Source organism: Lampetra fluviatilis, chromosome 4 (assembly GCF_964198595.1).
Source record: "Lampetra fluviatilis chromosome 4, kcLamFluv1.1, whole genome shotgun sequence".
NCBI classification, from domain to species: domain Eukaryota; kingdom Metazoa; phylum Chordata; class Hyperoartia; order Petromyzontiformes; family Petromyzontidae; genus Lampetra; species Lampetra fluviatilis.
This window is the reverse complement of record NC_136278.1, coordinates 6,280,217-6,352,305: the sequence shown is the minus strand read 5'-3', so window position 1 is coordinate 6,352,305 and position 72,089 is coordinate 6,280,217. Positions and strand designations below refer to the sequence as shown.

Here is a 72,089-nt window from a genome sequence, read left to right as displayed (position 1 = left end):
AAACCTTGAGAATAAGATTTTGAAATTGTGTCATCACAGGAAGCACTGTGTATAAGCATTTCATTGGGAAAATTAGACAATTATTTTAATTATATTTTTAAGCCTCAGTCATGGTGGGCTTTCATGCATTACGTATAACGACAGAAGGGCTCCCATCTCTTTCATCCAATTATGATTCATGTGAACACAGCAGATGGCTTTCATCTGCTGCCGGGTGTTTGATGTGTAAAATGAGGTAGGCTGACATATGTGAACTTTGAATAAACAATACTGTGCAGATATACCGGTAAACCAAAACTTGTTTTTTTTTAAATACAACTCAACCACATCGAGCTGACGGATGCAGCGATGAACAGACATCTCTCAGATGCGTCTGCGGCTTGTATCACGTGATGCTTTAGCAACCGTGGGAAGTGCATAAACATGAATTGTTGTCCATAATAGAGGTGTTTGTGTCGAAAATTCGCCACCACCCGACACAGCCAATTAGTAAGGTACGTAAGGTTTGTCGCGTGACGAACCTTAATAATTGGCTGTGTTGGGTGGTGGCAGGTTTAACGACACATTTATATTTACGCGATAAAACCCAACGAGCTCTATTATGGATCATATTTCTAGATTTGAAGCTTTCGTGACTGCAAGAATTCATATTCTTTGTTTTTTTCGGTAAAGTCACGTAGGTTAAAGATACAATCAAACAAACTGAATGAAAAAAACTAAATTTTCAATGAAAAAAATTTAATTTCCATTTATTTTGTTTTATCGTATCTTTTACCTACGTGGATTTGCCGAAAAAACCAGAGTATGGATAATATTTGTCGCGAAAGCCCTGCGTGTTACACTGATCCATTCTTGTGCACTCCTTATATGCTCCAAAGTCACTGCTCCCGCCTTCACCAACCCGCACTGACCATCGTCATGATGATAATGAGAAATGGTGCAACAGTTGACCACGATACAACAGCGAAAGCCTACGCATCACAAGTTATTTCGTGAATTGTCGCTGTGTTTAGTGTTGTCGGTTTTGCATCCTTGCAAATGCACAGTGCCCCCCCCCCCCGCTCTTCCGTAAACCGTGCCAGGCGTGGATGTCACGTGACCTTTCTTGGTCGGTGTCGCTCAGTAAAGTCGAGGAGCGTTGACGTTAGAGCATAGAAGTAGAGTGGAACAATGAATGTTTGCCGCACTGCCCCCTGCTCAGACTCATAGCTCCGCAGCAGCAAGGGATTGACAAGGGGGCTGTCCTGTATATTTATGGGGAGCCACGTTAGTGTGTAATGTTATTTCCCTCGCCTGATATGCAGGAGGTCGTGGGTTCGATCCCGACCCTGACGCCTGTATATTTGGAGTGTTCATGTCTCTCTCCCAGTGGTCGCGTGGAATTTTTTATCCGGGTCCTCCGGTTTTCCCCTCCACATTTAGAATCAACGTCACGCGTTTAGGGTATTTTGCCGCGAAAAATGTCCACGTGATAAGCCACTTCGTTGAGCTATCATTTGTGGCCAGGTCGCTTCTGAAAAATAGCTATACAGCTCAGTGGGCCTTACCTGGTAAAATAAAAAATAGTTTAGTGTAATGTACTACACAAACAATGTCGCCCCGGGTGCTAGATGTTCCATGCCTATATGGTGGTCGGCTAACACAAGTACTATTCAGTACTTAGACTTGCTTCGTTTCCGACATAGAGAACATTTTGTCTACGTGGCCATAGACAAAATGGTATAAGATTCAGCAATGCCTAACTGAGCGACAACTTGACACATATCATTGCAGGCTCATACCGTTTTCCATCCGCAATGTGCTGGCTTTTCAGTGCCGTGATCGCGTGTAATGTGTGACATCGATGCAACGTTTTGTGACATTTCATTAGTTTTATGGCAGTTGGAGGTGCGCATTATGTAAACAGTGGATCAACGTGATTTAAAAAAAAAACCTCACGGGGAGATCAGTGGCTGTTCAGGCTGTTGGAGGAAGCGCGTTGGCATTACACATGGAATATGACAGCATTGCTCAAGATATATGTGTGCACTGCCTCTGTGTGCCCAATGCATGGAATTGCAGTACAAAATAGCAGCACTATATATATATTTACTTATTAATTCTCCAGTTATAAACGTACATTTAATTACAGCGACATGACATGTGTGCTCTTACACAATTGGTACCTCATTTGCCAGTAAAAAATAGGATAATTGGTTTTTTACCCTTTTATCTGGCAACAAAACTGACACCATTTTTTTACGAGGAGTCATTTTTGCATAGACCACAATACCTGCAGTCATAATGCAAACAAAAAACATAACTCTGATAATGTATGCACTGTCCTTGAAGTTGATTGGTCCACACCCGAGACAGCTTTCCTTAGAGCCTAGTCTCACATGGCGTCATCTGGTCCAACCCATGTCACAGTGTGAAGATCAAGAGTGTGTTTTAGCACGTGCTTTGTCACATACATTGTAATATGTGTGTTCCTGTCAAATTTGCTGAGCTATTATAATTAACCGTGACATTGCACATGTTACATGCATGTATACTTTATAAGCATAAATGGAAGAAAAAAACCTCTCTAGACCAGCTCACATAGCTGGGAATGCCAGAACACATTCCCGCGGAAATAGCTGGTAGGAACGTTGGGTTGCTCGGTCAATGGCCAGGGTCAACGGCAGCGTGGTGTATTCCGCAAATATGCCCGACTGTGAGGGCGGGCACAAGCCGGCGTGAGTAGGTTAAACGTTGAGTTTTATAAGGGCACCACGGGGTGACCAGCCCCTCCCCACCGAGCCCCACCCCTCCCACCCAGCCCCTCCCCACCCTCCCCACCCAGCCCCTCCCCACCCTCCCCACCCAGCCCCTCCCCTCCCCACCCAGCCCCACCCTCCCCACCCAGCCCCTCCCCACCCTCCCCTCGCCACCCAGCCCCACCCTCCCCACCCCTCCCCACCCTCCCCTCCCCACCCAGCCCCTCCCTCAACACCCAGCCCCTTGTGCTTTGAGCATGACATATTAACAGTGCTCTGCTATTGATAGTGTGACTTCCACAAACTCTCCTGCGTGTGTTAGATCAGTGTCAACTGCATTTCACAATCTCTGATCATATAGAATGAATTGAATTGGATGCCTATTTCATATACAGTATTTTGTACTTCATAATATATTCTTTGTGCAGGCTTTATATTGTTGATTTGAGTTATTTACCCATGGTCAATTCACTGCTGGATAAAGGCCTCCCCAAATTCTTCGTATGTCCAAATTGAAAAAAAAAATGTGTTCAAGTATTTATAATGGTAGATATTTTTTTTTAAACAGCAGTATGTTAAAGGCATTACCTGCCAATACGGGATTGAAAACATGTGTGTACGCCGAAAAAAACTACAATTTTTGGCTACTTATGAGAAATCGCACAATTTCCGACAATCAATAACTCACTGCATAAATATTTCATCATTAATTCTGGATGTGTTATTTATGCCGCTGACTAATGTGCGATGCTCTTCATTATCATGAAATGCACAAAGCTGTCTAGTGTCCTTTTAATAAAACCTCAATACAATACTTGCTAGTCCGTTCCTTAATTAATTCATCCGACAGCTATGGGTTTATTCATGGTTTAGGGGACAGAACAGCTTTCATCATCATTTAGTAGCAATATCGCACTTACATCCATTGCATTCCATACTTTGTAGGAAAATAATTTTCACCTAACAAAACATGTCTTCATGCTAATAAACCACTAACAAGAATAATGACACTGAATACATGAAATCGCTAATCAATCCCCCATGTATGCATGTGAATGTTTGTAAGTATCGCACCAAAGACACATTGGGGAGCGGTAATAAAGCGGTTAACACACTGCGCTCCGAACCTGGCCACCCGAGTTCGATTCCCGCTCACGGCCAACACGAGTGACGATTATTTTGAACCGGTCCTGGGCTTCCTCTAGGTTGACTCAGCCTTAAATGAGTACCTGATGTGGTGCGTTAACATCGCCACTGGGGAGACAAAGGCGGTTGGGCGTGGCGCTGGCCACCCACCCCCTCGTGTACCGTTCTGGCTTTCAGAGAGGTGCTCGCTAAGAGCACTTGGCCCAACAGTCTGGTCCAGGCTATACGGGGGATTTTGTCTTTGTATCATACCTCATTATATCTCTGTCTCGTTGGGAGCTGTTAGCATGCTGCTGGCTGCCAGAGTTAGATTCCTCGCCACGTGGGGAGCGCTGGTATAATGGGCAGCACACTGCGCTGTGATTGATATCCAAACCGGTCCTGGGCCTGCCGTAGGTCGACTCAGTCTAAAATGAGTACCTGGTGCAGTGTGTAAACATCAGCATTGCGGAGACAAAGGTGATCAGGTGTAGTGCTGACCACTTGCTACATCAACTGCCTTTAATAAAGTGCTTGCTAACAGCACTTGCCCCTACAATCTGTAAAAGTCTATATGGGAGGATTTTTGTAAAGGTTTTTACGTATGTGCTTATAATAATGAGAGACATGGACTTTGTCCTGTCTCATAATAAGTGGCATTTTTTTGCAAAGCATGTTGGTCTTAACAATTTTCTAAGAATTGAATCACCTATTCCTAATCTAGCAAAATCAGACCTAAAGTAAAATCCTTTATTTTGCATAATAATATAATGGTAATTATGCGTGCATGTGTAATGACAGGGTGCCACCTGTCGGTCTGAAGGGGTAATATCGGTTATGGGTATATTACGTCATGCCTAATTATGAGGGGGGCGTATCTGGAGTAAGGTGAAAGGCGGAGTCAGTCGAAGTTCCGGTAACCTGCTTGAAGATTCTGGAAGGGGGCGTGGCCGGAGGCGGGGCTTGGCCGCGCCGGGGTGTATATAAGGGGGACCAAACCAGAGGTTCGTTGCTGTTGCGGGTCCTGGGTCCTGGCTGCGTCGCCGCTCGCCGTCATCTCTCTCCGTCGTCTGGCCACGTGGCCGATCTCCTGCAAGGCTCTCATCGTCGCCAATCGCTGCGCTAGTCGGGCAGCTACGTAGTTGGACGCCGATGATGGGGTTGTGTGTTAAGGTCGGCTATGTGTAGCTGCGTTATGTAAATGTATCGCCCAGTGTGCTCCTACACATGTGTAGTGGTGCAATTGAAGACACGCACTCTGGAGTTGGAGGAAACACGTTTATGAACAACTCTCCTCTAACGAGGTAACTCTAAACGTAACTGTTTCTATAGTTAGGCGTAACGACCTGCTCTATGTGAATAGCGAGTTTAACGAATCGAACGGGTCAGTCGGCGCACACGCTGCCTGCCCCACGACACCGAGCGAAGTTCTGGACCGGGGACTGAAGACGCAGGAACCCAGGCTGGATTCCACAGAAGAGCCCCCGATCGCTGTCCGGGCTGCCCCTCGATCAGAGGTCGCAAACGGGTTTTGATTCCTTACCCATACCTGGCCGCACCAGGGTCGCAAACGGGTACCCGTACCCGGCCGGGTACGGGTAGCCAGGTATCGGGTAGGGTACGGGTATCGAGTACCCGGTTGCGACCTCTGCCCTCGATCCCCCTGAGCGTGGCCTCGCTCCGCCCCTGCTGGCATCCAGCCAGCCCGCTCTCGCCTTCCCCTCGCGAGCTTTCGAGCCCCTTTCTCCCCTCTTCGCTGCCCCTGTCCCCGGGACTGCGCCCCCTAGGGGCTGCTCGCAGACCGTACACAACTCCAGGCGCGCACACAATAGTGACGTCATTACCGTCACTACACGTGACTGCCTCGTTGAGTTTCAGGAGTCTTTACACTATGAGACATCTCCTTTACCAGTGGCAAAATATAGTAATAGGTTTTTACCATTTCAACTGGTACAAAAACTGACACCTTCATACAAGGCATCATGTTTGCAATAACCACAACACAAGCAGTCAAAATGTAAACAAATCAGAGTTGTTTCTTTTTGTTTGCATTTTGACTGCTTGTGTTGTGGTTATTGCAAACATGATGCCTTGTATAAAGGTGTCAGTTTTTGTACCAGTTGAAAGGGTAAAAACATATTACTATATTTCAGGAGTCTGTTTTTTCGAAGGGTCCTGCGTTGGATGTCGTGCCATTTACACCAATGATCGTTTGGCTGCTTCTAAGAATAAACTGGACTACTTAAGAGTAAGCACATGCTGAGGTTCAACACTGCCATCTCCTGATCAATTTGCAACTGCATGCCTACAACACCTGGCAAGCCCTCGCGGTCACCTATCCTAGCACGAAACGGGCTCGGACCTGCTTAGCTTGTGAGATCCACAATGCACGGTCAATGCTCATTGCTGTTAAAACGCAAATGTGTGTTTGCCTGTGGAATTTCCAGAATCGTTGAATGGTTAGCAACTAACACGCAGCAAATCCCCACTTGCAAGCAGCCATACCCTCTAGTAAGCAACAATATGTCAACCTAGCACATGGTTAATAAACGCCAGTCTGATTGGTGAGGTTACGTATCTCATTACGCTCCATGCCGGGGCATTGTGTGCTGGTGAAAATGACCCAACTGAACGTTCCGTATGACCGGTCACGTTGGATAATGTGTTTCCGCCTATGAATATGCTTTAGAATCAGTGAACGATGTTCATTCACTGCGATGCTGGTCGACTTAACTTTGTGATTGCATTTCGTACAAAACAAAATAAATATGGAAAATGAAATGTATAGATGTGGGATGTGTAAAACATAAAGTACACTGGCAAAGTGTTAATGGTGCACTGCGGCGGCGGACTTAATCTGAGATGAGTGTTTTAATGATTGCAAATAAAATGACCGCATGAATGACTGAACCCATAAAAAAAAACACAGAAACAGGGCGTTGAGCAAGCAAAATGAATAAATTACAATCCATCACCAGCGAAATGCACTGGGCTTGGTTTCTCTGGCGTGGCACATTCTGGGTGAATTGAAGTTCAAAATCGCTCATTGAATAATTAATAAATTTGCATGAAATTGCTCCACCGTGAATTTACCAAACTGAAAAAATGTCGTCGGCAAACTTGGTGACTGAAATCGTGTTTCTGCCGAACATCGGTTACGCTTGGTGACAAGAAAAACGGGCTAAATGGGATGTTTTTTTAAAGAAGTTTTATTGATTGCCTATAAAGTATAAATAGTGGCACACATTTTAAATAATTCAAACAAAAAAGACAGAACCGTTTTTTCTCTATCACAAATGTGTGAAGTGCATATGCCAGGTCTGTGATGACTTCATTACAGATAAGTAAACACTTTAAAAATAAAACATGCATAAAAAAACATACAGCATGCATATAAAAATAGTCACAAATATAGCCCCATTGCATAACAACATGCACATTTCATATTCGTATCGTATCCGTGTACATTATGTGTAGTGGATCATGCACTTCTCTCTAAACCCAGTTCAATTGCTGGCCACGACAAACATCAGTGGTAAATGATGCCTGAGCTGATCCTGGGTCTACCAATTCTTCAACCTGCACTGACCACAGTGGTGAAGTATAGTGATACAACCTGGTGATTGACAAAGGGCAGCAAATAATTTATGTTTGTGTAATACCTGATTTGCATATACCGTACACATTGTATGGGTGTGTAGGGTATATGTGGGGTGTTCCTCAAGTCTCTGTAGATGCTTGGCAAGAAATGCCTTGAGATGTACTGTGATATGGATCTGCATTCCTGAATGTATAGGCTGTTTACAAGGACTATTCTTATGTGTTCATGTGATTGTCCCATAGTCCTCCACAATTATAATAACAGCGATGCTCAAACAATGGCCCTTCTTCCAGTGGGATTGTCTGGGATACCAATTAGACTCCCTGTAACACAAATCAATCAATATGAGACATCTCCTTTACCAGTGGCAAAATATAGTAATAGGTTTTTACCCTTTCAACTGGTACAAAAACTGACACCTTTATACAAGGCATCATGTTTGCCATAACCACAACACAAGCAGTCAAAATGCAAACAAAAAGAAACAACTCTGATGATGATAATGATATGCACTGTCCTTGAAGTTGATTGGTCCACACCCGAGACGGCTTTTCTTAGAGCCTAGTCTCCATTGGTGTTGGACCAGATGACGCCAAAAGGCGTACAACTCAAAAATGATGCCTTGTATAAAGGTGTCAGTTTTTGTACCAGTTGAAAGGGTAAAAACCTATTACAAGTCAATCAGTACCGTTTCTACTGCATTGGTTTTTCGAAGTTGTGCCGCATAGATCTCCGATGACTTTTCCAGCTGGTGTTATCTGGCGTATGCTGGGAGCTGTTTCTGAATCAGCTCCCGACGAAGCCCCCAGCGTGTGATTCATTTCCTGACGAAGCTCCCAGCACGTGGATTTAAACGTTGGACATCGTGCCTAACCACACTCGGTGGAACTTGAAAACACATCGGAGAGATAATGCCTTTGTTTAACAACCAGGTGAAAGCCGACAAATCTCTTTTGCAAGCGAGACACGGGTACCAACATTACTTTCGAAAACACGTTGCATATATATGCATGCACGTGTAAAACATATGTGCATAGATTTCTCATTGTCCATCATAAATTTTGTCTAATTTTTTTAAACTAAATTGATATATGCCAATTTACAATACTTTGTTGAATGCTAAAATTTCGGTCCTGTTACAGGCATAACATCTCTCCACATTAGACCTTTTCACATACACACCCCACTGATTTCCAATGACCCTTGCACGTTTCGCTCAACAGGCCATTGAACATTGTGATTGATTATTGCCAATGTGCATCATGAGTAAAGGCTTACATAAGAGTATTGAGATTGGTGGGAGGCTTGTAGCCGTATCGAATTAAAATGGGGGTTTTCTCTGTAATTTATCCTTATTATTTAAAGCGCGGTTATCTCTCAACGGATCACCGTGTATCTACTTTTCTTTCTGTTTTTTTACATTCAATTAGGCAACAATGAAATGAATGACTTTTACGGGAAGTTATTGTTTGCCATTTCAAATGGCTCCATCCATCACCGAATTAAGTGAATGATATCCCCAGTAGCAGCAGCAATCAGCCACCACGTGAATCCATGTCGGCCAGGTTACCTTCGGACAACATTCCTTGGGACACGTGTGCTCACTGGCCATGTAATTGCTGATTCATCACAGCGATACACATGCCGATTCATCACGGGCGATATCACAACGACACATTCCGCTGCTTCTGACGCGGTTGTCCGGATTGACCACCTTGAATGTGAAATTGCAGTTGATGCTCTGCATCTACATCTACATCATCAGCCACACGAAGGGAAGAAGATTGCCGAGTCGACGGGATATGTCTTCAAAACCGAAACCCACGAAAACATGTGGCAACAAAGGCGAGTGCTGGGAACAGACACATATTAGAACATCACAGAGATTATAACGTCAATAAACACCCCTCCCGCCTCCATCATGCTGTCTCATTTCCATTTTTTTTTTATATTTGTAGAAAGCATGCTTCTGACCAAATCCCTCGGAATGAGGCTGACTGAACTTGTCAGATATCGGACGCTGAGCCTGGTGGATTTTTCTGGGTGACCACCAAGCATAAAACAGGTGTTATAGGCTGCTGCATGGCTGCATTGGAAACACAGAGCAGTGCAGCAAAAATGTATTGTGCCACTGTGCTATACTTCAATGTATCTCTGCCTTCAATCTAAATCGTCGGTGAACTCAACTCCATTTGGCCTTGGCAGGCTATGTTTTCGATACATCAACGAAGCCAGTATACACCCAACTTAAATCAGTACGATACTTCTCACTCTCACCATAAGTCATATCCGGGACTGAAGCCAGAATTGAACTTGTCTGACCTAGACAATGCATCAACTTGGTCTCGACCTTAAATAATACCTCTTCTGCCACCGGCGCGGGTGAAATTCCTCCCGTTGCCCTTCAGTTGGTGGCCGACCAAAATCTTGAAACCTCTCGCCCACATTTGTTAACCCCGTCCGTCAGCGAAGCCATACTTCCTCTCTCGTGCTTCTCTCTACGTGCCCAGAGTGACTCGAACTTTGGTTCTAGGATCATTTCGTGTTGCTGCTCCCCTTTCGTGAAACGGGCTCGCTTCATGTTTTCGGGAAAATATTTCTCCCATCACCGGCCCTCGTTTAAATTCCTCACTTGATTTCAAATACCATTTTTACTTGCACATGTGATAAGCATGCTTTACATAACTCGTTTTTTTTTCACATATATAGATTATTGTTGTTGTTGTTCCTCCTGTCCCGTAAAGTGTTGCCCTTGATTGTATGTCTTTCGAATGTTGAAGCGACCTACCTCGTATATAAAAAAAAAAAAATTCATTCTTGTCATCCTGTCTTGTTATTTGCTGCTAACGACTGTAGCATCTCTCGTCAGGTACTCCGTGGGTCTGTCTTGAAAAGCAGCCCGCATCACCAAATAAAACCGAGCGAAACTCAGCCTGCGTTTGTTAGCAGTGTGACGCAAGGTCGAACAGCCCCCCACGAGATGCACGGTCACGTGGTGGGAGGCTCTCATCCAGCAGTGGATTGACAAAACGACTGCACACGGTACACAGGAAGCACTGCCATGTTACCAACCTTCTCTCGTGAACCATTGAATTTGGGGACATACTTGCCATTCATCAAATATAGCCCGTAAATAAATCACTACATCGAAGTAACGTGTGCGATTAGAACAATTGTTGCGAATAACTTGTGATTATGTATGCTTTCATATATAAATTCAAACAATTCCACGTGAATTACATGCTATGAGGGAAAAAAATCATGCGATTACAGTACGTATGTGTATTGTGATGGGAGAAAAAGATTTGGTGAAATGGAATTTACTTTTTTATAAACGGGATTAAAAGACGTGAGCACGTCATAAGGTCACACCAATAATTCTGCATTCCGCATACCTGTCAACCCATACGATTTACCCGTATTCTTGTTTCAACACGGGCAAATTTAGTTTTTGTCTATGTGTTTGTGTTTCTCCCTTGCAATGGGACTTTATAGGATGAACGTTGAGATTTATAACGGCACGGGGTGACCAATAAGGTCTCAATTGGTCTGTACGAAGGTAGGCACTGATAAGGGATTGACAGGTATGATTATGTGCAAGTGCAAGTTAATGTAAACATTCGTGTCGCTAAAAACCAATTAGTTACATGACCTACGAGAGAAAGAAAAAAACACATTTCCATGAAGTTCTGACTTTTCACGCAAACCGTGTCGCGTCACGCACTACGGAATACTCACTCGCAATGTGGGCGTGAGCGGTGTGAGGACCTACAGGGGCCATTTGTGCTTTCGTATACGTTCACTAAAATCATGACGCTTCACATTATTAATGCATTAAATAGGCCCGTAATGCATACATGTACACCCACCATGCAACGCCGTTGACAACTAAAAACGTCGGCTATGCCATAAAGAAGCATTCTCCTGTCAAAACCACCCAAGTTCCCTTGCTGAGTGACGCAATGTAAATGCAGCTCACTTTCTGAAAGCAACGTCTCTGATAATGAGCATTGCATAATATGGGGCAAAACCCAAATATATATTTACGGGATTTAAGGGCAACAAACAAAACCAGCATTACCCTGATACTTAATGAGTGTGTCAAACGCAGGCAATGACCAAATCACAAATAATTCATTATATCGCCTCTACGTTCATGCATTCACTTGGTAGTATTGAGTAGGAATATTCAAAGAAGGTAGGAAGGCATATCGGTTTTGTTGTTGTTGTTGTTGTTTTTGAAAGTCCGCTCAGGATGTAGGCAGCGGTGGCGGCGGCATCGACGGCGCCTATCTGGCACATTTCACGCAGTCTCTTAGTCTCTGGCGCGGGATGCTGATGCGGCCGTAGAGTGCAAAGATGCGGTCCTGCGTGAGCTTGAACCCCATGGAGATGATGGCCATGCCGATGATGATGTAAATGGACGTAAGCATGAAGAAGTTGGGATGCTTTGGCACGATGTCGCCTAGGCCGATGGTGGTCATTGTCACGAAGACGAAGTAGAACGCGTCCAGGTAGCTCCATTCCTCCCAGCAGGGCAGGAGGAAGGTCCCGAACATCAGGTAGACGAAGACGATCAGGAAAATGAGCGTGAAGGGAACGTCCAAGTCCTTGACTTCTCTGTCGGCTTCCGGGACATCAGCGCCCTCGGAGACGCTGACCGTGGACGGCAACTCCCTGCCGCCCTCCACGTCGCTGCCGGGGGATTTGAGGGGCATGTCCACCGCATCATCCTCGCCCTCATGCCGGTGGCTGTCGTCGATTTTGGTGCGCGACCGCTGGAGATCGTTGCCCTCCGGCCCATCGCCGGGTGGGCGCTGCCGGCCGCACCGCGCCCCCGGCACGAGGCGGTGGCGGAAGGACGTGTAGATGGTGGTGAGCGTGCGCGCCAGCAGGTCTCCCACGTCGGCCAGCACCAGCAGCATGATGGGGATGCCGAAGGTGGCGTACACCATGCACATAATCTTGCCGCCGTCCGTGGAAGGCGCGATGTGCCCGTAGCCTGCCGGCGTTCAAAGAGGGGGTCCGGTGTTAATTGGCCATGGTGGAACGAACGTCGGTTCTGAGTGAAAAGCATTCGCAGTGATTTTACATTTCACGAGCAGGGGCAGATCTGGGAGGGGGAGGTCAACGTGACGGCCGTTAAGTGCTCGCAACTGCAGAGGCCAGCGAAAAAATAAAGGAGGGTTTTTGGTTTACAATTATCATTTCAATATTACTGCTGCTGGGACGATGTCTATGAGTAAGAAGAGGGGGGTGGGGAGTGGGAGATACGGAGGATGCATGGGGGGGAGGTGGTCATTTATCCTCTGGTGGCCGGGCGGCAAATGTTCCTAAATCTGACCCCTGCGTTACGGCTGCGCACATCAATCCCACAGATTAATTGATGCTGATAATTAACGTTGAGGCTTGCTATTGTGATTTAATTTAGGGGAGTCGAGAGTAGGACCTGACTCCACATCTTGAGCACGCAATTCTCATTTGTGAACTGCATGGAAAAATCGAGTGGTTGCAACGAGTGGTGGGAACATTTCCAAAAAAGGACATTATGTAACAGTGCATCCAGAAATGAGACAGGTATGCATGTATATTTCTTAGGGCAATGTCCACTGTCATCAGTCCCATGTTCCACCAAAATCAATACAGTATTTTAAAGCGCCTGCACACATTCAGCAAGTAATTTGTGAAGTTGGGCAGTACAACCTGTACTCGAACACTTATTTCGTGTCTAATCCCATTTGACAGTGCTTTGTATTTTGGGCACAAAGTATTTACCAAGGTCTGTTACTTGATTAGATTTCAGCTGGATTTGGGCACACAAGGATTTATTGTTTAGTAACACAATTATGGCAGTAACTTCCACTTTAATTGCTTTTAAACATTGCTTAATTGGCTGTGATGCGAACAGCTTAGCTTTGCATTCTGAATTTGAGATTCTACTGAAATTAAGGAATAAGGGGCACTTCTCGAAAAGTATTTTTTTAGCAACTTAACAAAATTCTTCAATGTCACGACAAAGTATTAAGATGAAATGCAAAAACATATTCATATATTACGTAATAGCCCACAGAACAAGTAGACAGACAAATATATATGTATTTAGGCAATGCATACTATTGTCTGTCCCACATACCACCAGCATCAATATTCCAAAGTTGAAACATGCAATTAAATGCGCAAGCATATTCAGTTATTTGATTAGCAATGCCTGTTTTTGGTGTTAATCTATCTGTTCAGAACACTGAGTGTTATTCCTTCGTATGCATGCATTTTCTCCAACTGCTATAATTTTCTCCTGCATGAAGCCAAACAATTCATTAACGGAATTTGCCAAACATTCCGTTGCAGAGTCCTTCTGAATGAAAAAAACAACAACACCCTTTACACTTGCAATTGGTAGAATTGTACCTTCAGAAGCAAAACTACGATGCTGCAAGATAAATTAAATCTACTCTGTAGGTTTTTGCAGTCATGCTGTGCAGCTCGTGTTTGTTTGGAGCGAAACAACAGACTTCACAATGACCAACAGCTGATGGCAACCAACAAACAACAAAAAACAAACATTTGGAGAACTGTATTTTGTTACAATCTCACTCAAGAGTTGCCTCCTTGAGCCCGAGCCATGAGCACCCACTGGTCGTGCCGTACCTATGGTCGTGAAGATTGTGCAGCAGAAAAAGAGCGATCCCAGGAAATTCCACTTGATGGGCTTTTGCATGGTCAGATTGTAGAACTCTGCCAGGACGATGCTCAAGTAGTCGTGGTACTTGGTGCCATTCTCCATATCGCCTGCAAATGAATAATAATAATCAGAAACATTGACGCCATTTGAATTGCAGCATCTTACACAAGAAGCCACAAGCACCAGGCACCATTGCTTGATGATTGATTTTCATGATTTACCATCCTTTGTAAATCCAATGATGGATTAATTCCTCCCTACCCCATGTTGATAATTGGAGTTGTTTGACCAAACTTCACCACGATGGTCCACGCGGGTCGGTGAAGGTGGATTCAGATATCACCTGCGACTGATGTTAACAGTGTGCTAACCACTGTGCCACTTGTCAATCCTATGGCGAAAAATAAAGTTTCACGGAATAAAATAATTGCATCAAGTCTAAGTAATAGATGGTGTTTTAACATCTTAACACCTGTTTTGTTGCCAGAAAAAATGAGGGAAAACCCTATTATCCTAAGTAATATGTCTAATATCGCATCAAGTCACTTATTATTTTATATTTCATGCTAATAATGCTTGCAATCAACTGCACGTAAAAGAACTGTTTTTTTCATATGATATGTAACCGTTCAAGCCACTAGAGGCCGCTACATTGACAAGGTTAAAAACGAATCCTCGATTTGAATGACGACTACAATTCACACTCATTTACTGAATCACAAAGGGCCCTTTTTCATTTTCTGCACTTTCACTGTCAGTGGCAGCTTGTGATCCCAGTGTAAGGGGCTAGCAGTGGCTTAAAAGTCATCACTTTCTCTACCAGAGGGGTACATGTAATCCACGCGACTTGCCATTAGCACTGGTGCATCGTAACAATGCTGAGTGGCACCCTCTCCTGTGCAGTTGGTTTGGGCTGGCCTGACTATGCTGATTGAGACACGAGGTCGTTGAGACTGGTCAAGAGTTTGCTTGTATTGAACCGACGCTGCTGGGATTATGCCCAACCTTGTATTTTTTATGTGTGCATTGCACACTTTCAGTTGCGCTTCTGCGGCCGTCTGGAACTCTCTTTCTTCCTATATTAGGAACCCACTGGAGCTATTTCTTTATTTAGTTTCTCATGTGCACGGTGAGTTTTATTCTGGTTCTCCACTCGACTCCCACATGCCAAAACATCGCAGTGTGGGACCACGCTGAAGGAAAGTCGTGAGCCTCGTTCAGGCTTTCCTGGCTACATAGTGGGCATCATTGGTGGTCAATAATAACAACAGAGTGGTAGCCAAGCAATGGAATGCTTCCAATACAATATGCACCGAGCATATGGAGCGATACAATCAGCTCATGAACAGCTGCTGGATGGATTGTTGCATCGCAAGATCATGAGAGATGGTGGTGGCTTGGGAAAGCCGTCCTCCAGCAGTGGATTAATCGTGGCTGATGCTGATGTTGGTTCGTGACATTACAATGATTAGTCAAGCCACCTGCAGCTGTAACTTGAAACTGGGAAAGGTGAGGTGGTGTGTGTGTTTCTTCCTCCAACTGGGGTCATGAGACACCACCAGCCACTCATTATTGTGCATTTACATGAACATAATAATCAAGAAGCGTGACAATTGAAATAAAATAGCGAGTTGTGGCTATGATCACATTTTATGCATAAACTGTCTTCATGCACCAACTGGTGGAACATTCATTCTGTATATATCCTTGCATTACGAAAAAACAATTGTAACATCAAACCAGTAAAATAAAGCTCGTGCCATTCGAAAGATAAAGCTAAGCATGGACATAATTTGCCATCTATATTGAAATCATACATAATATATCATCACCAGCTGTTCTCCATCCACCGTTTCACGAAGGCTGCCCTGGGCCCTGTAATTCACGGGAATTGTTCGATCACGCTTCACCGTCCCGGTCGGTGTGGGCTGGTGAAGGTAGTATACGAGCACCCGTGAACAGGTCAGATATCACTCGACACTGACATTCATCCTCTCCCGGAAACTTGGGTTACTGGGTTCATAGCGTCTTGCGCGAAAGCCACCACTGCTCCCCCGATACTGCTGACACAGCAACACTGACGATTGTTGTTCTTGATACTTGCCTGCAAATCGCTATGTGTTTCTTGTGACTGTATTCTCATCATTATTTTTTTTAATGCTAATTAAATAGACGCGAAAGCAATAATTTTGCAATTCGTCTTACCAACTATGCATAGATAATCATAAAAAAAGTATTAAATTGTAACTCTCCTGCTACATTGAGCACTGAGAGCATTCTAAATCTAGCTGACTGTCGTGACTTCGGATGCTAACACACAAGACAGTCTTAATTCACTTCTGCCCAGCGTTGGCAGTGCTGCCACCGTGACGGTGTCAAATGTGGCATCGCAGATGAGAGCCGAGGACAAATATTATAGGCAGTGACAGCATTCACGTGTCGCTCAGGAAAGCTGCGTTAGCGTTGTGCACACGTGACATAAAATAAAAATAAGCATTGTATTGCAAAGCAGAAAAAGGGTGCAAGGATGTGTAAATGCAGTAGCTGTTGACACAACATAATTGTGGGGAGGTAAACAAACACAAAATAACAACTCTCGGCATAGGCAATTATGCAGAAAGTGCATTACTTAAATCTGCACTCTGCTCCCGCACATTCACCACTGAGTCTTTACCAAAATTCCACATGCTTGGCTGATTAATTAGGTAGTCAATTTAGACTGCAGAATACAGAGTGCATATTTATAGCATTTGGGTGCAGCTGTGGCACAGTGGTTAGCACACTGTGATATGAACACGGCGACCCGAGTTTGTTTCCCGGGCACTGCCAACAACCCTAATTTCTTCTCACATGCCAAAGACCCATGAACGGAATTAGTTAAACACCCTAATACAAGACCCTCCTGAACAAGTGGGACTTTCCTGTGCAATAATAAATAAAATAAAACTAAGTGGCACTTTTCACTGGGAAACAAAGCCCCCACGTATTGGTACATTCCATTCTCTTATAAACGCCGCGTGTTTTCATAACGCGAATTGGATATAACGTGATTGAGTGAATAGAACTACATCGCGCGAGCTGGAATATGCGGTTTTATGGCTGCATCAGCGTAGCATCACACAAGGCAGCGGGATGCTGTTGGATGCTTCGAGATGCTACCCACGTGCCTCAGTGTTTTTTCAGACTGCATACGCATCTCACGTGCTATCGCGGACTGTGCTTTACCCCCTATATCATATTTTTTATACCGCGATTTCTTTCATACGAGGGTGTGCTATGAGTGCAACCACCACGTTACGGGTGAAAAGCCTGTATGGCGATAATTATGACCGTCACACGGTACAGTGGCTGCCCGTGGTGGTATTAACACGACCCACGCAATGACCCCACGCATGACCCCACGCAATGACCCCACGCAATGACCCCACGCAATGACCCCACGCAATGACCCCACGCATGCCCCCACGCAATGATCCCACGCATGACCCCAGGCATGACCCCACGCAATGACCCCACGCAATGACCCCACGCAATGACCCCATGCATGACCCCAGGCAATGACCCCACGCAATGACCCCACGCATGACCCCACGTGAGCGCGCAGACATCTGCACGGTGGGCCCTGGCACCGACCTGCCTGCGAGAGGCGGACGGTGTGGTTGACGATCTGGCTGACCAGCTTCTTCAGCTTGGTGTCCTCGCCCTTGTCCTTGTCGCCCTCGATCAAGGTGAAGGTGACGGCGCCCAGGAAGGCGTAGATCATGAGCAGGCCGGCCAGCAGCACGTGCGTGGAAAGGGCGGGCAGCACTTTCCGCAGACGCTCCACGTACGCAGCACAGCCCGCCTGCCTCTGCATGGCGCTCATGACCCTCCGCAAAGAGCCGCAAAGAGCCGCAAAGAGCCGCCTTGCTTTTGCAGGCCTACGTGACGAGAAGGCGCGATCAATCAGGAGGCGTTAGTCCATTGTTTATTGTGCATATGTATCCGCGTTCACTGTGAGTGTGCGTGAGGACGAATTAATTTTTGTTGTCTTCCTGTACCCCAATTGTGTTCAAATTTTGATGTCGGCATCTCGTCTTGAGACGGAGCTCTAGTAGAGCAGTGCATCACCATGTGGGTACGAGAAGGGCCCCTGAAAGAATAACTCATCAAAAGCCAGGATCACAACAGTGGTCTGACCTCTGAGTCATCAGGTCACCTCGAAATATATATTTCTGCTATTAGAACAGATGACAATACAATTTTAGTTCTATTTTTGGGGTGGACAATGCTTTACATGGAATTAATTTATAAAATCCTCTTGTAATTACATACGCAGAAGCGCACATGGATTTTTACTCATTACAATTCATTACGGATATTAGCAACACTTTAGTGCACATTTGGTGGTCTGAGCTAGATTTCTAATAATTTTACATGTTGTCTGCAACATATATTATCTACATCTACAATGTAGGTATATATATATACACAACTTTCACTCGTCCATAAAGGAAATAAGTCCCTGATATAAAACTGGTATTCTGTGGAATTATTGTGTAGACTGATGTACCGTGGGTATTAGTTAACATGTTCCTCTCCGGTCCATGTCAGTGCTATCTAACCGTTGTAATGCTGTTGTGGTATATTTATGAAAGCCACCTAATCTGTATACAGATCATTTGGCGATGGTGCGTTGTCACATCCTTCAATAACACTGTGGCCCCACGAGGGAAAAATACATAACAGGCGTCATGTCGGGGCAATGGTCTTGCACGTGCTATAAAGAAGGGTCATTGCGTGACGTGTCACCTATGCAATAGTTTTTTTTTAGGGCAATGTAACTAACAAACATGTCGAACTTTGTATATATTATTACTTAGATATATATACACGAACAGTCCTTCCTTGGTCTTTTCAAGTATTTCCGAAATAACATTTTTTTTTTGCTCGTGTGGTTAGCGAACCCCACACAAGTTAGGTGTTAATACATCTGCGTTTCCAGCTGCCGGTGTTACTTGAATGGAGCATGATTTGAGGGTGTTTCCCTCGATCTTGTTTACTACTTGGTGTCTGCATTGTTATGGGTTTTTCTTGCCGCTGTAACTTCTTTTTTTTTCACCAAGGTCATTCTTGTAAAACAGTTTAAGGCTGAATATGTCTTCCCATGTCGTCGAATCAAAACAATCAACAATGAATGTCCTCTGGACATGTCCCTCCCTCGCTCCAGCCAACCAGCCAGCAACCCATTTTTTTTCTAATATAGTATGATTAGATTAGTCAAAGAATATTGGAAAACAGAAAAGCAGGTGAATGGATGCAGTGTTAAAATATCTATAAGAACATGCTTGGGGCCTGTCTTCCTTTTGTATGGCATTTGTAAATTAACTGGCAAAAAAAACACATTAAAAACTGCGTGTTGAGTCTGTCGATTCGTTCGATGGCATCCGGAGCTGCTTCATACCTCCTGTGGGTCAATCGTGTGATGAATCGATTGGACTTCACCACGTTCACAATCGGGTAGAAGGGTTGAATGAAGAATTGAGACGGAATCAGCAATGCTGGTTAAAGGAAGAAGAATCACGGCAAAATAATTAGTTGAGCTTCATTGTTGTTAATGAGCTGATAGAATGCACAGATTATGATGATAATTGAATAGTCAAATGACATGAGTTTAGTTTGTTTCACAGGGTGAGAAATCAAGAGACCCACATACAAAGAAGTAACCTGGGTCAGCAACATGACAAAGCACAACAATTATAAATACATGTCAGCACTTATGCGAACAGAAATCAAACAAAAAAACAACCGCGTCACATGTGAACTACATACGTATTACTGTACTTATGGATGTGTCTTACAGTACTGGCGGCATTGTGTTCCAACTTTTTCAACGATTATCTATGGAACACAATTTGTCCACGGTACAGTGCTGTAATCACAGGCAGGTTGGAGATTAAGGTGTCATACATATTTAGTGTTGGCTTATGACCCACGGCATGTAAACATTGTCACAATTCATGGGACCTCCCATGCCAGTATCAAAATAAAAGAAGAGGTTTTACCCTTTCTGGCAATAAAACAGTTGTGTTAAGATGTTAAAACACCAAACTCAAACCTTTTGCAAGGAATCACATCTGCATTAACCACATGCAGACACGATTCTTTGCGCATTCGCCGCAAGCATATGTGGTTAATGCAGACATGATTCCTTGCAAAAGGTTTCAGTTTGGTGTTTTAACATCTTAACGCAACTATTTGATTGCCAGAAAGGGTAAAGCATATTCTCATATTGTCACAATTACCAAACCAAAAATAATCCACTTACTGTGAACGGTGCTGTGGCGTAGCTCTGTAGCCCAAAGGCGGTCACAATTTCACAAGGGCCCACAGGCTGTGTGGCCCCAGGTGCCCGGGCCACGCAGAGCCAAAAGCCCCTTTTCATTCCTCAGGACCAGAGCCCATGCTACCCACACTAATGTCACTGAAGCAATGGCCTACTATTTATTGTCCATTTTGCTCAACTACCCCGCCCCCCAACCTGTGCTAGACAAAGTGGAAAGCGTGGTGCAGGATCGAGACTGACCTTCGTCTGGATTTCAAGGCTGTTGCTGCCCGTATTACTGGTGATGAACGCCAGACCCAAGCCCTCAGATAACCTTCAACTGGCTTTGTGTGCAAGATACATTATAGTCCTGGTATGTTACTGCCAGCATGACATGATAACTGCGTGAGCACCGACAGTGCTTCTGGAAATGAAAGGGGAACGATGCTCGTCTCGTCACAGCCCATTCATTACAATGTCAGGCGCAAAATATTAAACTTCGTAATTGCTGCCAGATCCAATGCCCTTGGCACTTAAAAAGAATACCAACGGCAAGCAATTATGAGATGGTTAAAGAAAATCCAATCGGTTAGGTTAACCTTCTCGGAGATGATACGAGTGTATGGAGTCCCCAAGAGAACGCACTGCAATGTAAACCCTTCTTAACGCGGAATTACTTCGAGACCGCAATTTCATTTGTTTCCAAATCATGTGGCGAGCGATCCCAAGCCTCTCCGGTGTGAAACCTCGTGGACAATGATGCAAAAGCTTCGGGTTTAAAGCAAGGATATGAGCGTCGTGAAAGACGTCAACTGCTCCAATTTGAACATTCACACATTGCAAATTACCGCGTTTCCATGTGTGGGCATGCAATTTCAACATGTGAAGGACTTAGCGAAGAATCATAAACTTGTTTGGTGGCACTGGTTTTGAAATTATGTTAGATACTGTATACGTTTTTCTGAAAAAGAAAAAAAGCCTCCGTACATTTGTACAAAATATACTTTTCACACGAATCCGTTCTATAATACAGTTGTACTGTCTTTACTGCACAATGATCGAAACTTAATCTCTTAAGGGTGCATCGCAGACGGAGATTAATTATTGCTTTTAAAAAGAAATAGACAATTATAAGTGATAGAAACATTTAAGTTCCATGTGTTTTTCCATGTATGCCAATTTTAATATAAAGTGGACAAGCTCCTGGCTCACAAAGCCATATCGCCATCTCACATTATCACGCCGCTGTTACGGTAAAGCGCACGTGGGCAACCATGCAAAAGGCAAACATGGTGAGGCGCATGCTTGAAATAACACCGAGGGGGCAGTAAAGGGAACACGTGAGTTGGAGGACATGCGTTAGATGGAGGTATCAAATTAATCGTTCAGAAAAGGGAGTGGGGCTTGGTGTAGGACGATGCACAATGCACGTTTGATATACGTGGTGTATTAAGTGCACCCTCACACGCACGCACGTGCATTATACATGAGATGCATGGCGACGTCTTGGGGATGCCTTCATCCAGCAGTGCATAGAGCAAGGCGCAAGTAGATAGCGATGAACAAATGCCAGTTTTGGAAAGGCGGTGTTACCACAAATATCCCCCGCGTAGCCTTAACAGACTATACGGGCAAGTGCTGTTCGCGAGGATCTACGAAGGCCGGCACGGCACACGAGGGGTTGGGTGGCCAGCACCACGCCCGGTCACCTTTGGCGATGTTTTACACACAGCACAAGATACTCATTTGATGCTGAGTCGACCTAGGGGAGGCCCATGACCGGTTTAGATAATCGTCACTGGTGTCAACCGTGAGCGGGAATCGAACTCGCGTCGCCAGGTACTTAGCGCAGCGCTTTAACTGCTACACTACCGCTCCCCTGTACACACACAGACACACACGTGTAGTCTACATATGAGCTGATCGTGTAAATCACGCGAGCGCGTGCAGGTGGACACATGTTTACATGCATGGCGACACACGCGGTACACGCGGACGTTTGCGCTCCGTTGCACACGTGTAGCTAGCTAACCCCCCGTCCAAAGCACAAAATGCAAGGGAGTTGCCACTATTCCAAACACCCACGCCGCACACGCAATTACAGAACCTCGACTCTGATTGATTTAGATTATTACCATTGCCCTTGCATCGTAGTATAGACGTTTACAAACAGACGCGAAATATAAAATACATATACGGTTCATACCTTGATCCAACATCTACGCTATACCTTCTTTGCACTGTTACACACACAAGGCATTTTTTTTAAACGCACACATAAATGCATTCTATATTTCATACAAATTACGCATTTTTTTGCACATCGCTACAAAATGTAACTGGCAGCGTTGTGCGTTCGCGTAGCAATATTAACACACGCGCTATCATTATCAATTATATACACACTGCATACACTGCTATTTGTGCATACTGGACCTTACCTTGGTCAGTTGTGTCCAAAACACAGTGCTGGAATACAATGCACCGCTCCTGTGTGTGCGCGTCTGCTCAGCACCACGGCGCTTGCGTTGATGTGAGCTGGCCTGATCTGAAATTATATATTAGAGGCAGGCAACTGTAGCAGTAGTAGTGGTGGTGGTGGTGGGTGGAATGGATGTATGGATGATAATGTATAATAAGGCTGTACCTTCTGTTTCAACAATAACAACAACAAAAACGAGGTTAGGCTGTGCTTGTGTGTGTGTGTGTGCTTTGAAGGCTGGGCTTGCTGCCTGCAAATGGTCCTCTTTGTTTTTGCTGGCTATGCCACTTCACGTGTGCGCAATAATTCTTTGAAATAAATAAATTATTACCACCTGGATCTGTCCCGTGACCTCCTCCTGCCAGCGGAGCCTTCGACACTTCACGTGTCCCTCAAGGTACACCTAGCCTGACACAGGCGCCGTGGTGATGTCACCGCGACTTTGTATCGGCGTTATTGTCTTGGACGCCCCCCCCCGCCACTAATCCTCGGCGCAATGTGAACATCCAAAGGCAAACATTGAGGCTCTGTGGCTGAACCAGTTGGTGTTGATGCGCGCATCTTATGCAAAGTGTGCACTGTGACAACACTGCAGGCCGTTGTTTGTTCTTGTTTGAGAGGAGAAGGGACAGGGAGCTGTTAAGGGGATAAAGAGACACAAAATGATACCCAAGCCCCATGGTGACTCATTGAAGTTGTTTATTTATGGGGAATGGCACGATTTGACCATGAACAATTTCTAGACTCACTCATTACACCGCTTTCTTTCTCAAGCCACTCCCGTCATCAGCAGTAGTCATTTTCCATCTACTCGTGCTGCAAGGGCTGTTAAAAGCTGCATACATAGACATATACACAGATACAAACACATACAATACCCATGTATATGTATTATCACGAGTCATGGTCTATCCGCTGCAAGATTAAGGCCTCGGGACACTCATTTTCATTTGCTCGTGGTCCTGCAATGCCACAAACTCAGTCCTGCACGCGAGCTGATCTCATATTGCTCCATCTCCCGGTTAATGTCCTTTCAAGAGTGATCCCCTCCTCGACCGTCATTCCGTAAATCCGTAAATCACTCGTCTGCTCACCCCATTATTATATTCACTCAGTGAAGACTAGTTAATTTACGGATTTTTTTTGCAGATTTGGAATGCTTGGTTGTATTTATACGGGTTTTTTTTCGTATGCTCGAGATCCAGTGTTCCGAGACAATCCACGCATTCGCTGTGACAACTCCACACGCACATCGCCTGTCATGAGCCTACTTGCTGTACTGCCTCCTAAAGGCAACTCTTTGCTCTGCACGTGTCTACTTCGTGGCGTCATCTCTGCGTGAACCACCAACCCTACCTCCAAAGAGCTGGGTCACAGGCTTGCGCTATAATTCATAGACGCGGGAGCATAGAAGTATAGTACAACAAATGACTTTGCAGTATGGTCGCCGACGCAAGCATTATTAAACAGGCTCAAAGTCCCGCTTAGCTTCTGAGATATAACATTGCGGGCAAAGGCAGAGCCAGGATTTTCAGGTCTGGGGGCAACCCCTCCAGCAATGAGAAATGATAGGAGTTGTTCGAACCGTGTGTGATCGGCGTCGCGCTCGCTGAAGGTAAATGCCTTCTTAGAAGTCGTGTACTGTATACGCAACTGCGCACAATTCTGAGTCACTTATAACTGCTTTGCCGTTACTTATTGCCAATTATGGACTCAGACTATTGTCATATCATCTCATTGAGTCCCTGGCTCGTAATAATATGCTAGACAGTGGCAGTGGGGGTCGCAAAATGCCGATTTATTACTAATAAAACCCAATGATCCGATCGAAATTAGGGATTTCGATCGGATCATGGGGGGGGGGGGGGCACGTGCCACCCCACCCCCCACTGGCTCCGCCAGTAATTGCGGGTGATTTGGTCATACAGCTGATTACTTAAAAACGATGGAAAAAATCTGTCTTGTGTCTCACCCGTGAGGCTGGTAGCTTCTCGTGCCTTATGTGCAGATGAAAGTTTATCACCAGTCCCATCCGCAGCTTATATAAAATAGAAATGTAAAACATATCACCGTAGCTGAGCACAGACCCAACGGCCAAATGTGTCCAGGAGTCCAGCAACAAAAAGCAACGTTGAAAGTGCAAAGAGGCATGAGTCAATACTTTTCTTGAATGGAGCAAGGTTCTAGATTTGAAGCTTTCGTGACTGCAAGGATTCATACTCTCAGGTTTTTTCGGTAAAGTCACGTAGGTAAAAAATAAAATTAAAAGTTAATAAAAGTAATAATGGAAATAAAATAATAAATCACGACGTTTCGGAGGCAACACAAGTCTCCGTCATCAGGTGGGACCGTCACAGATGCAGTAATTTTAGCTGTGACGGTCCCACCTGACGACGGAGACTTGTGTTGCCTCTGAAACGTCGTGATTTATTATTTTATTTTATTCCCATTATTACTTTGATTAACTTTTAATTTTATTTTTTACCTACATGACTTTACCGAAAAAACATGAGAGTATTGAGCAAGGTTATTGGAACTTCCCGGGAAAAGAAATGACGAATTGAGAGTTTTCCAACTTTGTTCAGTGCGAGTCTCGAAGCAGGAGGAGAAGTGTTTTGACCTGCAGTACGTTGGGTGAACACAGTATGGATGAGACAAAATCGTCCGTCCGGTAGGCTGAGTTTTAGGAGTGAAGTTCACGGGAGCAATATCCGTGGTGGTGGCGATAGAGGAGTGATAAGGGGGGCGGCTGACTGCTTGTGAGTAAATCAGTGAGAGCTGGGACATCAATCATCCTGACTGCTTTATGTTGAATTCCATCAAGTGCACATAGGTAGGAACTGGGTGTTTCACCCCATAAATAACAACAAAATTCCATCTTAGGCTGAATTCGTGCTTTGTATGACAATGTGAAATCCGTTGATGGGCTCGTGCTAGGTTTATTCTTGCATCAAATGACCGTGGAATGTGGCCGCGACTTGGGAAGCCCTTTATCCATTAGTAGATTGACCATGGCCGATGATGATTGTACAATTAATTGTACCAATGGCACGTTTTAAAAGTCTATCACGGCACGTGAGCCTTTTACAGCTTGACGAACACACAACTGTGATATTTCCTGTTCTGTAAGTTTCAGTTTCGTCCAGACAAACTTAACTTTTTTCTTTTTTTTTGTGCTTGGCTTTTTTGGTAGCAGAGCTGATATGAGGGCAGTGTGAACCTGGTTCTTGTCATTCACACGCCGGGCAAGCTAGGCTGAGTGCATTTGCTAACAATAGGCTGCACTCCATCATCAATCAGTCTAAGCCCCCGGACCGGACAAAGGAGAATATATATGCATTTGGTCACACGATGCAACGGGGGTGTACAGTAGTTGATTAAGATGAATGCACGTAGCCAAATGTAATACTGTGAAATGTAATACTGTATTATAATCAACGCTGGCTTGCAACATGAGATGTATTTGATTACAATGTTCTGCTTCTTTGTTTTCCCTCCCTTTGTCATTCTACTGTTGGATGAAGGCCCTCCCCACGTTGTGTTCGACGTAGATCTAACTTGACCACACGTCACCACCGTGACCAAAGTGCAGCAGGACCACAAAACCTGGTAGACGTCTTCTCAGGTCGTCTTCCGTGCAATTCATATCCAAGCATCGACCTGCTTAGCTTCCGATATCTGACCATGCTGGATGGATTCAAGGCGTTGTTGTCACACATTGTGCACAGTGTCATGTAGCCTATTTGTGATACATAACAAATATTGTGGATAATTGTGTTGATCCAATAGCTTGTTGCAGAACCAAGCCAAACTCGGGCCAAATTTGCCTCTCGGCAATGTGTGATTTCGTGATGCTGCTGTACATATTGACCTCTTCAAGGGACTGCACAGCCAGAATTTAAGTTCCATTTTCCCTCCGTCTCTCTTTTAATATCCACAATACGGTATTGGTGTGTAACCCTTTCACGTACACACAATTTAATTGATCTTCTGCTACATAGTATTCGTAGTTGAGCTGTCTTTCCGACAGCCCTGTTCTTCACCTGAGGACGGCTGCTTGCGTTGTGGCTGAAACGTCGTGAGAATTTTATTTTATAATGTTTCATTTTTATTATTTTATTATTTCCCTTCTACGTGACTTTACCGAAAGAACCAAGAAGATGAATCCCTGCAGTCACGAAAGCTTTAAGTCGAAAATTTAGCTATATTGTTCATGCTCAGTTTATACCAACGCATGCCTGCCTATACCTGATGTTGAATGGGGATCATTTGGTTATTTAGTAGGTTATTACCATCTCACAAGCTGGACCTGGATAGCGCTTTAATTTATTGGACTATACGTTCATTAGTAGGACATTTGCGAATGAAGCAAGTCACCACTTGATTTAAAGCATTCGTGACTGCAGGAATTCATATTCTCTGGGTCTTTCGGTAAAGTCACGTAGATAGGTTCAAAGAAAATAACAAAAATCTACGACGTTCGATCGCAACACAAGCTTATTTTCTTTGAACCTATCTACGTGACTTTACCGAAAGACCCAAAGAACAAGCCACCACTGTTATCCGACGTGGTTGCACATGATGTGTCGTATCAAGCCCTTAATTGGGAAGCGGACAGTCGGTGAGCAACATCACACAAGGTGGCTGAAGCCTCTCCTCATCTGGCTCCAACACAACAAGCCACGGTGATGTGGTAGACCGAATGTAATAAGCAATTTCCGCACAAATAAATGAATGTTAGGATGCATTTCCAAATGATACACTTAAGTGTTAAATCTTTACCAACGTTCGAAAGGGCATTTTCAGATGGTTTATTTATGTGGAATTTTAAATTACATGAGAACCTCATGGGTGAAAGTTCTCTCTTGCAAGGTAGTGTGTTGCAGAGGTGGGACAAAGTCATTGTTATGCAAGTCCAAGTCGAGTCGCAAGTCATCAAATTCATGACTCGAGTCTGACTCGAGTCCAAGTCACATGACTCGAGTCCACATCTCATAGGTGGGACAAAGTCATTGTTATGCAAGTCCAAGTCGAGTCGCAAGTCATCAAATTCATGACTCGAGTCTGACTCGAGTCCAAGTCACATGACTCGAGTCCACACCTCTGGTGTGTTGTCCTTCCTCCACACCTCCGATGATCACGTTTGGCAAGCATACGGTGCGAAATAAGTTCAACATACATACAGTCCTGCCCTTTTGTGAATCTACTGTTGGCTGAGGTCTTCCCCCAGGGTACAACAATCAGTACAAATGTTGTAAAAATAATGCATGGCCGTTCATGAACATGATTTGTGCAACGCAGTGTTTAAACATTTTCAATCGATAATACAGGTTTTTTTCTAATTAAAAAAACCTGATATAACAAATATAAGGGGCCGTCCATAAATGACGTCACGCACCTAGGGGGGGAGGGGGGTCAGACATTTGTGACGATGTGTGACGAGGGGGGGGGGGAGTTTTAGAAATGTGACGTCACATAAAAATTCGCAACTTTAAATAAATATAGGCAACACGTTCTACTTAATTAAATATACTTTTTAATACGTGTTTTCTCCTACAACATCAGAGTGCAGCGCCACATTAAATACGCACTACAATGACGATAGTTTAAAGCGATTTGAAGCATGTTTTATATTTTGTGGGGGGGGGGGGGGTAGAGCCTTGTGACGTCATATTTTAGGGGGGGATCTGACTTTTTGTGACGCCGTGTGACGAAGGGGGGGGGGTCAAAAATCGTCCAAAATCGCGTGACGTCATTTATGGACGACTTGTGCTATACACACTGACACCACTAGTTACGAATTGGCTACGTTCTGTTTACGTGACAAAAAAAACCGTACTAATGGGCAGTGTCGGGTGGTGGCGGGTTTAACGACGCGTTTATATTTACGCGATCTAACTTTTTAAAAATCCCATATTATGGATGGATAATACGGGTCGCGAAAGCCTCCTAAGCGTTAAACTGGCCCATTATTCTTCTTGGTTCTTTCGGTAAAGTCAAGTAGAAGGGAAATAATAAAATAATAAAAATAAAACATTATAAAATAAAATATTTTTTTCATATTTTTTTGTTATTTTTTTATTTCCCTTCTACGTGACTTTACCGAAAGAACCAAGAAGATGAATCCTTGCAGTCACGAAAGCTTTCAATCGAAATGGCCCCATTATTCATTCATTTAAAATCGCCAAGCGGACGTTTTCCAGCCATAGTCTCGCGAGAGCGCATGCGCGAGATCTCGCGAGACGAGATTTGCTCCGTCGCTTTACGCACATGTTTCCCAAACCTCGTGGTGGCGAGATCGGGCTTGCCGCCTAAATTACGTCGATTAAAGAATCCTTATCGTCAAAGAAGGTGATCGGTATACATTTCCGACTCCGTGTTGTACGACTTTATTAATATTGCACGTTCAGCGTCGACCACCGGCGTTTTCAACTGAACTCACACTAGGCCGCGGTGATTCATCGGTCTCGCCTGGATTCTCTGCTGGTTGAGGTGAGGGGTGGTCGGTAGGGGCATCCAGCCCAAGTCGGTGGGTGTTGAGCGAGGTTACTTTCAAACTCTGGCCTCTTTTGGATTTATCGGAGTAATCGGTGCCTTTAAAGATCGCGTGTTGTTGACGTTAAGTTCATTCCACTATGTTACACTTTACTTTTTAAAGTAATTTCAACGTTCCGCTATAATAACCCGCATGACCAGCGTGGTGAAGTATGGTCAAATCACTCACGGCACGAGGAGGCCCTCATTCAGCATTTATATAACCACGGCTCGGTATTATTTTTACTTGAGTATTTTTTTCTTACATTAAAAATGTATCGGATAACGTGGGAGGGGGGGGGGCAGTACAAAAAGTTAACCAGTACAGTATAAAGTTTAGAAACAAACGCCTGAATCATAGCGTATGGTTTGCAGGATTATTTGTTCGTGTATTTGATCTAATCTGCTCTCTTTCCATCTCTTGTCGGTGTTGGGGGTGTATAGTAATGTACTTTATGCATCACGTTGGTCAAAGCGGTTTGGTTGGTGAAAGGGGAGATGGGGACCCGGGGCTGGTTCAGAAAATAATATAAAAATATAATCAACACTATAAACTATTGAAAGTCGCGTCGTGTATTTGTATCCATTCTGATCACAAAATGTGTACATTTTCTGTACATACTTTTGTAAAAAAAAGTGTTGCCACACACCTGCAATATGTGATTACCAGAGGCGTTAATTACATACTTGAAACTCCTCAATCTGCTGGACATGTAATGTGGCAAGGAGATGGCAGTACAGCAAGTGAGCCATCAAATGCAAAGATTGTCGGTGGATATGGTGGGCGGCACAACTTTTAATGAATATCTGCTGGGACGGGAGTGCTTGTGAATGCATTTTTTTGCGCAGTTTGTGTGGGAAACGCTTGTGTCTCTTTTGCTCAGCCACAAGTTGCAAAGCCATGGAGGAAGATTTTCCCCGAGGAGGTGTCCAGCCCAAGGAACGAGTGGCCGCACGTGCCATCGACAAGCCTGCAGCTCACAGCGACAACCTCTTTGGCGTAAGTCACCCCTGCCGCAAGCGGAAAACCTGCGCATCGTTTGTACCATGTGTCAACGGAGGATATATGCGTTGATAACGTCTGTAGATTGCTCTTTTGTAAAGAAAAAACGTGTAAAATGTTAATATCATGATACATGCATGGTTGTCATGCTTGCAAAAATACTGTTATGCAAATATGCTTCGTGTTACAGTGTGTGTATGTTGGAACTTTTTTGCACCGTACGTAGCAAACCGTGCTTATCGGAGGTGCAGTGAAAGGACAACAAACTAAACACCAAAAACAGTGAGGCTAGTGAAGTCAGCTATCCTGTTCAAAGAAGAGAATACAATTAGAAACGATATGGACAAGACTGTAAAATGAGGCAAATTAATCGTATATTGAATGGATTTGCAACATGAATCATTACATGTCCAGTAAATATATAGACCGTGATAAAACACAAATTATCACAGAAGTGCAATACGGTAATTGAAATCGTACTCTTGTTGGAACGTGTTTATTTTTTTGCCACTAACCGAAATGTTTATTGCAGCAACAAGAGTTGGAAATTGAGGGCAAAAAGCGGCGAGCCAAGGATGAGGGAGAAAAAGTCAAGAAACTGAAGTTTGAACAAGAGGCCATCAGCACTAAACATGCAGTATTAAAGCCCAACAAAGTCCAGTTCATCGACATTCTTAAATTGAAGGTAAAACCGTTGCATGATCCACATTACTTTTGCTAATCTGTGGGAAAGATGATAGGTCCTTTGTACTGCATTTCCACTTATCCTGTCGTAAAAGTACAGTGAAACCTAATTGTAATGTTCTTACTCAGTGATTATTATTCTATACCGAACAATCCATTAAAAACATCTGATTGATATTGCAGTCGGTTTTTCTGCCATTTAACGTTTTCACATCTAAAGTTGAGTTTGGAAGGATCCCTGAAAATGTTATATTGAGGTCTCGCGGTACCTTCCCGACATGCCTTTCAGCAGAATAGCTACGTTGCCAAAGATTGTGCTAACTGTGGTGTAAATACACTACCTCTGCCCCCATCTCACTCTCTTCTATATTCACTCTGCTTTAGCAACCATGGCTTCCTATCAAAGCCCACAGTCACCATTTTTTCCAGTGGAAGGTTGCGCATTATCTTATGCAGCCCCCCATGGGCTGCTATTGCCTTCCCTCATTCATCTGTGCTGTCAACTCCCTGCTCCTTTTCAAGTCCAAACCTTTTTTTTTGCCATGGCAATTGGCCTCTCTCTTTAAAATAAATGTGCCCGCTGTTCTGATACAGCGTCTTGAGATGCAGTTTCTTTTTGTAGCTTTATAAATACAAAGATCGCAATTTACAGCAAAACTTCAGTTGAAACATGTTGCCTCGCCTTGTTAAGTATGCTCCTCCCATTTGAATTCTTTATTTGTATTTGCGATTGTCCCACAGATGGTCAACCCAGACATGCTTGTCCTGGGCTGCGTCAAGGTCTCTCTGGACCATGAGCTGGAGGTGGGGTTGCCAGGTTGCCTCACTGGCAATGTCCAGATCGCGCATGTGTGCGATGCCTACACTAAGAGCTTGGGTGACAACCTGGATTCAAACCTGGAGTCAGAGGTGATGCATGTCTTTTTTTATGAAGTACATTCACTGTATTTTGTTTTTTCTATAATGAGGTGTGGTATTTTTAAATATATTCACAAAGAAAACATTTATATTTTTCGGAAGACAGTCCCGGATTATAGTTAAATGTAGATATTGTTGGAAATATTTGTATAACTGTTAATATGTATAGGTTGTTGGAGTTAAAAGGAGTGCTTTGGAAATAATACGCTGCATTTAATAGCGTAGTGGTTCGTTTTGAACCTATAGCTTGTGCAATTATTGCATTGAATCACCATTTTGTTTTCTTGTTGTTTTGTGTAATATTAATGTGACTCAACTGATTATCTCCACAAGCGTTGTTATATTTTAACCTTCAGCAGAAACATTTAATTGCGGGCACAGACAATACATTTCGCATATAAGTTGTGTTAAATTGCTCCGTTTTTCTGTGCTCCGTTAACAGACGATCGCTCCTCTGAGTGAGCTGTACCCACCAGGGACCCTGGTTCCTTGCCGAGTCATGGAGGTTGTGCAGGGCAAAGGCAACTGGTGCAGGATTAATCTCTCGGTCAACCCTCGTGATGTCAACAAGGAACTCAGTGCCTCCGCTCTCAGGCCAGGCATGGTATGTCAGCAGCTGTGGGCTCGTGCCAATCTTGGCAGGAATTACTTTTGTGCTGTCCCATGTCATGTCATGAGATAAAATGTCCAATTCAGAGTTGTCGTGGAGCAGTGTATCGCCTCGAGTTAGAAAGTGGCCTGGAGAAGGCATTATCACAACTACTTTTGAGATCCTTTCAGGTATCCTCTTGTCCACGCTTGGCATGCTATACCTTACAAAGTGTGCTTCTATAGAAATGTTCGGTACATTACAGTCAACCCGATTTAACATTCTTGTAGCTGGAATCTGCCAAATTAAGTGAAAACACAAATTGCCTATGATGGATTTTGTGTACAGTCCTTGGTGACCATGCCGAGACTTCCGATTTGCTACATTTGCAATTCCGGTTTAATAACAGGCAATTAAAACATGTTCAAACTTAAGATATTGCCAGTGCCTGATCAGTGGTCTGACCTCTGAAACTCTGGGTCACTTTAAGCAGTAATGCTTGTTTAACCAGCACTAGCTTGCTTAATTTATAAATGTATACTCTTCAGAGCTGGCCACAATGCATTCCTTCAGGAAGTGCTGGTGAATTTTTCATAATGCGCGAAGGACAAGTAACCTTTTACACATTTTGCGTGTTGTTTGAAACTTATCAGCGGCTGATGCTTATCTTGCTGTTGCAGCTACTCCATGGCTGTGTGGCCAGCTTAGAGGATCATGGGTACGTGGTGGACATTGGCGTGTATGGCACCCAGGCTTTTCTCAGCAAGGCTAAGGCTCAAGCATTGGTGAACTCGAAGAAAGCGGGTAAGTTTTACGCATGAAAGTGATTCTTCAAAAGAATGTATTCTGGTTTCACTTTTTTTTATGTTCCAGTACCATTCATGTAAATTTTTCACCGACACAGGTTTGAATTACAATTTCTTTACTTGGTCTTCTGTGATAGTATTGTTAGACCCACTTAAGACACGTGAGCTTGAAAGCACGCATCCTTTGTTCTTGCGGTGCCATTGGCTTTTTCTGTATAGAGCCCTTCAATTTAAAATCATATGGAGTTTTATAACCTCTGGCTATGGTCTTTAAAGTATATAGCCAACCTGATTTCATGCCTGTAGTGAGATATAGTTGTCATGTAGGCAATGAATTAATGAACAGTCATTGCCAAAAAAATATATATTCAATAACGCTTTTCGCGCCTTTGTAAATTCCCTGTAGGCAACAGCAGTGGCTTATGTGTCAGTGTAATAAGCCTTGCCTTGGTTGTATAATGCATGGGTTTATTTGATGTCTCGTTGCCATCTCCATGTGACCAGGTCAAAACCTGTCGGTGGGCCAGCCTGTGTGGTGCATCGTTGAGACTGTTCGAAGCCAAGGCCATTCGGTTCAGCTCTCGGCCAGCCCTACCAAACTGAGTGCGGCCATTGCCAACGATAAGCATGGCTGGACACTCGACAACCTCCTGCCTGGCGTGATTCTGTCGGGCACCATTGAAAGGGTACGATAGCTTCTAATGTTATGGAGCAATGTCGAGGGGATTTACGCAGTGGTTGACACACTCCACTATTGCACACATCAACCTATGGGTTCAGTTTTGAGATCCCAACTATAGCGAACAGCAGTGGTGAGTGATGTATGAACTGCTCCTGGGGCCCCCTTCATCACGACCAAAATTGGTAAGAGGTAAAGGTGTAGCTCTCTCCATGTGCTTGCTCGTACCACATCCGGCAGAAGGGACTCTGCTACATGGAGCTCTGAGGGCCCCTCTCGAGTGTTTTTGGCCTGTGGGTGCAGCCCATTTTTAGTGAAAGTTGCCACAAAAATGTCTGTCTCGGGTGTGGACCAATCAACTTCAAGGACAGTGCATATATTATCAGAGTTATGTTTTTTGTTTGCATTATGGCTGCAGGTATTGTGGTCTATGCAAACATGACTCCTTGTAAAAAAGGTGTCAGTTTTGTTGCCAGATAGAAGGGTAAAAAAACACAATTATCATGTCTGTCGGCATTTATATGCCTCTAATTTATAATTAGGTGGAACGGTGGCATAGTGATGCTCACGCTGCGCCATGAACCTGATGACTTGAGTTCGAGACCCGGTCATGGCTAACATCAGTTGTGAGCGATATCTGAACCTGTACTGACCACCCCCTTTTCACCGATCCTCACTCACCAGTGGGAAGTGTGGTCAAACACTTCACACGGGGAAGGCTTTTTTCAACCAGCAGTGAATTAACATTGGTTCATGAAGTTTGTTCTTTTTTTCGAATTGTATATTTTTTTAATTTCACAATAGGAGTGCTGTTTGATCATGTCAATTATCTGCTTGCATAAGGTGGAGCGCGATGGGTTGGTGGTGGAGTTCCTGGGTTTGTTTGAAGGCAGCGTGGATTCTTTGCATCTCAGCCCACAAGAGCGTTACAAGAAGGGCCAGAAGGTGAGAATTGTGCACAGGATTCCTGGCTCGCACACGCCATCCCGCACTGTGGAGATCAAGACACAGACAATGTCTTAACAAAAAACTTGCTTAGCCTTAGGGGGGGGACCCCTAATGGAAGCTGTCCCTGTGCAGTACAAAGTTAACACAATTTAATTATTTTCATCCAGGAATCGACCCATCATTCCAGAATTATAACTTGCATGATGGTTTTAACTGTGTTAAATTTTTCGCGAACATATTCGTCATATACGAAAGTAATTTTTTTTTAACAAAATCTTAATCTTGAATGTTCTTGGGTCTTTCAGTAAAGTCACGTAGATTGGTTCAAAGAAAATAATCCAAAATAACAGAAAACTACGACGTTTCGATCGCAACGCAAGCGGTCGTCTTCAGGAAAAGGGGGGTGAGCTTCCAAGGGAAATTGTTTGTAAGGGTTTGAAATGGGCATAGCCCAAATGTCAGCAGCCAATGATAATGTAAGTGTTCCGCAGCGAGCACGGCGGTGGTTCGTTTTCCACCAATCAAAGGAGAGAGGGTTAAATCCTCAATGTGTGTATTGAGACTGTTTGGAGACATCTAAAGACCATGAAATAAAATGTTTTCATAATTTCTCCATATCTTTTTTGTGGGGTTACTATTAATGGGTCACACTGTTCAACAAAAGCCCCCTTGTCATTGTAACTTATTCTAAACAATTAGCAAAATTAATAATTATAATCTTCATTTAAACTGGAGGAATTTGATTAACTATGAAGCCCCTTTTTCACAGATGTCGAGTAAATTAAAATTCTACGTGACTGCACTCTGCAGGCAGACATTGCCCCCACTTCTTCTTGGTTCTTTCGGTAAAGTCGCGTAGAAGGGAAGTAATAAAATAATAAAAATAAAACATAATAAAATCTAATAATTCTCACGACGTTTCGGCTACAACGCAAGCAGCCGTCTTCACTTATTAGCGCTGAAGCTGGCCCACTAGCGTTCATATTACATACACCAGCGACATTGTTTTCTCTTGTTTTGATTGCAAGATGGTATTGTTTACCAATGCTGGTAAACGCCGTAACACGAGTCTGTCGCGCCGGGCCCTGTTCTTTGTTTGCTCAGGTGAAGGTGTGCGTTCTGCACGTAATGCCCTCTTCCAAGCTGATTGGGCTCAGCACCCTGCCAGCGTTGCTGCAGCCGGGAAAACCAGTGTCGGACCCGATCGGTTTCACCATCGGTGACGTGTTTGAGGACTGTGCTATCTCCAGTTTCCTCACGGGCTCGGGAATCTTATTGGTGCTGCCCAACGGATCTTCTGCCTTCGTTCATGTAAATATTATTGCCTTGCAGACATTAATAATGTGTGTTTTGTTTCCCTGTAAGTGTTGTACTTCATCATTAGCGGCAATGATCTATCAACTGCTGGATGAGGGCCTCTGGAAGCCTTATGGTGTTACAGTGCAACGGTCCCATCTAATTCCTGTACACGTGATTGTTTTTAATTGCTCCATCTCTCTGTTAGACGTGATTCTCGGTCGTATTCCGACCTTTGGCTGCCACTCTCTTTTTGTAACGTTGTGGTTATAAATGATAACTTACGGCCCTCGTCAATTCACAGCTGGATAATGACCTTGTCCTGTGTTGGTCATGGGGCTTCACCACTGTGGTCAGTGCAGGACAAGTTCAGATGTCACTCGCCACTGATGTTAGATGTGACCGAGAATCAAACTCAAGTTGCTAGGTTTATAGAGCAGTGCATGAACTGCTGCTCCACTACTCTCCCCATTTGTAAGGAGATAGTGTTAAATATGCATTTGAAAATCCGACATTTAGGATATCTGCACTTTATCATCTTGTCGATTTCTCATTTTATTGTAAATGTAATGATGTGCCCATTGCCAAAAATAGGGGGAAATTTGGAGGTGATATTTTTCATCTGTTTCATCAGGATGAGAGTGGTACCCTACGCGTCTTTCTGAGTGTAACCAGCGGGGGGGGGGGGGGGGCACAATAATCTCTACCCACCTTCATATTTCATTAAGGTTAAAACTGGAAAGAATAGTCCATTTTATACTCTTTGGTTCTAATTTTGATTTAAAGCTTTCGTGACTGCAGGGATTCATATTCTTGGTTCTTTCGGTAAAGTCACATAGAAGGGAAATAATACAAAATGAAAAATAAATATTTTATTATTAAGAATACAATAATATAAAAAAAATATTATTGCCCTTCTACGTGACTTTACCGAAAGAACCAAGAATATACTCTTTGGTTCTTTCGGTAAAGTCTATACCTACGTGACTTTACCGAAAGAACCAAAGAGTATGGATTCCTGCAGTCACGAAAGCTTCAAATCAAGTCCATTTTACGTTTCATTGATGGAATAATTGAATCCAAGTACTCTTGGTGGTTGATTACTTGAGACCCTACGAGCCACGCCCGGCAGCGTGAAGCGACCGATGTTGCCGGTGATGTCACCAAGCCCTGCCCATCGCCTCCCGTCCAGTGGGGCATGATGTGGGATACAGAGTTGAGACTTTTTCACGTGATCTGATTAGTCTAATAATCAAACTGATAATTGATAGAGAAATCTCTTACTTGACAAATCACATAGCTCAGCTTGAGTTCAGTTTTTTTCGATTTTCTGCTGTGTTTGAATACTGCAAATTGTATTATCATTATAACTGGAGCAAGCATATTTGTATCTTCAACGTGCAGGTGAAACAGATTTCCGACAAGGAACGGCAGTTTCTAAGCGAAGACTCGAAGCACAAATGCCGCGTCATAGGCTTCAGCCACGTGGATCAAGCGGCAATCGCTTCCCTTCGGCAGTGAGTACCGTCTCTTGTCCACAGCGCTTCTCTGAGTTGCGCCCAGCAGCTCTCACACAGATCAAGTTGCTAAAACCATGAATTTACACGATGTTCTTTTCTTGTTACCAGGAGCGTAATCGAAGGTCCTTTCATGCGCTACAGCGATCTTGAGCTCGGGCAGACCGTGGAGGTGAGCAGACGCCAATGCTCGCACTAGTTCCGCACACAATCACTCCGTGGTGCAATGATATTGATTTTAAATCGCACTGGCAGGACTAGTTTTCGTATCACCCGCCAGTAGCTGCTGCGGCACCGCTCCATCCCTTCGACGCGATACACATTTGAATGGTTTTGTAGTGTCTCACGTGGATGGCTCGACAGAAGAGAGCGCCTGGCCTTATGCTCATGGCGTAGGCGTATGTCACTCCTGATGGGCCCCCCCCAGTCACACCGCGTCTCTGTACCGTAGGGCACGGTGCTGGCGGTGGACAAGTTCGGCCTGCAGGTTCGCCTGACGGATCACGTGCGCGGCTTCGTGCCGCTCACCCACCTCGCGGACGTCGCCGTGCTCCATCCGGAGAAGAAGTTCAGCCCCGGCAACGAGGTCACCTGCAAGGTAGCTTGAACAATAAACTTGAATCTTCTTGGTTCTTTTGGTAAAGTCACGTAGAAGGGAAATAATAAAATAATAAAAATTAAACATAAAATAATTCTCACGACGTTTCGGCCACAACGCAAGCAGCCATCCTTGGGTGAAGAACAGGTCTGTCGGGAAGACAGCGTCTGAATGAAACACCACCAGGCTTGGAGCGTATATTTAAGCTGGGTTGGAGGGGGAAGAGCGCCTTGACAAAAGAATTTGCATATCAAGAGGAATTTAGCATATTTATGGGAAATGCAGATATGGGATTAGTACTACTTGTGAAATGCGTAGGAGGTAGGCGGGGGGTTTCAAAGTCATATTATGCCCGTGCATTATGCAGGATTAGCAGCATCAAAGGAAGGGGATAGGGGTAGCATTAATAAAGGGAAGGAATGTTAATAGTATGTAAATAAGCTTGAATTCATAATCAACGTTTTTGGGTTTAGATCGCATAACCCTCCACCACCCGACACGGCCAATCGGTAAAAAAGTGTCACGTTGACAAAAGACAAATAGTTCACTGCTTTAGCCCACCGGTGTGTTGAAGCGTGAAACCACAACATTTACAGTTTTTGAGTACGACGTTTCGCTGGTAATTGCATCCAGCATCATCGGGCAAGTCGCCCGATGATGGTGGTGGAGGGTTACGACACATTTATAAATAACGCGATCTAAACCCAAAAATGTTGCTTATGAATAATATTGGTCGCGAAAGCCTACGTGTTAAAATAAACTTGAAACTTGAAGGTACAGCACGGTAGTGATGTGAAGGTTCCAGTGCCCTGAGTCTTTTGTCCAACGGTCTTTGTTTTTATGACAATGTTAAACATATATATAAACTTTATGACAATGTTAAACATTGTCCACTCGAAATGGGCAGGCGCGAAAGTTCTGAGTGCATTGATTATAATTAAAGAACGTTAACATCGTAACTGAACTTGTGTCAACTTGAACATCGCAAGATATGTGGCCTTTACGCCCCTTCCAGCAGCTAACCAAAAATACTATTCACCGGAACATCATACCCAAAAGTTAAATGTTCTAATATTTATCTCCAAGTTTAACACGTAGGCTTTCGCGACCAATGTCATCCATAATACAGGTTTTTACTCTTGTGATGTTACCCCAAAATGTAGTTTGAATCCAGGTACTACGATGAAGGCTAGCACAGTTGTGCTCTGTAGCCCTGCAGTGCTTGGCCATGTTTTAACATTTTGATCCAGATGTTTGGAAACTTTATCAGGAACTGAATTTTAGGTGTCTTTTTTTTCCAGTGAAATCTATATTGACACACAAGCATAACAATCCACTGTAATCGATCAACAAATCGTCCCATCCCGAGAAAGCAAGAGGTTTACCGATACATTTGCAGTCACATGGACACTGTGACACTAACCCTCAATGAGTGAGGAGCTTGCTTAAAAAATAACTTATCGGTACCGCCCAGGGTGACAAATGCAAATGATTATATATTTGGAGCATTTTACCTCCAGATCACACATGGGTATGATGGCAAATAAATCGTGGTAACTTTGATTTTACGAACAAAAGGTTGTTCGCAGATAATATAGCTTTGGGAAACTAACAGTTGCGTGAATCATCTGTGGAATATGGCAACAAATATTGAGCGTGTCTGCAAACCAGACGGTAAGTACGCTAATCTTTCTGCCCACTGTGGACACACGAGTAGCGTTTGCCACCACAGGCGGTACCGACCACAACCCCTGTCTCACGTGGTGTAACGCTGCCGTTGGTGAATGAAAACAAATGACGATGCTTCTTGGCTCGCTTACCCCATCTGCAGGTGCTGAACTGCTGTGCGGAGAAGCACAAGCTGATGCTGACGCACAAGCGGGCGCTGGTGCGCTCCAAGCTCCGCCCGCTCGTCTCCTTCGAGAGCGCCGTGCCCGGCATGGTGGCTCACGGCACGGTGGTGTGCGTGCGTGACTTCGGCTGCATCGTGCGCTTTTACGGCGACGTCAAGGCCCTGGCGCGGCGCTCCGACCTGGGCCTCGACTTTGGCACCGACCCCACGCAGGCGTTCTACACCGGGCAGGTGAGGCCACGCTGGAGCGCCCGGAAACTACGGCGGGGTTGGGTTATTACAGGAAGCTACAATGTATGTTGAACGTGTTTCGCGCTGTACCTAACCAACCGTGCTAATTGGAGGTGCAGGGGAAGGACAAGAAATTAATCAGTAAAAGCAGTTCTAAAGAAATTAGTGTACAATCTAGGTTTAAAAGTGCATAGTTGTGGCTTCCTAATATCGGATGGAAGCGCGTTCCAGACGGCCGCAGAAACTCTGCTGAATGAACGCGATGCATGGACCGTTTTTGTTCGATGGCTAGCCAAAAGCTGCTACTGCGAGGATGACCGGAGTTTGCATGATGGTTTATGTCCCTTAATGAGTTCAGCATGATATGCAAAAGAAAAAGGAAACGGTTTTTCATCGTGAAGTCACTTTTTGTGATACTGCATTGGCAGTGGGTTGGCAAGCACAAATTATAGAATAGGTGACGTTTTGGGAACTGTCCATTCATCTCAAATATATAGAAGTGTCATTGCCCAAAATGTTGGCTGCTCTCATGGGTTAATGATGGGGTGGGCAGCTTGGGATGGGTTCAGATATTACTCACCAGTGATGTAGGCCATGGCTTAGAGAAACGGAATTAAAGATTGTCTGGTTCAGAGTGCAGTCACTAACCACAGTTTCACCGCTCCACCCTCAGATGATTATTTTAAAATGAAGCAACTGGAGCAGATGCCCCCATCATTGTGAAATTGAATTTGTATGTTTTTTCTTGCGTGCCTCCTGAGCACAGGTGGTGAAGGCTGTGGTCTTAAATTCCTCTCCAGCCGAGGAGAGAATGTTGGTTTCTCTGTCGGGGACGGTGAGTGGGAAGGAGACGCAGGATGCTGGGGGCCCCGTTCAGCAAACAAGCTTCGCCATCGAAGTGGGCAAGGTGAGAGAGCGTTTCTGCAATGTGCACATTCCGCCTTCCACGTGAGATAAACATTCGGTGCTCCTGGGCAGCAGCCATATGTGAAATGTTTCTTTTTAGATCGTATTATCTCGTGGCGTCGCACCGTCTGCAGCACGCTGTACGTAAGCTTTTGGTTTCAGATGTCTATGTTCTGAACATTTACAGTCCTGCACCAGATAGTTTTTTTTACACTGTTGCTGAGCACAGGCCCAAAGTCGCAAATTTCACATGGCCAGCAATAAACGACATTATCATAGTTGTAATAAATTAGATGTAACACATTTCTTGAATTGGGCAAGGTTATAAGAGCTTTGTTCAAGGAGACGATGGGAGGGAATTACACAAATCTAGCAGTGCGAGGGAAGAAGCGGAGGAAGATAAGCATTTTTGCAAGTAGTATGAGCATCGAACGCGATATTGACGAGACAGACCCGCTGCGGAGGAGGTGTGTTCCCACGCGACAATTAACCCCCCCACCGTGTGCTCTGTCGGTGCCTGCCCAGTGCGTGGACGTGCAGGTGCGCTGCAAGTCGGAGAAGGGGCTGGACGTGAGCGTCACGGATTCAGGAGCGCTGGGCTTCATGCCCATGATGCACCTTTCCGACAACGTGCACGTGTGCCGACTGCTGCTGGAACTTGTGGAGCCAGGCGACGTGATGAGCGCCACGTGTTTCAGCGAGCGCAATGGCAAAATTGTATCCTTGGCATCGTGCCCACGTGGTGGAGTTGGAGGGGTGGGGGCAGACGTTTGTACGACCGACTGGTGCACATGGCAACTGAAGGCCCTCCATCCTGTGGTGGATTGACAAAAACTAAGTAAAACTTTTTATTTTTTACCAGGTAAGGCCCACTGAGACACAGCTCTTTCAGAAGCGAACTGGCCAAAAATGATAGCTCAACGAAGTGGCTTACCATGTGGAAATTTATAGCAGCCAAATACTCTAAACGCATGTTTCTAAAAAAGAGGCCGTACGTGCAATTGTACATTTAGTGATGTTTATTGTGTAACCTGTGCGATTGAAAGCCTGAATATAAGTGTATGCTCACCGTTGTGTTGAGCCTTTGCTGTGCTTTTGCACGTGTGCTGTGAAATGGCCTTAACCACCCATTAACGTCAGCTACTGACAAAGAAGCACGCTCTGCAGGTGGCGCTGTCCGGGAGCAATGTGCCAAAGACACTCGGCGACTTACAAGTGAGACCTTTCACATTACGTTGTTAAGAGTTTGAGTATTTAACACAAATAACTTATTTTCACAGTTGGCTATGTACAGTGCAAAATAAGTTAAACATACATATAAAAGCTTTGGAGTGGAGGGAACTTGTATCCGTTGAAGGAAGCAGCGACGGACAGAGAAGTGGAGTGACATGGCAAGGAGATATCGGTGAAGAAATGGTCAGGCCCCAACGGTAAAAAAGGCCATGGGACTCGAAAAACATCGATGTGAAATCTATTAATGCAAAAAATTTGTACATTTAAAAAATGACCTGTAAATTTCTCGTTTGGGAAAAAAAGGAGCTTTGCCTTTAGTGAAACTTGGCAGAACCCTTCTGGAAAAGTTATGCTTTGATTTTTTTTTAAATGCCCCAAATTTTATACAGGTGTGGAAAATTGGCTGTTTTTAAATCCTTTATATTAAGTTTACTTGCTTGCGCGCTTACGACCGTGCAAATCTTTCGGTCGTTTTTTAACCCACTTCCCGTGATCCAATCGAGCTGACATTTAGCACACAGACTCAATGTGCGTGACAATTTCTTTTCGTGAAATTTTTTTTCCATAACTTTACACTTTTTAGGAATATTTTTTTATATTTAATTACCAATTGCTTAATGGTGGCAGGCAATCATCTGACCCATAGGTGGCAGCCATCTCAAGCCAGAGGACGAGAGGACTCTAGCCGCCACGCATAAAAAGGATTTATAGTGAAAAACTTTGTTTTTACGGGTAAATTTTTTATTCACCATTTTCAATATGAAATGCAATACAAGAACATTTACAGATCTTCCCCCCCTCCTCCCCGCTGCTGCAGGCTGGTATGCTGCTAGTTGGTGTGACGAGGAGAATGCTGCCGTACGGCGTTTCGGTGGAGTTCCCCTACGCCCTCAGGGGAATGGCGTTCAAGACCGTAAGTGGAGGACTGTCACGCTCTCCGTGCCTTTACAAGAACCATTACAGCAGTAAAAGCCTGCACAAATGAAAATTCTCTTTCAAACTGAGCACTATAAAAATGTAACTGCCGGTTTGGTTTCCATGCTGAGGGCCTCATAAGTTGTCATGGCTTCTGCACAGCTAAGATTCCACATGCCTAGCACTTAAAAACTGTCTCTATGGAGTCAAATGTCTGAATTTGTAAACACCACTTGTAATATTACCCCAGTTAAAACTATTCCAAAAGATCCATTCGTAAGTCGTTTTGTATTGCCTAACTTAACAATTCGTAGTATTTGCAATAATCGCCCGCAAAATGAAAATCCACAGTTATTCACACGGTGCTTTCCTTTTATCATCGATAGTTGATTGTTTTAAACGATGCATAGCTTCTGCACGAGCGGGCCCAACTGACGAATAGATTTGGCCCGAACGCAAACTGTAAAGCGGTGACAGATTTTCCAACCCCGTGGCAAGCGGGAACATTCCAGCGGCAAGAGCGGCTCGGCAAAGCTCACGCGTGCGCGTCGCCGATCATCCCCTTGCGAGCAGGCGCTTTCCGACGAGTACGTGGTGAGCTGCGAGGAGTTCTACTCGGTCGGGCAGACGGTGCTGGCGGCTGTGACCCGCGTGGACGAGGAGAAGAGCCACCTGGACATCTCTCTCCGAGTCTCCGAATGCCTGGCCGACGCTGCGCTGGAGGGGACCGCGCTGCTCAGCCAGGCCCTGCGGGAGGTCGTCCAGGCTCGAGCCTTGCTCGCCAGCAAAGGTCTCGGCTCCGATAGCGCTGTGCGCAGACGCAGCACGAGATGGCACCAGTGGGGGGGGGGGGGGGCGGGGGGGTGGGGGGAGTTCAGGGGTTGGAAGTTTTCCCCATCGTATGAATGTGGAATACCCACCAGGCAAATAAAAAGGAGATTATATATATATGTTGAACTTTCGCACCATATGGAGCCAACCATGCTGAAAGATAACCCAGATATGTAGCCAACCGTGCTAAAAGATAATTCAGTTATCTTTTGAAGAGGAAGAAACTACAGATTTTTTTGTACTTAAATAATACGATCTAACTGTTTGGTTGATATTTGGTAGAAACAGTATCGTGTAATACAATACAATATGGATTTAAAAAGCATCTGAATGTGTCGGCATGTCCATGACACTGCAAATGATAAGTTTAAATTTGTATGTTCAACTTCCTTCACGCACCGTATGTAGCCAACCGTGCTAATCGGGAGGTGCGGGGGAAGAACAACAAACTATAACCACATTTCTATTGTGTTCCTGAAGTCACGTCTTACAATTAAAACGCACAACAGCTTGAAACTGCCCCCGATGCGTAAACTTCTTGTTTGTTTGCATTGAGCGACGAGCAATGAGGCGATGCCGTACGTGTAACTGTCGTGCAGGCCGCGAGTTTCCCAAGCCGGGGCAGATGCTCAAGGCGACGGTGGAAGAGGTTTCCGCCGATAAGTCCGTGGCGTTCAAATCGGAGAGCGCACCGGGCGTCTCGCTAAAGGCAACGGAACACCACGTGGAAGGTACGGCGACGTCAACGCTCGCGCGTCAACTTGTGTTCGATAAGTTTTTCTTCCGACTGCCGGACTCTTGGTCGACGAGAGAAGTCCTTTGACGGTGGCTTTGATCACAATTTTCTCACCTGGTGAAACATCACAATTCTTTTTCCTAAAGGCAGTATATGCCAAACTCCTAAAGGCAGTGTATTCACACTGCACACATCTGACGATTGATTGGTGAGCATATGCCATGTGATGCAAAAACATTGATTCAAATAAGTAGGGTGATTGTAATGTGTAGGTGTATATATAAAAAAATATGTGAATTTTATTCCGGGCTCTCTACGTGGCTTGGGACATGTTTATAAAATAGCGCGTAGATCGTGCAAGCATTTTATTTGATCAGGGAAGATTGACAAATGATGATGTTGATGGATTGTGAGACCTGGCCTTTGGGAAAACTTGTCTTAAAGATTAATGAATGTACGGTTCACCTGCAGAATGGGGCGATGACATGGCCTAGCGGTGGTAGTGCGTTCTTGGTGGACGCGATGCGTTGTGTGGTGGGTCGTGCAGCGTGTTCTGTTTCTTGCAGGCCAGCAGTTGACCGTGGGGCAGGAGGTGTCCGCCCGGGTGCTGTTTGTGGACTTTCTTGCCTCCACGGTGCACGTCAGCCTGAAGTCCGAGCTGTTGCCCAAGCGAAAGAAAAAAAAGCAAAAACAGGTACGGCCATATTGGGAGCCACCACGTTGGGTTAATGCCATGTGGTGTTTGCGGATTCTCAATGCTGCGATCTTTCTGGTGTAGTTATAATGGCTATTGTGCCACTCAGCTGGTTTGCAGACATTTTAGTCAGGCAATGTGTTAAGTTTACTTGCCTGCAGGCTGTGGGTGCAGTAATTTTTTTTATTTCTAATATACACTCGTACATTTTCTGTGAGAAAGTTGAATTAACTTAAGCTTGCACACATACAGTCCTTTTGTGAATTTACTGCTGGATGAAGGCCTCCCCACAGCGTTGTTGTTCATGGGGGTTCTTTGGCCATTTCATCATGCAGGTCAGTGTGGGTCGATGGCCAGTTCAGATATCATTCCTAGCCATGGCCAGGAATGAGCACAGAGCGCAAACCACTGCTCCACCCATTTGGTAATAAACAAAATTAAGTGTGTGTACTTTATTGCATTTCTGTTTGGATGAAACCGACTTGTAATTCATTGTTTTTGTCATGCAAAACGTAAGTGTACTTGAACAAGAAAACGTTAGACTTATCAAGGGAATACTCCCACTGAAGTTTCCCCGTTTTTAAAGTGGCCATTAATGTATCAACACTCTTGTTTTACGAGCTCGTTTTCGGCATCAGCGCGTTTCCTGTTTTACGACCAATTCATTTGTCCGCTTTTATTAGGTGATTAGGAGGTGGTAACGATTGATGCCACCTCCCCCTCCTGAATTTGATGAAATTGCACATTTTGGAAGAAGAATTCGATTTGGAATCGGTTATTTTTGTTGTGTTTCTATTGTGTGGGGTTGGGGCAGTGGTGCAGTTGTTTGTGCACGACTGGACTCTGAGTCCAGTGAACTGAGTTCAATTCCCAGCCATGGTTAACATCTTATTCTTGGTTCTTTCGGTAAAGTCACGTAGAAGGGAAATAATAAAATAATAAAAATTAAACATAATAAAAATTATCACGACGATGGTTAACATCTGACGAGTAGTATCTGATCAGTCTTACCCTGCAATGCCCTCTTACCAACCCGCACTAAGCATCTTGAAAAATGGTAAAAAAAACATGATATGGCATAGGAGGGCCGCTTTTCAGCAGTGGATTGACAAAGGGCTGTAATATATATTTATTCACCATTATTGTTCCTGTGCTGTGTGTCCTGTTTGCTGCGTCACATTTGTTACTTGAACATGCAACGTATGGATATTATTCTCAAAATAACAAATTCGCCTTACGCACTCGATTCAATGCTCGTATTATGAGCATGAGAATCGATTTTAATCATTACCCACGTTGCTCTCTTTCACCTCTGCGCAGCTGTGCGAAGGCTACGTTTACTTTGCCACGGTGCAGTTCATCGGCAGCGACCTGGCCGTCGCGTCGGTGGAAGAAAACTCTCACCTGATTTTCCTGCCCCTGGCCAACCACCTGAACGAGATGCTGCGCCCCAACTTGGGCTGGCTGAGGGTGGGGGAGAAGCTCAAGGTCGTGGTGAAGTGTGCCGACCCCGAGGAGCACGACGGTGTCCTGGTGGCCGCGCCGGACTCCGGCCACCTGGGCAACAGCGCTTTCAGGACGAGAGCTCGGGCGGCGTCTGTGAGCGAAGAGGGCGGCGAAGTGACCGACGGAGCGGACGCGGTGAAGGGTCGTGCCCTGCGACTCGGCGACGTCTACAAGGGCACGGTGAAGTCGTCGCGGGGCATGCGCGCCATGGTCACCCTGCCCGGCGGAATCGTGGGCCGCGTGCATGTGTCGGAGATCCGGGACGAGGCGACGACCGGACAGAAGCCAACGATGTCGCTCAAGGCCGGAGAGACGGTTGCCGTCAAAGTGATTGGTGGCCAGAAGATCAAGACGCACAAGTGAGGGGGTGGGGTGGGATCGTCTTGTATGTGTGTTGTGCGTGTGTGTGAGACGTGAAGCCGCTAGTTAATACGTGTGGGCCTGGGTTGGCTGTGTGGTCGGAGTGATCAGTTGGGACCACTGACACACCCTGGGTTTGGATCCAGTTTCAGTCACCTGTGATTAAACCGTGTTTGCGCAATTGTAGTGAGTTGATTGCCTCTGCCCAGTTACTGATGAGTGGACAAAAAAAAGCCCCATTATATTTAATGTGTATTTGGTGGGGGGTTTTTGTTGTTGCTTAAATTGGCTACATTTTAACTTAGAATTAAAAATGTTTTTACTACCATACAGACATTTATCCATAGCAGGGGTTTGTTGACAGTTCTCCACTTAAGCGATGTGTGTTGAAGGGATTTCGGTAGCCGTTCTGTGGAATCTTCCTTAAGACGCCAGATTTTCAACCACATGGAGTGCTTGATCCACCAGAGTTTCAAATGTTTACTTTGTCACGTGTGATGGCAACATCACAATTGGGAGTAAAATTGTGTATATGCACACACAATCTATATTTGCTTAAAATGACTTGAAGTTTATGGGAAGGGGTTTGAATTCTTTAGATGCATTTTAATGACTTTTCAGAATCTGTTGCAATTCAATGGAATGTTTTTTTGTGTTGCAGATATTTACCCATCACGCATCAGAATTTAGTAATACATTTGCCAGAGCTCACAATGAGACCCAGGTAAGGTCAAATCCCATCATATAACCAATTGCATTTAATGGAAGCAATGTTTCCCATTTTTTGTTAATCTATTATTTGTATTCGTAGCGTCCTTTGCATTCTGGATTGACATTTTTTTTACATTTGTCATTGCTGTGCAGTAAACTGAACAGTAATAACAAGGAAGACTACTGCATCCGATCAGCCAAGGAGTGCCTTGAGTCCTACCAACCCGGACAGACTATCACCTGCTTTGTCAACAAGGTATGCCAACAACACGATTGCTTTCCCCGATGTAATGAAACCATAATGGTAAATATTTAGTTTTCGTTTTCTTAGAGTCCGTGCATCAGCATTCCATCAGATTTGGAAATGGATCTGATTTTTGTTTAATGTAAACTAAAGGCTCCGAAAGATGCAGAGCCACCCAATTTGCTCGTATGCTTTATGCCTATTGAAATCCTGCCAACTGAGAACTGACTTTTCACCTCCTTTGCTTCGTCAACGTTGACCTCTCCCTGGCGTCTTGCCGATCGTGTATGCGTCTTCGTTCACGTCGAGAGCCGTGGCCCGGCTGTGACCGGTAATCGGTGGCGTGTCTGTATTGTCGTCGTCCTTCTAGTACCAGGAGGATCGTAAAGCCCTGTGGGTGGACGTGAATGCCGTGGTCAGTGGACGTGTGGAGCAACTCCTCATTAGCAACAAGCCGAAGGTGCGCACACTCTCCGCCAGATCCCCTTCGCTGCCGATTGATTTTGCTTCTGTTGCGAGGATCTGCGGCCAGCACGGAATCTCACTTGCCGCAGTTTTATCTGCTTACGCCCTCGTGTGTGTGTTAAGGAGTTGCAGCAGATTTGGGGTCAATTATAATTGTAATTGCGTGATTTATATTGAATCTCAATCACAATTGAGAAGAGATTGTGTCGTCCTTCCTCCGCACCTCCAAAGAAGTTCAACAAACATGCATGCATACCTCCGATTCGCATGGTTGGCTACGTACGGTGCGAAATAAGTTCAACACACATGATTACGATCTAAGTGTGAAGTCAGCGAACAATGCTGCTCTCACTAAAATTATAATTGACCCCCCGAGGTGGGGGTCGTCGTGGGGTCAGGGATGGTAAACTTACGTCATTGCACGCTCGGCGACAACCGTCAACAATTTCGGTCCGTTTAACCGTGCTGTTCGGTGGTGTGGAGGTTCACGTGTGGATGTTCACGTGTGGATGTTCACCTGTGCATTATGTGTAGCCCTCTCCCACCGCAGTTTCACACAAAACAAGTGCCCGGTGTAGCAAATGGACATGGCATGGTGGTTGTTACACAACCCAGCCCTTGAAACCACTGATAGCACAAGATAACCCTTTGAAAACATGTATCTCAATGTAACCTTTAATTCTGTTTAAATGTCAACGTTTAATTGGTATTAATCCTTAATGAATTAATTGAAGGTTTTCATACACTTGTCGTTGACTTTCATCACATGTTTGCTGTACTAGTTGGGCTCGGTACCCTACTTAAAAAGGGGGACCGGTTTGTCCTCGGAGCAACTGTCACCTTGATGTTAAATTTAGCACGCGCATAGATGCATGAATTTGACATCCTCATCTTAGGAACTCAGAGCTCACTTGACAGCGTTTGATGTGATCGTGTATGCAACTGATACGATAAACCTCGTGCTGTTGCGACGCAGGTGTTGGATAATCCTCTGCAGAAGTTTCGCGTGGGATGCGCCGTGCAGGCCACCGTGGTTACTTGCAAGGTGGAGCAGGAGTTGCTCAGTCTCTCACTCTCTGGTATGTTCACCCTGCAGACCATGACACATGCCACACACAACCATCATGACACCCAGAATTTAACGCACGGAGACATGACCTTGATTAAAGCGCGCTCGGCTGAAATCGAACCCAGGACCTTGGCCACTGTGGCTTGACCCCTGAACCTACCAGGAGCCACTTGCCAGCACAGCATGCACATTTAGGCTGAAGCAGAACGGTGAACGAGCGCATGGGTGAGTGACTCCGTCTCTGCGCGCGATGCACCGCAGGTGTGTACGAGCTGTCGCCTGGCACTGTAACGCTGGGACGCGTCAAGTGCATTCAGCCGGGCATCGGCCTGCTGCTGTCGCTACCGCTGGGCCACACGGGCAGGGTCTCGCTCACGGAGCTGAACGACTCCTTCGTGCAGAAGCCCCTGGCCGCCTTCGAGGAGGGACAGATTGTGCCGTGCTGTGTGCTGGAGAACGGAGGCAAGATGCGAGTCATGCTCTCGCTGCGCGATTCCAGGTGAGGCCAAATCGGAATCAGAAACTTTATTTCGACAGGAGGAATCCGATGAGCTATGGAGCATTTTTTCAAGGTGTCCAGTATGGGTGGGTCAGCAAGTTTCAACAGCAAACAATAAAAAAAATGATAGGAGTGCAAAATAAAGGAAACAGTATGCAAGTCACTACTTGTACATGAATAAATAAGTGATTGCTTATTTCATTATATAAGTCAGATTTATCAAGCTTGGGCAAGGCAGCAAAAACAACAACAAAACAGTCCCAGACCACACCAAGACAACACACATTAGTCCCTCAATAAAACGGTACATTAACTTGGAACTATCAGTACAAATCACGTTTGAGAATGTGGCTGTATCCAGATTGGGGTCGAGCATTCCGCCCCACGAGAGCCTCACCTTTGACCCCGTTCTGTGTGTCAGAGACAGCCTTGCTCGTCGCGACGCTCGTTTGCGGAATCCTTATTTGCGACGTGCGAAAGTGTTTTCAGGTGCGCTTCTGCGGCCGTCTGGAACGCTCTTCCTTACCATATTAGGCAGCCACCGTTTCTTTAGAACTGATTTTTGTGTTTTGCTTGTTTTCCTTGCCCCCACACCTCCGATTAGCACGATTGGCTACTTGCGGTGCAAAATAAGTTCAACATACGGACATACATAATGCGGTGATGGGCTTTTCCACGTTCATGTTTTTAGGGTGAAACCGCCGACGGGCGAGGAAGAGGCAGTGGCGAAGGACAAGGAGCTGTCGTCTGTGGAGGACCTCACGGTGGGCTCTGTGGTCCGTGGCTACGTCCACACTATTGTCAACAACCAAGTCTTGGTCAAGTGAGCATTCTTCCTGTGATTATAAGATTGGGGCACGTGACTAGATGGACCCTATTGGGAGGCACCCAAGTGCTTGCGTCAAAGTGCACTCGACATTTTTATTTTGTCACGTGAATTACAGCATACATTTTTACATTCTTGTTGAGAAATTTCTCCTTCAAAGCTGATACATTTAAACGCATGCGTTATCTTAAAGAGGAAAAGACACGTGTTTTGTCTAATGCATGATTTCTCTTGTTTTATTATAGTCGTAAATATTAGTGCACAAACAGCACTGTACCCTTCAGGCTAACCTTTGAAAGACATTACTCAGACACAAGATTGATGGTGGCACTTATTTTTGAAATATATTTTCCTGCATGCAGTCAAGTTTTTGTTCTCATTGCGTTGTGCTTCGGTGTGTGTGGGGAGCGGTCCTGTAGCATTAGCGCGCTGCACTACGAACCCTGCGACCTAAGTTCGATTCCCGCTCATGGCCAACACCAGTGACAGTTATCTGAACAGGTTCTGGTTCTCCCCGAGGTCGACACAGCCTGAACTGAGTACCTGGTGCGATGTTTAAAAACATCGCCACTTGGGAGATGAAAGCGGACAGGCATGGTGCTGGCCACCCACCCCCTCGTGTGCCATTCCGGCCATCATAGGTCCTCGCTAACAGCACTAGTCCAAACATTTTGTTACGGCTATCGGTGGGATCCTTAGTCTTCTGTGTGGGGAGCGGTAGCACAACGGTTAGCGCACTTGCGCTACGAAGCCAACCACCCGAGTTCAATTAGCGCTCATGGCCACACCAGTGACGATTATCTAAACCAGTCCTGGGCCTCCGCTAGGTTGACTCGGCCTAAAATGACGACGTGGTGCGGTGTGTAAACATCAGCACAGGGGAGATATAGGTGGCCGGACCTGGCGCTGGCTACCCACCCTCATTGTGCTGTGCTGGCTCTCATAGGTGCTCGCTAACAACACCTGTCACAAAAGTCTGTTATTAGGCTCTACGAGTGATCTTTGTCTTTGTGTCGCTTGATCAGCTTGTCGTGGTGCGTGATGGGCCGGATCTCACTCCGCAACCTGTCCAAGTACTTTGTAAGTGACTCTTCACTCATGGAGAGGCACATTCGCAAGGGCGGACTCATCTCTGTGAAAGTGCTCAGGTAATGTTTACATTGAAGTCTGAGTGTATGCATGTGCCAGTACAATAGCAAAAAATCTTAGTACTTTTGTAAATTAAGTATTACCTGGTTTATAACAATGGTACCTGGTCTACAATCATCTTAGGAAAATGATAATATAAAATGTAAACGCTTGCATCATTTAACTTTTCCAAATGCCCGAAATATTGCCTAATTATGTAGTTTTCCTTTGAGGCAATTTTTCTGACAGGAGGTCCCATGATGTGTTGGTTTATTTGTTTTAATCTGTGCTTACGTACCACCGCCAACACAGGATTGCCAAATATTTATTTTTATCTAAGGTAATTTTAGTTTGGTAATGATTATATTAGCTATCAGGAATGCACCTGATCTTGGAGATTAAGGGGAGGGGTTGAACATCACTTGGATGGACCACCACCTTGCGCAACAGGTGTGCTATAAGCTGCAGGGTCATGTTGTGTGTGGCAATTTGCAGTGCAGCAAAATCGCGTACTTCTGTGCTCCCACGGCTATGCTTCCCATTTCCGCATATCCTGCACTGACCAGCGTGGTGAAATATGGTCAAAGCTTTTATTCAATTTCCATAGCAATCACCGCCCCCTGCTGCAAAAGCTTGGCAGGACTCGGATGAAAAGGAGTTGAGACTCGGTGAAGCTTTCCTGGTTAAATAACCGTAATAATCCCTGCAACTCACACAGCATGGGAGGGCCTACATTTCGATTTAAAGCTTTCGTGACTGCAGGGATTCATCTTCTTCGTTCTTTCGGTAAACTTTACCGAATGAACCAAGAAGAGGGCCTACATTGGTAAAGAACTGTAGATGATACTTTTTAAATATTTTTTAACGGGATGTTGAGTTCGGAGAATTTGGCACAATTTGCCAACAATTTTTAGATTTTCCTTTTTTCCTTAATGTATGGGATTCTATTCAGTCAGAATCATAATATTTATACTGGAGGAATCCGATGAGCTATAAAGCTCTTTTTTAACAGATGATCAGTCAGGGCTTCAAAGTTAAAAGCGTGTTCCGAAGCGGGTCGTGACAACACAAGGTAACAGTTGAAAAGCCAACGGTGGTAGCAACCCCGGTGCCAGAGCGCATTACATGATTAACTTTCCAAATTTGACCATCGGCATTGGATTTGCAAAGTGCCCGTAGAGTAAAAAAAAAATCGTACTGACTTGGGCACGCATGGCCTACTCTTTCAGCGCCACGGTGCCTCACCTGGTTTGCAGGAGCTCGTGGGTTCGATCCCGACCCTGACGCCGGTATATTTGGAGTTTGCGTGTTCTCCCCGTGGTCACATGGATTTTTTTCCGGGTCCTCCGGTTTTTCCCCTCCACATTTAGAAATATGCATTTAGAGTATTTGGCTGCAATACATTTGCACGTGATAAGCCACTTCGTTGAGCTATCATTTGTGGCCAAGTCGCTTCTGGAAAATAGCTACATAGCTCAGTGGGCCTTACTTGGTAAAATAGAAATAACATTTGATTAGCTTGGTTGAGTTTTTAGAATAACGCCACAGGATCTTCAGCGCGTATATATATATTTGTTACGTCTTTGCGTCTTACCCCTCCGCACTGCAGCGTCGACGCGGAGACCAAGAGGGTGGAGCTGTCTTCCCTGCCGAACGACACGGGAGGCAAGGACTTGTTCCCGGGCTCGATAGGGCTGAGGCTGTGGCGCAAGAATGACGACAAAGACAAGACTCGCAAGAGGAAGGCGGAGGCGGATACCGCCGAGCCGGTCCCTGAGGTGAAGGCCGTGCAGCCACGCTCGGCCAAAATCCCGAGCGAGGGGATTAAATAAAATAAAATAAAAATTTATTAAAGTAAAATAAAAAATTGCGACGTTTCGGAGGCAACACAAGCTTCCGTCTTCAGGTGGAAGCTTGTGTTGCCTCCGAAACGTCGTGATTTTTTATTTAACTTTAATTAATTTTATTTTTTACCTACGTCACTTTACCGAAAAAAACCTAAGAGTATGAATCCTTGCAGTCACGAAAGCTTCAAATTTAGGATTAAAGAAAGTCGGTGGCATCGCTACGGATTGTGCAGGCAGTGCGACTTGCACGGAAGCTTTAAAAGGAGAGATGCAGCCCAAATGACGAACGGCTCTTGTGCGATTTGTTTTTTTTCTGTGTGTCGGCACAGACTGTCGGGCCCAACATTTAGAAGCTTTGATAAGTGGAGGAAAAGGCGACATTTGTCAAAACGCGTCGTTATGGCCCCTTCATGACATCATTTGTGACGACACCTGTGTGTTTTTATACATGCGTGCAATGATGTACATTTGAGTGCTATGGCAGAATGCCTGACTGTGATGTTAAAGTCTTTTTTTTATCATTAATGAAGCTTCAAGCTCGTGCCACACAGCCAGCCCGGGATCCACAGGCTAGTTAGATACGTTTCTATCTCAAATATGAGCCGCGTGTTTTTGGTGATGTGCCTTGTTTTAAGCAAACTAATGTAAGAAGGCGTGGTACCGTAGGTTGGATTAGACTGATTACTCTTAACTTACTGATTGTGCAATTGACACAATGATTTGTGTATTCTTCAAGGAAAAGAAGAAGAAGAAAAATAGGAAAACAGAAACGGAGAAAGCGGAGGAGTGCACGGACAGCGGCGTTGAGATTTACTTCCGAGAGGGCGGGGATGACAGTGAAACCGAGAAGAAGGTTTGAAAATTTAGATTTTTTAAATCTCAAAATGTAGAATGTATATTTAATTTCGGCGTCATCTTTTTCCCACGAATGATCGGTTTGCGGTGCAGTACACAAACTCAATAATGCACCGCCGTGGAGCATTGTGGGTAAAAGCAATTGCATTGAACAGAGGTTTCGTACTTTGCATGGAGTGCTCTTGCCAAAAAAACATGTGGTAATCCATCGTTTGTTTAACAAACCTGACTGCTGATGATGGCCAGAAGGTTGAAACCAGTCCAGAGTTTTGTTTGATTAAACAAATGCTGCTTAGTAATGTTGGTCTGGAAGGCCAAAAGTGGGATTGACTACTAGGTATTTAGTTTTTTATTTGTATGTGGAATCATTGCATGGTTTTATGCTTATTTTTCCATTGTGATATTTTATTTATGACTGCATACCTGCATGTGTGCAGGTGAAGTTGTTGTGGTGGAGAATGTCCAGGTGCTGATACATACACACACACGAAGCTCACATTTGATGTAATGTGTTCTTCAGAACCAAAAATGTAAAAAGAAAGCAGGAGACTAACTTTTAGTTGGAGACAGCATTTTTCCATCCAACAGCTCGCAGCACGACCCATTTTAATGGCATAAAATACATGACCATTGATTGAGAAATGCGTTTGGCATACGTACATATGTGGATGTTTCAGATGCCATATCTGAAGAAGCAAAATACCCTCAAAAGCCATTTGTTCACATACCCCATGCAGGGGACTCCCTTGAGGAGGAGTCACGAGACTCGGCGAGACTTCTCCCGTGCTAATCAAACTCCGCCGTCGCCGCCATGAGTTGTGATGAAGGGGAAGACTAAAGCCAGGTGGCGGGATACGCTGAAGGCGGCGGGCCTTGAAGGTTGTTACGCGTCTACCGTGTGTGGCAGCTGCGGGATGTGGTGGACGGGAGATGGGCATTTGCAAGGTGTGGTGGCATCGCTCGGCTTTTGCAACGGCGACGTCTTGACCTTGTTGTTGTCGCGCGCAGGGCAAGAGCAGCGCAAAGGCGGAGCGCGGCGCAGCCTCCCTCGAGCGGCTGCAGGTGCCGGGCTCATTCAGCTGGGACGCCTCTCTCGCCTCCCTGCAAACGGGCATTCTGGGAGCTCGCAACGGGGGAGGCGGCATTGACACCAGTGGCGACGAGGATGACGCCGACGCAGCGGTAAATCGCACAAAATGCAGGCGAGCCGATAAAATCAAAACTCAAGGGCAAACACTGCAGTTGTTTTTAGAGATGTGTAATTATATTGGCATGATACCAGCAGCCACCTGGGATCATAATGCCAATATACGGACCCACGCTTTGGCAGTCGGTGATGTCAGAGCAGGTACTTTTAATGCACAGTCAGATGAGGCAGCCTCGCGTTATTTCCGAGTTTAATTAGCTGATGAAGCTCAAATCAGTTTCAGTGAAACGTCGTCATATTTTGACGTACAATTTAGTCAAGATAAATAATTGGTGCCTATAAATAATACCTACAAACCTGTTTGGTGGTGGGAGGGGGTTAGTAATTACAAGAACTTTAGCATAAAACTACCATGTGGCCTCACTCTAAAACAAATATAGATTCATAATAACTATAGATTGAGAAACGATACAGCCCACTGGGGCCCATCGGTTAGCGTCTCCGTGTGCGTTTGCCTGACGGCGGATCTCTCCATCCCTCGAGCAGGGCCAGCAGAAGAAGAAGCAGCGGAAGAACAGACAGGAGGCATTCGCTGAGCGCAAGCGCGAGGAGAAGGAGCTGGCGCAGCTGGAGGCGCGGCTGGCCGACCCGTCGCGCGTGCCGCAGTCGGTCGACGACTTTGACCGCCTGGCGCTGAGCTCGCCCAACAGCTCGCTCGTGTGGCTGCAGTACATGGCGTTCCACCTGCAGGCCACCGAGGTGGACAGGGCCCGCGCCGTGGCGGAGCGAGCGCTCAAGACCATCTCCTTCAGGTGAGCGGCCGACCGGGATCGTGCGCGGGATTAATGGTGCGCCCTTCGGGCTGTGGGGTCAAGTTGAGGTTGGCCGTGTCTTTCTCTCTCTCTTTTCCTGCTCAAGTGTTTTTCAAGGGAAATGGGTAAGAGTCGGGCAGGCCCCTGAAGCTCGTGGCAGGGGCTGCTGTATCCAAAGGGCAATATTTTGGTTTCTGGGAAATATTGCATGGACGGGCATTTGACAATTTGCAACCCCGAGTTAGTCCATGTGCTTCAACTCCTGAAGATGCCTGCAGAGTAGTGCACGATGACACCTTGTGAAAATAAATGCTAAATGTGTGGCCTGAATCATAAAACTTGACTTGTATCACGAGTGACCACGAAAACCAGGTTATGCATAGCAGCATGTCTGTTCTCATGCACACGCTTGAAATGCTTGCATCGTGGGCTTCGCAATCGATTGCATTTTTTATTGCAATTTATAAAGTGCATAAAGGCATCTCGAGATTCGGCAAAAACTTAAGCACGGTAAAGCCTTTAATGACAGAATGAAAATGAGGTAAAATATGAAAAGCAATGGCATGCGGAGATTTCCGCTGGGATTCTTATGAGCTCTGTCCACTTTGCCGATTCATTTGCGTTGATGCCAACCCTTTGCGCAGAACCCGAGTTCATCGTGGCTTTTCGCTCTCTTTGAGCTTCTGAATCTGAACATATCATTAGCATGTTAAAAATAATTGTGTGCTTAACTGTGATCAGTCTGAAAATAATCTGCCAGGGTCGACCTATGCCAAAGGCAATTAATTATTTAACAATTATTTATGATAATTCATTATTAATGTGTTCTCACGTGGCATAGTAGTTTTTGCGCCGATTTCCATTTGCTTAATCGCTGTACTATACTTTCCTTGTTTTGATTTTGTCATTTCGGTTACACATCAATCGCTCTTCTTTTGAGTTTTTGCCTGGTGTGTAATGAAAACATTCGTACTTGAAATGTATTGCAGAGAGGAGCAGGAGAAGCTGAATGTGTGGGTGGCACTGCTGAACCTGGAGAATCTGTACGGAGACGAGGCTTCGCTGATGCGCGCGTTCGAGCGTGCCGTGCAGCACAACGACGCGCTCAAGGCGTTCCAGCACCTCGCGCAGATCTACATCGGCTCGGACAAGTTCCAGGTAACGAAGGTTGAAAACTGCGAGCGGTAAAAATATGTAATGCTCTGCCGATGAACATTTTCGTTGCACGTTTTCCGCAATCGTAAACACACTGCAAAGCAAAATGAATGTGTATTTTTAAGGAGGAGGATGGCCCGCACCTCCGATTAGCCCAGTTGGCAACGTGTACGGTGCATGGCATTGGGAGGGCCATCATCCAACAGCGGATTGACAAAAGAGATGTACATTTCTATGCTGTGCATGCACCAGAACTTTTACATGTGGTATTTCAGCACATTGAAACGCAGTTGCATTTAGCTGCTCTATAATTATCATTAACTATTTGTGACTCGGTATTATTGCGTCCACTTAATTGATAGAAATAATCATTCACAAGTTATATCGAATTAAGGGCTGTGCTTATGTACCCTTCTTTCGTGTTTTGCGAACCGGGTTAAATAAAGAGCTCGGGGGGGCGAGCGCGATGTTACCGCTCTGCTTGCGAGAATCTCGGCGCTAACCGCACCTCCTCCTTGTGTCCACCGTGGGGTGCCGCAGCAAGCGGACCTTCTCTACAACAAGATGCTGCGCCGGTTCCGGCAGGAGAAGGCCGTGTGGCTGGCCTATGGAAGCTTCCTGGTTCAGCGCGGACAGACGGACTCGGCCCGCCGCCTCATGCAGCGCGCGCTCAAGAGCCTGCCCGAACGAGAACGTACGCTCGCGCACGCACACACAAAGGCAAACAGGTTCCACCCGTATAGGCTGTAGCAGACTGTCGGGGCAAGTGCTGTTAGCGAGCACCTATTGAAGGCCGGCATGGCACACGGAGGAGGTGGTTGGCCAGCATCACGCCCCGACCGCTTGTGTCCCCTTAGTGGCCATGTTTACACACTGCACCAGGTACTCATTTGAGGCTGAGTCGACCTAGCAGAGGCCCAGGACCGATTCAAATAATCATCACTGGTATCGACCGTGAGCGCGAATTGAACTCTGGTCGCCGGGTTCGTAGCGCAGCGCGCTAACCGCTACACTACCGCTCCTCCACGCGGTCTCGCGTTTAGAAACATCTAACCCAGAATAAAAGCGTTATTTTTCTCTCAGCTACCTTCCTAGGCAGTGTCCAACACTGTCCGGCATGAGTGCATTGCTTCGATAATTATATGTAATCCGGCTTCGTGAGTTCATATCGTCTCTGCATGTGATCACTTTTGTGTTCTTCTTGTCTCCAGGTCCCCTGTCTCGTTGAATTTGCTATTTAATCTCACCGATTGGCATCTGTTTGTCACCAATTGGATAACCGCGTTGTAAAATGTAATTCTTGAAGAGTGATGTCACCAGAATGCTGTAATGGTACTCCTGGCCATAAGTTAAATTTCTCATTGCCGAAACGTATTGCTCATGTGAGAAAGCAGGGGATTTACAGCCGAGGAGTTACCTCCAAGATAAAAGCTGTTTGTTTTCTGGTCTGTTTCTTTAATGCACTAAGACAAAGACCTCCATCTAATCTTACAGACTGCTTGGGCAAGTGCTTGACAGTGAACACTTGTGATTGGTGTCACGAGTACCACACCCGGCTGCATTGTCTCCCAATGATGATCTTAGCACATGGAGCCAGGTACTCATTTAAGGCTTCGTCAGACTATGCGAGGCCCAGGGACCGGTTCAGATATCACTCGCCACCGATGTTAGTTGTGCAAGGGAATATAAAAACTCGGGTTACCGGGTTTGTACCGCATCGTGTGCGAACCATTACCGTCGCCTTGAATACACGCCTACACACACGCACACAAGTACATGCTCGACTTCCCACTCGCTCGGCCGCTCCTCCCCTCCACAACCTCTGGAGGTTGAAATACATCGCGGTGCCCTCATTTGTATACTGATTTGTTCACCATGAGCCAGAGGTGTGGACTCGAGTCATGTGACTTGGACTCGAGTCAGACTCGAGTCATGAATTTGATGACTTGTGACTCGACTTGGACTTGCATAACAATGACTTTGTCCCACCTATGAGATGGGGACTCGAGTCATGTGACTTGGACTCGAGTCAGACTCGAGTCATGAATATGATGACTTGCGACTCGACTTGGACTTGCATAACAATGACTTTGTCCCACCTCTGCCATGAGCCGTAGATTGTTGGCGGGTGAGGGCGGCGTCCTCTCCTGCAGAGGGGGACTGAGAGCATTTGACATCACTCGGAGAAGCATTCTGGCTCTGGTCCATGCCTTGATTGCAACGAACCAGCTTTTACTTGCTTATTGTCGCGAGTCACGACATGACAGCAGATATGAGCATTGTTAGTTTTAATTGCCAACATTCCTTAGGAGTTTTGTTTCTGTTAGAAAACAAAAAACAACCCTTTAACACACACTAAAAACATGTTATTGTATATTTACAAATCCTATGGTTTTCTAGGCAAGTTGAAATCTTCACTTGACTAATTTGGCCTGCGCCACGCCATATGCATCTTTATTCTGGCTTTGCAATTTTGTACGTCCTTGTGAATTAGATATTTGCTTATAAAAGCTGATGCAGCAGCAACTGCAGCTTGTTTTCAGATGAGATGTTGACACTTCCATGTGTTGAAGGCTATTAATGATCGTCGTTTTTTGTTGACCTAATGATTTATTTTTTCGTGAGGCTTTGATATGAGCACAGGGAATGCAAACGTTATGTGCATGGGTGTATTTAGTGGGGTACAGCTGGTGCATCTACCAGTCATCTCAGTCAGCCAACCCATTGTACCTGGGTCTGTCTTGGAGGCCTGTCAGCGAGCCTTCGACACTTCACGTGGCCTCAGAGTGCACCTGGCCTGGCACAGGCGGTCACCATCACTTAGTGGCGAACGGCGGCTATTGGGATTTAGTGCCCTCATTTCCTGTACCATCAACTAAATGCGCGACTTTCAGTTCTACTTTTAGTCCTCTCATCAGATGCACGTTATGCAACTATGTAAGCCACAGTTATTGGAATCCTGACTTTTGGTGTCATTGCTTTTTGGTATCTCTTTCTGCTGTAGGGCCACGCTTAGGTCAACTTGGACTAAACTGCATGTGGGTTAACACAACCACCACCACCCCTCGTGATTTTCCATTCTCATCTGAATGCTCATTGACAGTTCTCTTTGCTTCGGGCTTATAAGGAGCCCCTTTTTCCGACATACAAAGAAACAATTCACCCCCCCCCCCTTCATGCAGCTTTAATTTATCGTTTTATAATCAATGTTAAACTAACGAGTAAGTAATGGTTTTATTGGTGCATTTGTGTGTGTTTGGCATGGGTTCGCATGCCATCGAGTGACCTCAACCAAAGGGTTCCTTGGCAGAGGTAGAAAACACAATCCGAACCGCTTGCTCAGAGCACTTGTGAGCAGTGTGGGGAGGGGGGGGGGTTCTTTGGCACCGCACGTCACACAATGGCAGGAAAGCCTTCAAATCCCCCATCATCAGCTCGACTCCCAGTTCTACCGGCAGCGCTCGGTTTTTACCGGCAGCAGCAAAGCTCGCAGTGTCATCGGCAAGAAACGCCACTTGCAGCGAACGGTAAACAATGCCGCCAAGGCGCGTAGCGTTTCTTAAAATAATCTCTTGGGTTGTTTTTTTTTGCTCGTGTTTGCTTCTGTTCTTGGAACTTGACGGCGACGGCTGTAACGCGAGCAACGTGCCTGGGGTCTCAATTGGCGCCGTGTCCATTGCCGCTGCTGCTCCTGCTCTAGTGTAGTGTTACTGTACACGACGAGCCGAGGTGGCGGGACCGCCCCTGTGCAAAAGCTGCCCGGAAAAATATTTGCGGGCGCGTTGTGGTTATAACGCACGGGTCTTTGTGGGAAAGGAGGAAAAAAAAAGCAGCAATGCTGCATGATTGAACATGCGACTGGATGCATTGTACTGGTTGAAACAAGGAGGACGAGTACCACGTGCTTTGGTGTAGATTTATTTTTGCTCGACTTATTAGGATTAAATCCATTGATAGCGGGGGAGGGGAGAGGCCTTCATTCAGCAATGGTTTGATCGTCGCTGATACGATAATAACCATGTGTCAGCATTAACTGGTAACGTTTAACCAGGCTTTTCTAAATTCATCATCCCAAAATAGGTCATTGTGTGTGCTTCGGTTTCTGCATCCACATGAAACAAGGCAGCCATTTGGAATGGCTTGGGAGGATTCTCCCTTTGCTCTTATGATCTTCAATGCATTTGTTTAGTTTTGCCGGTAGAACCTTTGGCATGTGCACTAATTCTTATTTCCACTGGTTGTGAAGGTATTTCCTTTTTCCTAAACTAATTTGTGTTCATTATTATTGGTAGTAGGTAAATAAATCAAACAAAACCGTACAAATAAAACCGATGAAGCCAAAGAATACAAAAGGAGATGTAAAAATTGAGACAAAGAATCCATTCTTTACTCGATTTGCTGGATGAGTGACTCATTGCAAGCTACCATCTCGCCATCAATCTGTTGTTGGGTGGTCTGTAAGGCATGATGAGGTCGCCTTGCGGAGGTTGTGATGTCGTGGGCGTTCACAGGGAGCAGTGTGGCTCGTGTAACTGATAGTCCCCCCCCTAATTTTTGTTATTGGGTTAAAAGCGAACTTTCAAATCTTGATATTAAAATAAATACAAGCGCCAGCCAATACACTTTCCTATTCTTTGGGTCTTTCGGTAAAGCCACGTAGATAGAAAAATAATAAAAATAATAAAATAATAACAATATAACGACGTTTTGATCGCAACACAAGCACTCGTCATCAGGTGAAAAATATAACAGGAGCGCTGCTAAGGCAGGGTGTGAAAAGGTTTCGGTTTTATAACACCCTGCCTTAGTGTTCCCGCCATATTTTTTTCCTACCTCAGCAGCTCTTCCGCTATATTTTTCACCTGATGACGATTGCTTGTGTTGCGATCGAAACGTCGTGATATTGTTATTATTTTATTAATTTTCTATCTACGTGGCTTTACCGAAAGACCCCAAAAATATGAATTCCTGCAGTCACGAAATTCAAGATTTAATAGACTTTTTGAAAGTCACGAATAGACATGGAGAGCTTTTGTTTGATATCAACATTACGTATGTAGGTATATTGGGTGGATGAACAATGTATATTTGCAGAACGGAAGAAATTAACAAACAGGCTGTGGCTGTGAAAATCACCGTATGAAATGTATCACATTTACATTCAGCTGCTTTACAAGTGTGTGCTTTTCTTCCACTTGATTGCACATGACCATTTGTCAGTCCACTGCTGAATGTGTGCCTTGCCGCCCTTTCACGGCACGTGGGGGGTTGTTCGACCATACTCCGCCGTCGTCCTGGTCAGTGCGTGTCTGTGAAAGTGGGGAGCTTCAACAATGAGAGCCTACAAGCCCAGCGCAATCATATTTTTGTACCACCCTCCACGTTGGGCCGCAAGCCCTTTGACAACCTGTTTGTGCACCGTGGCCACCCATCCACACACTATCCAGGCTCAAATCTGTTTAGCTCCCAAGGTCTCAATGGTTCGGGCACATGGAGACTGATTTATCCTGGTGTGGTCTGGGACTGTATTTGTTGTTGTTTAGCTGCCTTGCCCCACTGCCTTGCATTTCACGTTGAAAAATTGTCAGGAATACATGTACTTAGACAAATTGTACTTATATACTTTATTTATGTATTAATGCATTTTTCATGACTTGCTAACCTTTACTCTTTTGCAATCATGTATCGCTTATTTGTTTTTATTGTATTGTTTTGCTGTAACTTGCTGACCTGCCCTGACTGAACATCTGTGAAAAATTCCTCCGGTCTAAATCAAGATTTCTGATTCCGATCGGTGCCCCTGTTTAGATCGTCTTCAATGACGATTCTTCCTAAAGTGCACATTGCTGTGTCGCTTGCACTGTTCTTCATCAATGCTGTCTTCTGTCCACCCACTCAACCTGCCACCCCCTCCCTGAACCTGACGCAGACGTGGACGTGATCGTGAAGTTCGCGCAGCTCGATTTCCGCTCGGGTGACGTGGAGCACGGATTGGCCGTGTTTGAGAGCACGCTGAGCAGCTACCCGAAGCGCACGGACATCTGGTCCATCTACATTGACATGCTGGCCAAGCATGGCACCGCACAGCAGATCCGGCAAGTGATTAACACGAGCGCCCCCCTCTCTCACACACACACACCGCTCACCGGCACGCGCGGAGATGGAATGCTTTGTTCCAGCGTGCAAACGCCCAAGCTGTCGGGAAATAATTTTCAGCCATGGTGTATCGACGGCTGGATGAAGGCCTTCCCACGCGCCATTACTGTTCCTCGCGGTCCAGTGCTACTACCTCTTCCGTCTCCTGCAGCTGAACCGATTTCAGGCTCCATCTCTGCAGTGGTTGCTTCTTGGATGCGTTCTCATCTTTGTGGCTGCCGTTCTTTCACATGCCTGGTCCGTCGGGCGTCATCTCTTCTCGCAATGTGTTTCGCCCAATCCCATTTAGCTTTTAGGAGTTGTCAATGTGATGTCTCTGTCTTTTTCCTGATCCATTTGTCTGTGTATCCATGCAATTCCTAGCATGTTCTTCTTCATGCGTCTTTGTCCACTGTTCTGCTTTTGTGTTCCGTTTATCAGTGTCCATGTTTCTGATTCCTATGCCAGAGCCAGCAGTATGCACTGATTTAAAACTCTTTTCTTACGACACATTAGTATGCTACTTGGCATTATCATGTAAATAAACTAAAAACATCATGATGCGCAGTCATGAATGATTGTGGGTATCAAATAAGGCAGGAGGTAGTCCCTCTGCAAAAAAGTTTAATTATATTTCAGTCCATCGGCCTGTCTGACAGCATTTGTGTATGCAGAATAATTCTGCACTGCTTCAGTCGGGCCATTAGTTCGCCATTCATGATGCTGTTGACCTTTACTGTCCTGATGACGTCCGTGTACGTCATCGGGACAGAACCGGAAGAAAATACATAACTCAGTTCCGAGGCTCCCACAAGGCCATGCGGGGGGGAGGGCATGTGTGGCACAGTTTGGAGCCAGCTATCATAGAGTGCGGTCGTGTAGCTGCAGTTCCCTGCCGTGAGTAAAATGGCTTTAAAAACAACGGCACTACGCCTCTCTAAATAAAATTAACACTGAACCGCTTGTGCGTTCTGAGATTCAGCGGTGAACGGGACACCCACCCTGCAATTCGCATTTGTCTCGGAACGAGAAAAGGTGTTCAGAGCAATCATCTCTTTTTGCAAGGGAGCAGGGTAAATTGAACTTTATTAAACGGGAGAATCGGGCTCCATAAGGACACGGGCGATCACGAGCGCAGATATAAACTGTGGGGAGTTTTACAGCGTGTTCCATTATTGGGTACACGTACCCTACTTTTACCTTGTGCTTATTTGGTGCGTACATACTCCTGCGAGTCGCTTCATTCCAAGAGCAAAAATTCTGAAACAAAAATGTTTAAAGCAAGAATAATTTGAAAAGTAGGGTGTGCCCACCTAGACTACCTTTTTGTAAAACATTCACCTTTCATCATCGCCGTTCATTATTTCGGTCTCTGTGATGGAGTTTCTTAGTGATGGCATTAGCATCATTCCACACATCCGTGGTGACGATATGGGTGTGGGCTGCATTTGTGACATTGCACTGAGATTGGTTTTGGGTATGTGTAATATAATTTTATTGCAGTGGTGGCATCTTGCCAGTGACATTCAAGACTGCCCAGCGTGCATTTGTTTACTCGTCAGACTTTATTGACTGCAAAATCACGCGCAAGACCCCAAATGGCTTCCGAGATGGAGCGTCGCCGAGAGATTGCTGTGGGGAGGGGGGGGGGTTAATCAGGGTCCAGTTATTCGAGTATACGGAACAAACGTGTTTGTTTTTCTGTTGGGAAACTCATCCCTGCAAAGTTGGTTTTGAGAAATATCTGTAAAATTTACTTTTAATAAGTTAGGGCAGTTCCACAAACATGTTTTGTCGGTTACAGATAGAGCACGTAGACAGATCAATTTTTTTTTTACATAAAAAATGGCAATCGTGTAGATTTAGTTTCTGGGAACATGAAAACCTGAAATAATTGGACCACATATAAATGTCTACTTGCTTGTTCTGCGACTGATGTTTGTCGAATTGCATTACACAGGACTTGTACATTGTTGACCTGCGTGTATACTAGTTCCTGCTTCATGCAGTAGCTGACGAGGGTAATCTAAATGCTTAAAATGCTGGCACGTTCAGCATAAATGAAAGGATGTATCAACACTGACATAACCACACAGACAAATAGCAATGTAAAAAAATAGGTGCCTATGTAAACTTAGAACATATTTAAATGTTATAACACAAATCGTGACTAGATATTCAAATCCATAACTGATAATAAAAAAAAACATCATTACATAAATTGCCACGTCAGTGCAGTTCTTCAGTAATTGTTGGTTTTGCAATATGCATTGGCTGAGAGATTTTGTCATGCAGTGCATGTTTTGTGTGTTGCTGAGACTTTGTTTTCTGGCCTGCACTCATATGTCTGTGATGAGTTTTCGCATCACATATATTTGAATTATTGTTACCATTTGGCAAACTGATGGGGGGGTCCCATGGTGTCAAAGTGGGCGTCTAATATGTGTGAGGCAGACTTGGCAGCAATGCGCGTGCGTGTCTGCACTCTACAGATAGGGCGTAATAATGACAGAGCCAATCTACAGTTGTCTCTTTGTCTCACCCACTGCCTGTCGGTTTGTCGCATTTGCTCAATTGACTTAAGAAAAGATATCAGTTCTTCAGGAAGCGCTGGTATTGCATAGTGCATTGGCGCAGAGCTTTGTCCATGCGGTGCACGTTTTGTCCATTGTGTGATTAACTCCGCGAAACTGACGATGCACACGCTGTACGTTGGTCATCAAAATGTTGTGAACCACGTGCCCATTTGCCATCGGTGTAGCTGGTGCTGCCACGTTCCTCGTCGAGCACATTTGAGCCATCCCCAGGATGTGAAAGTCACCCGTAGTGTGAGTCAACGTTGCAGGATAAGGTTTTGGGTCTGAGTAATGAGCCCTTTTGGTTTTAACACAGATGTGAGTGAAATGTATTTTAATGTGGAAAAGTGCAAAATGAACCTTGAGTCGTGAGTAACTTTGGTAATTACTGTATCATTTCTAGTGAATAACTCATTAACTACAGCCTTACATTTTAAGTGCAATGTTACTTTGAACTGCTCTGCAACAGCTTCCAAATCTGAGAGTTTCTTAATAAGTATCCTTCCAAAACGTATTCTTTCAAAAACTCTTTATAATTTATATTCCAAAATTAACAAGAACTGCATTTTAGTTTCGTGGTGCACGTTACATACCACCCCCTCACGCACCCCAAATATCACATGACCGCTCGTTCACATGCAGCAACATTGCAATGTGTGCTTTTAAGCACGACATATGGATGTCACATGTAAATAATCCGTTCAAACGCCACTGAATGTCCCCCCCTCCCTCCACCCCCACCATCCCCCCCTCCCGTCCATCCTGCAGTATAAATGGCTGCACCAAAGTCGCGTGCCATGGGGTGTAGCGGTGTGGGTACTCACCACTTTCACGACATCTGGGCAGCGTGGAAGAGTAGGCCAAAAATACCATCCGGGGGGCGGGGGGGGGCGCTGTCTAGAGCACCCTTGCTTCAGTGGAAGCCCATTCCACCACCAGTTGCGTTAGCCAGCAATTTGCAGGGCCCACGCACCTTGACTCTGTACCTGGCTTAACCGTAAGAGCTGATGTCCGTGCTGTCATACGTATGCATGTTGAACTTCTGTCGCACCGTACGTAGCCAACCGTGCTCTCACCAGAGGCGTAGCGATGTCATGACATTGTTGCGTGTGCGTCGTGTTCACCGTGCAGGGCCGTGTTCGAACGCGTCGTCCACATGAACTTCTCGCCCAAGCGGATGAAGTTCTTCTTCAAGCGCTACTTGGACTACGAGCGCAAGCACGGCGATGCCGCGTCTGTGCAGCGCGTGCGGCAGAAGGCCCTGGAGTACGTGGAGGAGAAGAGCAGCGTCGGGGCGAAGCAGTAGCCTCCCCTCCCCCGTTGCCTCGTTGTGGGGGGGGGGTGCGGAGAAGGTCACGCAACTTTATTTTTTTTTTTACGTAAATTATAGCATGACGAGCATATCTGTGCCAGCTCGTGCTGATTTGCCTTGGGGAAGGGGTGGGGCAGTATGACATGGGGTTAACTCGGATATGGTTGCGATATAAAAGTCATTTATATATATAATTACAAGGATGACCGTGTCATATACGTTAAAAGAAGTAACGCTTTCAAAGGCTGTTTTGAAAGATTTCCCCGCAGCGAATTTTCCAGAGCAGTGTTCACATTGTCGTCATGTAATATACGGTGTGTGTTTTATTACCTATTCATCAATACAACAGTAATCATTTACAGCCCTTGTTCAATCTGCTGCTGAATGAAGGACTCACCTGTGATCTGTCAGTCGTGAGTAACTTTGATAATTACTCTGATCAGCGTGGTTGGCTACATACGGTGCGAAAGAAGTTTCATCACACATACTTGAAGGGTTGTTTTCCCATACTTTACCATTCTGGTCAGTTTGATTTTGTGAAATGGCAGGATAATATAGGGTGAACTCATCCATCAATCAGTGATGTAAGCTATGACTGGGAATTTAAATCGGGGTGCAGTGCACAAATCACTGCATCTGCACTTCCCTCTATTCTTGTAGACTTATCTGCCAGTTTTAATAATTAAGATTTAAAAAAGTGTACAAATTAACCTGTACAATCTGTTCCACTTGCCGGCAGTTGTCCTTCCCCAACACCTCCGATTTGTCTGTCCTCCACACCTCCGATTAGCACGATTGGCAAGGTACGGTGCGAAAGAAGTTCAACACACGCAATGCTTTCATGAATTCGGAATCTTGTTCTCCAGTGGTGTGACTGGTTTGGTGTTTCTCCTCTCGCCAGCATGGCAATGTGTTCATCGCCATGGTGCTTTGCCAAAACTGAGAATTACCAAAGGCTGTAATTATTAACGCGTGGAATTTACCCATTGTGGCGAGTGTTGCAATGCTAGTGTCATCAGGTCACCAGCTTGGCTCGCTTATGCAACTGCTTATGTTTCGGCTTGTTACCTCTTTAATCGGCATTAACAGTGCTGTGTTTATAAAATCGGTTACAAAATGTCCTGCCATTGTTGCTGGGATCTTAAATAGGCCTGCTGATAGCTTTTAATAGCGGGATGTCATTCATTCTTAAATCTTTTTTTAAATGTTCAGATTTAAGCCGAAGCACAGCTGATATGATGTAAGGCTTCGGGGCAACTTGCTACGTGCAGCAGCATCTTATAGAGAACCTTTTGCCTAATGCCACGATATTGGACAAGGCTTCACTGGGTGTGAAGTTGTAATTGCAAATAAGTGCCTGGGAATAGTGTCATTTTAGTGCATTGCAGCTAATTATGAAACCCGCTGCTCTGTTTAAACACGATTAGGTCGTTCGATGAATCTCCGTGGCTGTAGATTTCCGCTCAGTCGGGGCGGTTTCTCGGCTGTATCATTTTGCTGCACCCCCCCCCACAGCCTCACGGTCGTGATGTTGAGATGTCGTTGGCCAGAAGTGCCAACCAATTACGTTGGAAAATGTTGAAAAATGCTCATCATGTTGAAGCGTAATTCTCTTTAAGTTGTATGCATAAACATCATAAACTAACGTTTGTAAATTCCTCAATTGTGGTTCTTAGTCACATTAAAGGATGTTATTTGTAAACAACCACCTTGCTTATTTTCTTTTTCATGTGCATTAAAATTGAAATCCTTAGAATCATAAGCCGATCCTGGTGTATGCCCGTGACAAATAATTGTTTTTGAATCTGGCTCTTTGTATTTAAGATTCTCTCATCTCTTGTTCTAAACCACATCAAAGCTCCCGCGGTGAACGACCACGCGTTGCTTTGGTTCCATGCGGTTAAAAATGGTTGGTGACTTTCAACTGGCATCCAGTTCCCATTTGCAGTTTTGAATCTTCGGCGTTAAAACTGCGAGCAGCCTTTGCCCCAATTCGAATCTGCCCGCTTATGCGACACGGGTCTCCGGGCCAACTTTGGTGGGGTGCCCTGCCACCAGCCGCCTCTCCGATGTGGCATATCGTGTGACAGCGTGACAGGGGGTGACAGCGTGACAGCGTGACGGTGTCATGCCGAGCGCAAGCGCCGCCGGTGTGCATCGGCTATGGCGCCCTCGCCCGCTGCTAGGCTAGGCTGTGTGCCAGCCGTGGTGGCTGCCGGCACACTGTTGCGGCACTTGCCAACTGGGCTTGTCAGGGCATTTTCACACTTGGGAGACTTGTGCTACTTTTGTGCTGGGTTGTGCAGTGCCTCCCCGCCCCGTGCCTGCGTCACTCCCATCTCGTCCCAGTGATTGTGGGTGTGTCTGCACGCACAGGGTAACTTGATGCAAGCTGTACGGTAATCTGTGTAGATTGCTATTGCAGTATGAGGTGGCTGGTGAGTGAAATGTTTTGTAATCGTGAATGCGCACCCGTGTCATGTAATGAGTCAAACTTGGGCACAAGCGAGAATTGCACAATTTAGCTTTCGGCATAAACCCAACTTTCCACGTGTACTTTTACCCAAATTCAGCTCAATGCTCTGCAGTTAGGAAGAAGGGAGCTTTTACAAATTTAGAAACTCAATATGATCCTTTGTCGATGCCTACGAAAACAACAAATATTTTAATGGGACCGTGGCTTCCAAGGGCATCCGCGATGTTCGTCGCAGGTCGCCCTTGGGCTGTTCGGCACCACGGGATTTGCTGCACAGTTCTGTTTCGGTGGAGGCGGGGGGGGGGGGCGACAAGGATGAGACGCTCACGCGCCCTACGCGAATTAGCGGAGTCCAGTTTTGCGTTGAGACGAGGGAGAGGGAGGGGGGGCATTGTAAATTACTCATTGCGTTCATCGACTCGTGCAGGCAAAAACTCGTTCGAAAATCCCCCCCCCCCGCCTCTGCAGATTTCATACCCACCCACATTCGTCATGACAAATCGAGGGGCGGATATTTAATTGAGCAATATGAAGGAATGTAGCTGCATTGGTGTTGCGCGCAGGCTTTTGTTCATTGCTGACAACTGTGGAATAATCCGGCGCGAATCATTTTTTTTGGCGTTGGAAACCACAGCCCATTGCATCAGCGGCACAATCACGGAAACTCGCTCGGCTGTTTGGATTTATTACCGCTGGTTTAGATTAGAGGTCTTCTCGTATGCGTTTATTGTTGTTTGCCGATTACCAAAGTGGGCTTTAGTGGTGCGGAGCGATGAGCGTTATTTCGGAGGGTTGCTTCACAATCGGATTGGTGATGGGGAAGGCGTTTTTTTTTATAACGTAATAATTTTCGAGAATCATCTGGTCATTTCTTGTTTAAGAGTATAATTCCATCGCATGGAAACATCTTGGCACAACAGCAAAAATGAAGTTACTCACGCGCGCGCACTCAAAACTGTCCTTGGCCCCGTTTTTGTTTTTCATATTTATTAAATGCGAGCATTTTTTCCATGGAAACACATCGTCGACAAATGCAAGTTACGCTCTAACAATACAAATAACTT

At 45.3% G+C, this 72,089-nt stretch overlaps 2 protein-coding genes across 2 annotated transcripts; one reads left to right on the top strand and one right to left on the bottom strand.

The window, feature by feature from the left end:
* Window positions 1–11,675: 11,675 nt before the first annotated feature.
* LOC144931379 (potassium channel subfamily K member 18-like) lies at window positions 11,676–23,612 on the bottom strand. Its single transcript, XM_078855185.1, has 4 exons — window positions 23,602–23,612; window positions 17,780–18,066; window positions 14,113–14,253; window positions 11,676–12,466 (listed from the first exon to the last, which is right to left on the bottom strand). Exons 1-4 carry the CDS (start codon window positions 23,610–23,612, stop codon window positions 11,754–11,756), a joined length of 1,152 nt encoding a protein of 383 aa, XP_078711311.1. The 3' UTR covers window positions 11,676–11,753.
* A 5,602-nt stretch (window positions 23,613–29,214) lies between these two features.
* PDCD11 (programmed cell death 11) lies at window positions 29,215–70,252 on the top strand. The gene is made up of 36 exons (XM_078855465.1): window positions 29,215–29,424; window positions 30,351–30,466; window positions 31,002–31,154; window positions 31,895–32,062; window positions 32,514–32,675; window positions 33,341–33,464; window positions 33,971–34,152; window positions 34,989–35,090; window positions 36,198–36,404; window positions 37,794–37,906; window positions 38,018–38,078; window positions 38,358–38,504; window positions 40,336–40,587; window positions 41,354–41,494; window positions 42,019–42,210; window positions 42,634–42,708; window positions 43,544–43,639; window positions 44,215–44,431; window positions 45,072–45,203; window positions 45,775–45,902; window positions 47,223–47,767; window positions 48,430–48,492; window positions 48,633–48,735; window positions 49,094–49,183; window positions 50,165–50,267; window positions 50,519–50,756; window positions 51,448–51,579; window positions 52,608–52,730; window positions 54,320–54,488; window positions 55,294–55,410; window positions 56,421–56,594; window positions 57,106–57,371; window positions 58,361–58,529; window positions 59,067–59,220; window positions 64,456–64,621; window positions 68,369–70,252. The coding sequence occupies exons 2-36, from the start codon at window positions 30,368–30,370 to the stop codon at window positions 68,541–68,543; spliced, it is 5,538 nt and encodes a 1,845-aa protein (XP_078711591.1). The 5' UTR covers window positions 29,215–29,424; window positions 30,351–30,367; the 3' UTR covers window positions 68,544–70,252.
* The last annotated feature ends 1,837 nt before the right edge of the window (window positions 70,253–72,089 follow it).

Bases quoted from the DNA above. Each gene is read 5' to 3' on its own strand.
- LOC144931379 (XM_078855185.1), bottom strand. The intron at 14,254-17,779 runs GTCGGTGCCAGG...ATTCATTTGCAG, and splicing joins CGTCCGCCTCTCGCAGGCAG to GCGATATGGAGAATGGCACC. The intron at 12,467-14,112 runs GTACGGCACGAC...GAACGCCGGCAG, and splicing joins CACAATCTTCACGACCATAG to GCTACGGGCACATCGCGCCT.
- PDCD11 (XM_078855465.1), top strand. From the start codon at position 30,368: ATGGAGGAAGATTTTCCCCGAGGAGGTGTCCAGCCCAAGGAACGAGTG. The intron at 42,709-43,543 runs GTGAGACCTTTC...CCGCTGCTGCAG, and splicing joins AGACACTCGGCGACTTACAA to GCTGGTATGCTGCTAGTTGG. The intron at 44,432-45,071 runs GTCTCGGCTCCG...ACTGTCGTGCAG, and splicing joins AGCCTTGCTCGCCAGCAAAG to GCCGCGAGTTTCCCAAGCCG.